At 42.7% G+C, this 72,089-nt stretch overlaps 2 protein-coding genes across 3 annotated transcripts; both read left to right on the plus strand.

Annotated features, from left to right (window-relative positions):
* Positions 1-14,484: 14,484 nt before the first annotated feature.
* LOC147624308 (uncharacterized) lies at positions 14,485-14,820 on the plus strand. Its single transcript, XM_086819820.1, has one exon. It carries the CDS (start codon positions 14,485-14,487, stop codon positions 14,818-14,820), a length of 336 nt encoding a protein of 111 aa, XP_086675946.1.
* A 24,993-nt stretch (positions 14,821-39,813) lies between these two features.
* Positions 39,814-44,613, plus strand: LOC147624309 (polyamine oxidase 2-like). Of its 2 annotated transcripts, XM_086819292.1 has the most exons (10): positions 40,040-41,216; positions 41,586-41,695; positions 41,866-41,954; positions 42,107-42,220; positions 42,348-42,435; positions 42,782-42,867; positions 42,978-43,080; positions 43,168-43,265; positions 43,471-43,900; positions 43,994-44,613. In XM_086819292.1, the coding sequence occupies exons 1-10, from the start codon at positions 41,174-41,176 to the stop codon at positions 44,303-44,305; spliced, it is 1,473 nt and encodes a 490-aa protein (XP_086675418.1). In that variant the 5' UTR covers positions 40,040-41,173; the 3' UTR covers positions 44,306-44,613. The 2 variants fall into 2 exon arrangements, with proteins under 2 accessions (XP_086675419.1, XP_086675418.1); XM_086819293.1 differs by lacking the exons at positions 40,040-41,216; positions 41,586-41,695 and adding an exon at positions 39,814-40,031.
* Positions 44,614-72,089: the final 27,476 nt, after the last annotated feature.

A 72,089-nucleotide genomic window follows, 5' to 3' on the forward strand; every position in this document is an offset into this window, starting at 1 on the left:
CCAATCTACCATCCATTATTTGTTTTAGAATGGCCCTAGAGCCATTCTACCATAAACAATGTGCTTTAGGATGGCCATAAGGCCATTATACCATGCACAAATGGTTCTTGAAAGATCGTACCTAGGTCCATTCTACCATCCATGATATTTAGAATGGCCATAGGTCCTTTCTTTCAAGCACATTCTACATGGTGGAGTGGCCCTAGGGTCGTTCTCTACTCCATTGTGTCAAGTCCCTATGGCCAATCGCTACATATGCATGAAAAATACATCAAGATTGTCCATGGAACAATGGGCCTAGAGCAATCTCTACATATGCATGTATATTATAGTGTGCTTGAAAGATTGGACCTATGTCCATACTCGCATTCTCATATTGCTAGATGTAGTAAAGGAGGACTTAGTGTGGTAGGAAGTGAAAGTTGGCCTTCCATGGGAGGTGAAAGTTAGCCTTCCATGGGTCATCACAATATTTTCTCAGAGGTGGTTAGCGAGTCAACTTTATTTTTTTTCCATCAAAGGCACCACCTCTTATGGAAGATTCAATGCACATTTCTTATGTGTTAGCAAGTCCACCTCAAAGTGAGTGCGAATATCACCCGCGGGACATAGCAGGTCTCATAGCCTTCTTATCCTCAAAAGTTTGAGTTCTGACAAGTTCTCTTTTACAAGGGAATTATTAGCTTTGGAGAGACTAGATGAATGGGAACCCACACAACTATTTGAACATGAGAGGAGGAGGATAAGCCATGCCACATTGAGCATTGTCTCTTCAGAACACTACTTTGAAAGCTATGAAATGAATGTCATGTTACCTGATGTTTATAATGGAATGACAATCTCTGCAATCTTGGATGATGGTGGTGCTGGCGTTGGAATAATCACCAAAGGATTTCAATGAGGCCTAGGGAAGTCCACCACTCATAGGTGATGAAAAATAGGTAGAGGGAGAGGAGACACACAAGGAGCAAACCCTAATGTATTATCAAACCCTAACCATAGAGGGAATCCATCTCCCTTCTCACACAATGCATAAAGCCATAATCCATAATCTACAACACACTACATGTGTTGTGTCCACACACAGCTAACCCTAGCTAATGTCCACTCACTCTATGTGACCAGCTGGATGGGGTCATTTATGTCTTGCACATTTTACTACCTAACATGCCAGCACATAGTGCAACTGGCACAAGCTGACATCGAGCCTGAATCTCAACAGCCCCTCTCAATCTCTTGATGTACTACCATAGGTGAAGATGTAGATGAGCTTGGGCTATCAAAGCTCTCAACACTCCCCCTCAAGCTCATCCCACGTACTCCCAACATAGTACGGAAGTACTCAAACTTCTCCCTGCTAAGTGGCTTTGTAAAGATGTTGGCCACCTGCTCTTCAGTCTTCACATACTGCAAATCCACTGTACCATCCAACACTTTCTCTCTGACAAAATGATAGTGGACCTCTATGTGTTTGGTCCACGCATGAAAAACTGGATTCTTGGCCAATTGTATGCTGCTCATGTTGTCACAATGAATGACAACCTTGCCATCAATAGGCTCACCCAAATTAGCCAAGAGACTCTTTAACCATACTCCTTTATATGTAGCAATGGCTGCACCCATGTATTCAGCCTCCGTACTAGATAAAGCAACAGTAGGTTGCTTCTTGGTGCTCCAGCTCACCACTGCACTTCCAAATGTAAAGTCATAACCACTAGTAGACCTCCTGTCATACAAGCGACCTACCCAATCTGCGTCTATGTAGCCGTGTACATCCAAGCCTTTACCATGCTCATAAAGAAGACCATAATGTGCAGTGGTCTTTACATAGCGCATAATGCGTCTCACTACATCCAAATGAGGTTTTTTGAGACTTTGCATAAATTGGCTTGCTAGCCCCACAGCATAACTAAGATCCGGGCATGTGATAGTCATGTAAATAAGGTTGCCAACCATCTTTCTATACATAGATGGATCATCCAACTCTTCACCAAAATTAGCCTGCATCTTCACATTCTGCTCCAAAGGTGTACTCATTGGCTTACAGCCTGTCATCCCATATTTTGCCAACATATCCAATGCATATTGGCATTGCACTAACCATGTCCCTACATGGTCTTTGATCACTTCAATCCCAAGAAAATATCTCAATTCACCCAAGTCTTTCATATCAAACTGCCCACTCAATGCCTTCTTGACATGAATAACATTTGTAGCATGATCTCCTATGACAATCAAGTCATCCACATAGATGACAAGACAATCCCATGATCTGTTTTCTTCACATAGAATGAAGAATCCTGAAATCCAAGGGAGATAAGATATCAGCTTATCTTATCACTCGAAGAAAGAAGTGCTTGCTTCCCTCTGCGATGCACATGCCAGCGAGACGGAAGCAGCATCGGCCTTCCGTGTTGTGGGGCGGGGATCCACACTCAGGGCCTCGTCCGCAGATGTCCAGGAAGAGAGGCTAGCCCGGGCGGAAGACTCCCCTCGCCCGGAAGGCACGGGCGATTCCGCCATGGGAAAATCTTCTAACAGGGAATTACTCTGACGAGTTAAAGTCTTAACCAGTTAAACTGATCTGCCCGAACCTGAAGTCACATAGTCAGATCAAGAAGAGACTTGCACTTGGTCCATGGAATCACTGCTTTTTTCCTCATTTACGAGGCACAGCCGGCTGATCCCCTCCCATAGAACAACGTCTTCTTAGGATTTAAACTAATTAACGTAACTAATCGTATTTAGTTGTTTCTTAGGAATCCTCCGATGCAGCCCATGGGTTAGCCAACCACCTGACCACTGTATTGGTGGGATTCCTTTATAAAGATTTGGTTGTGCTTTTACCTGGGTACTGAGGAAAAGAGTTCCCAGGCCCCCTAGTCGGTGATTCATGCAAAAATTAAGGTAGGCATACCACGTACACACCCAATATGAAATTACCATTTACGACTGGCTTTAAAATAATCCTTCAATAGAAATCATAATATTTTTGATCATCATTTTCCAAAATTTTGAGTCTATTGTAATACAATAATATCCTCTGGACTCTCCGTTGAAGACCAGCTGGCCAACCAATGAGATTCAGTATCAAAATTTGGTTCCCAGAAATCTTTCCTTTTAGTCCATCAGAAATCTTCCTCGACGTATGCATGGGTGTCCTAGCAACCACGAGCCCGTGCATTGCCTGGTCAGAACCCTCTAGGATCCTCCTTAGGTGTCCTAGCACTTCACTCAGGGACCGCTTTGTCGGTCCTCGCCCATCGTACTGGAAGCACACCATTTTAACCGTACACCGAGGCTAGTCAAGACCTCGGCAGGCTTTGCTGCGTGCGACGTCCCTTGACGACTCCCCGCCCCCAACTATTCCAAACGAAAGCCTAGCGATGATCTCCGTCTCCTCCTTGAGCGCACCTCCGAGTTGGGTCAGCCTGCCAGTAACTCCTCGGGCCCCTCCTCAAACTCTTTCCTTGTTTTTGTCTACACTAACACTCTCTCTACTTCAATATGACATAAGTTTATCTAAAGATATAGGCCTAGGAGAACTAACATTAATCAAACAAAATACTAAAAGAGATGTTGATCCAACCATAATAATGGGAATTTTGAGGGGAGACTTAATATTAACTAATCCTCAAGACATCTTTTTCTACCCTCTACATCCTATAGTGCTAAACCTTCGTAGTTGGTGTTGCGTTCTCCAAAATTCAAAAATTCTGGACAACAGTGTCAAAAAATTAGACATGTTTGTCCCAGATGACATTCCAGAGATGCCCGCCAACTATGAGGTAGTAGCACATAGTTACCAATGGGTTATAAGTCATGGGTGGCTAGAGGTCTATAACACTCACCAACATCTAAATTTATGTGAGTCCACTCTATATAATCCTTTTAGCATTCTAAAACTCTACTATAATATTTACAAACATTTAGAAGCAATGCTAACAAATGTACAATAGAATTTTGATGCTACCCATATAGAATATCCCACTATCAATGCCAAAGAAATTCCAGACTTACAAGAGTTTATTAAGTCTCATAAGCCTAGCCACCCACCCCCTAGCACAGGTCAGGGTCAAGAAGAATCCTCTTCTTCATTTTCAAAATGAACTTACCCTGTCTATTCTAATGTCGCTACTAGTAAGCTACTTAACCCATATCCTAACACACCACCTACTAACACCACTCAAGTTGACTGCATTTTCTCATCTTTCCATCCTCCCGGGATAGATTTTTTCACTAACACTCTCGCCCCCGAGGAGATACTAGCACTTCACCCATCTCCACCACGGCACTCTCAAGAGGTACGACATCCTATCCTGTAAGATAATCTTGAAGCATTTACTGATGATACGACATCCTATCTCAAGAGGTACGACATCCTATCCTATAAGATAATCTTGAAGCATTTACTCAAGAGGTACGACATCCTATCCTATAAGATAATCTTGAAGCATTTACTGATGATACCATTTTGGATTCTTTATCAGCTCAGAGTACGAGGGGTTCATTCATTCTTTATCAGCTCAGAGTACGAGGGGTTCATTCATTCTGGCAACCCTCTGTTGAAGCCAAAGTTAATGTTCAAAGTCCTCATGTAGATAATTCCATTTGAGCCCACAAGACGAATCATGCCAGAAGCTTATTCAAAAATCACTCCAACAAAACAGCATAACGTACCATATCCTCTCCGCGCTCCATGCCCTGACTTAGAAGAACTACTTCCATTAGCTAGAGAGGGTACATTATGGGTGAATGTGGCAAAGTACACAAAGCTAGCAAATCCTCAGTTAGTGGATCTGCTGGAGATATGGATCGTTACATTTATGATCAGCTACTGTTTACGTAGGTGGAGGAAAGCAAACCCTGTGCACACTCGAGGTGGCTACGCCACCACTGAAGAGCACCCCCGACTGGCACACTTTGGAATACAACCAGACTGGAGGAAGGAGTACTTGACAATTTTGAAATACGCCCAAGTGTATATGGACACCCCACCAACACTACGGGTTGATCCTTTATACATGCCAGTCAAAAGAAGATGGACACCGCTAGAATTTCAGGAAGCCAAGAGGTGCGACTCACATGTGTACTACAACTTTCCCATTTTCATACCAGTAACATTTAAAAACATTCAGGAGCAAAGACAGCAGATGCTTACATGGATAAGGGCATGGTGCCAAATTCCATACCCCGCTATTGTGGCTAGCGTCAGATTTTTGAAATTGGTGGTGGTGCTGATAGACCAACCAAAGGAGCCCTACGATGGCTATGAAGCAAAACACCTGAAATTCGACATAAACCAAGGGCCATGCGACAGGGGTATCATGCTTTATTACCACCGATTGCGATGTCTTCTCGGCTACATGCATATCACTTTCGAAGACATGGTGGATACAGGATTCTGGAGATCACTCAAAAAGCTCCAATCCAAGAGGAACTTCTACCGACATGATTTCGGTGACCCGGTCTTTAGACCTCAGTAACAAGTTCTACGGACAGAACCTACATTAGGAAGGGGGGGATGTTAATCCTATTTTGGATTAACAAACATGATCCTTCAATTGAGGACATTAATAAGTGTCATGAAACGGCACTATAAAAGTTGTACATTATGAGATATTGGCCACCCAAGGCCTAGTACGTAAGTTTTGGGCACCCAAGTGTGAATAAGGGCCAAATGTATATAAGGCATTTTCTCATAAATGAAAAGACACAATCCCCTTTGTTCTACAGAGAGCTCTCCCTTGTGTCTTGAGAGAGATTGAAGGAGAGAAAGAGAACATTCTAGCATTGTTCCTCTTTATGCTTGTGTGTGAGAGAGAGAGTGGTTGCCTTATGCGACGGTGTGAGTGACTCTACGGTGAGCGTGGAGGTGGAGCTTGGAGGTTGGAGCTTAACAAGCAAGCTTGGAGGCCTCAAGGGACTCAAGTTTGAAGCATTGGTAAGTGCCCTACGACAGTTGTGATCTATTGCTCATCCTTTAGGTGAATGTGTTGAGTTCCCTCTTGGAGGTGTGGTAGCCCATAACAATATGCCAAGCTAGGTTTATTTTTGCTATTCTTGAGTTCTTCTTCTTCCCTCTCACATTTTTTGCATGAGGCTAGATACAAAGACCTTACTTGCCTTGCATGGAGATCTTTCATTTAGGTCTTGGTTCTTGGCTATAGGGGGATCTTTGTAGAGCATATTAGAGCATCTCTTGAGCTTGAAAAAGGAGAAGAAGGCATCGCTTGCTGCAACTATTTTCTTTTTTGGTGAATTTAACTGACGCTACAGTTTTTGTTGACGTCCATCATAGTCTGTTCAATGATGTCTGACTTGCTTCTTCTTTTGTCATCGACTTCCAATCACTATCATCACCTCCTGCTGCTGAATGTGTGGCCAACCTTTGTGTGGTGGCCAAGCCACCACAGTTATTGCTGTAGCCAATGCCATCCATGTTATAGTGGTTGTCACCCCTACGCTTCTTATGGCCTAGCCAAGCCACACCATAGCTTTGAGTTGCCCACACCATCGTTAATAGTCTCTCTAGTGCAAGCCGATTGCAACACCACAAGCAAACCAAGCCGATGCCATTGCAGCCACCTTTGCCATCGCCGCCTGACCGTCTGCGCAAAACATAGAAAAAAAAAGGAAAAATTCCCACGATTTCTCAAAAAAAAAATCCAAACCCTAAGTTCTTCTCTCAAAGGTTTTCTTGGAGGTGGGTCACACGCAGAATTTTTCGGCCACAAATTCCTCTTTTTGATGAACTGTTTCTTGAAGCTCTTGGCCTGATCTTCAAAGTTGTTACTCTCCACAGCATTGACCTACATTAGCTTCAATATGTTTACCATCAGTTATCCCTTCTCTTTTATATTTTATGTCGTTTTGGTGCTTTTGCATATTCGTGATTTAAAAATTGATTCGGACCATTCTACCCCACCATAACCTAAGTATGTTCCTCTTCGCCAACAAATGCATGATTTGGGGGGCGAATGAATTCATTGATAAATGAGTTGAGCTAACAGATGGCGAAGAAACTGAGGTTTGGGATCAACAAGTTGCAAGCCTTGGTCTCACCATTCAATCCTACTTTGAGGATGTCAACTTTGATATTACTCAACTAGCACGTTTTGATGTTGTGTTAGGGAAAGATGGCATGCACGGAAGAAGCCTCTTGTCAACTTCACAATGCATGTCTATCAATTTATGCACAAAAAGTTCCAAGTATTATAGACACGCATGAAAGGGGAACTCCAACCTGACTTACTAATGCACTAGCCACATTTATGATGTTAATGAATGATGCCTTTAGGCCATTCATGGGACAATTTGTGGTGGGTTTTATTTGATGACATTTTGGTTTATAGAAAATCTTTACTAGAGCATGAACCACACTTGTTTATAATATTTGGCATGGTCAAGGAAAATGTGTTGTATACCAATAAAAAAAAGACTTTCCTATGTCAAGAGGAAGTTGAGTATTTGGAACACATTATATCGGTGGCGCTAGTTGTAAAGATGGATCCGAAGAAAGTAGCAGTGATCTTGGCATGGTCTGTTCCATAGGATATTACTACGCGTTGCGTGGGTAAACCAATGGCGGCATATTATTGCACATCATCGCTTATAATAATAATAAGTGTGAATAAATAACATTCGTGGGTGATGATTGTAGGCCAAAGACCCAGTGATGTGTAGCATGGGGGTACCAGTGAGGACACAGGGGGTGCATGAGTATGGTGTGTGGCCGGAAAGGTACACATTGGATGTGGGGGGTCACTGGTATATATAATGGTGGTTAGGTGGTTAAAAATGGTATGCCAAGCTAGGTATGTTTTTGCTATTCTTGAGTTCTTCTTCTTCCCTCCCAGGTTTTTTGCATGAGGTTAGATACAGAGACCTTGCCTACCTTACATGAAGATCTTACAATAAGAGGCAACACTTGGCCCATGTGCAATGGCTAGACCTAACCTTGCTCCCATCAAAGTATATCCACCCATGGTGCCAAGCCCCTAAGAATGTTACACACACTTCCTTAGCTCCGCCAAGCATCCCTAAAGCCCAAAGAGATCACTGCATTCCCACAGCACCCACGTGTGCCCATGTTGCAAACACCAACTCGCCAGTTGGAGCTAGAAAGACAAAGCTGAATCAAGCATGCCAAACAAATCTGACACTAGTAATGTCAAAGCTTAAGTACATAAGTAACGTAATACCCTTAGAAATTGCCACATACACATCTATCAAGAATGATTAGGAAACCTTAAAAAAACAATAACAAAAAATTAAAAAATTGAAAACACTAAATTTCAAAAAAAAAGAAAAATTTTCCTTAAAAAATTTAGAAATTTAGGGAATCCATTCTACCAAAAATATCCACAATAAAATATGTGGTATTTGGTAAAAATTTCCATTAATTCTTATTTTAAACCATAAAAATAAAAAAAATAGCATTAAACTCACAAAATTCCCTCGCAGCATCAATTCATCCATTGAGTAGTAGTAACACACGTTCCAATCACCATATCGATGATCCACGTGCAAAATCACCAAAATAAACCAATAAAATAACATTTTATTTAGTAAATATAAAAATTTACTTTTAAAAAAATGCTAAAAATTGGAATAAGAAAGTAGAAACAACAACAATTAACTAGAGATTGCTCTGATACCACTCTTAAAACCCTAAGATCTCTTTGGATAATTAACATGCATAAATATGCATAAATCAGGCATAAACTCTGCCACCCAACCACCCCCGAGCCCAAGGGTTGCACACATGAAATATAATGGAGTACCACATACCTTAACCTTAGTGTCCCATACCACCAAGAGGTATAGCTCCAATACAACAGCACTCAGCTCTATAGTGAAATGGCATGTGCACACCCACACGTGTACACTCTCTACACACACACACTTGTTAATACGTGCACACATGCCAACACATGCACACATATGTACCCCTTGCTACTAAAAAAGTTTTTCTTCCCTCCCCTAGCCCTTAATTTCCCAATCCCTATGCCAACACGTAAGGGGGTGTGTGTGTGTGTGTGTGTGTGTGTGTGTGTGTGTGTGAGAGAGAGAGAGAGAGAGAGAGAGAGAGAGAGAAATGAAATGAAATTTTAACGGGGGCTGGGCCCCCTCATCAGGTGCACCATAATAGTAGAAGAAGTCGTGCCCCTCCACCTCTCCTCCCTGGATCAAGTGGATAATCTGGTCCCTCGAGAGCCCGCGATCCGTAGGGCGACAATGGAGGGTCCCCCCTGAGGTGTCTCTGTCTGAATGCCCGTAATGTCCTCTGGCGTCGTGAGACCAGTCTCCTCTAGTGGCCTCTATGTAGGTGCTCTATGCGTCTCTGCTCAATCATCTCATATGTGCATCCTCGTGGGTACAACAGTGGTCTCTACAACCATGTCGAGTCAGGAATCTGTGGATCCTCCCTATGAGTCTCAGTGTGGTCTGGTGGGCTTTTTGGCTCCTGGGTCTCTCGTGCATCGTGATTTTGGTGGCCCTGCATCTGTCTAAGTCTCTTGTCTCTGAAAGTGAAAGCCTCTCTGACGAATAGAGCTAGACATCTCTGATCCTCATAGTAAGAAGTGCTCCTCTGTCTCAACCTCGCCCATGTCACATATGGAGCATGTCCGGTCCTGTCTGCTGACTCTCCTGCCTCTCCTCGTCCGTCTCATCCTGCCTGCCTCAATCTCCAATCTGTGGGATGAAACTCTAAGCTATCCAAGAGAGATCCTGAGTGCATGCGAGAGATGTATCCCCATGTACCCTGGAGGCTCAATGAAACCCTCATCCGAGATCCTGAGAAAATGACTGCGGTATGCAGCCATCTTCACAGCCAAACTTGTGGGGAGGATCCATGTACGGAATGTGTAGAGCTGGAGTAGGTCCACACGAATGACCTAACTGATTTGGTGTCGTGATAAGTATAAGTGAGGAGCGTTGAGACTGTATCTGAATGGTGGAAGCCTATCTAGGTCTAGGCCAAGCGAGTGAAACCATGTACGGAGTCTATGGAACCAGCATCTCTGAGTACCTGCATCTCTGAGTACCTGCATCTGCCAGAGCCCGGGATGAAATCAAAGCAAGCCATGGAAGCCGGGTGCGACCCTCTACTGTGTCTCCAAATCTGAGGATCTGTTGGAGGTATATGATAGTCTGGAAGGCTGCATCGAGGACTTATGGTGAGGCTCCAAACTATGCCAGTAAAATGTGGTGGGGTACCAAAGGCTTGGCTCTAATGAGCCTGGAAAACAATAGAACCTGTACCTCTCGATCGCTCTCCAGTTGTCCAATCTGAGGTCACAGGCCCAGAAAGGACTCCCATACATGTATTGGAAGAGAGAGAGAGACAGACAGAGAATGGAGCAGAACCAAGAGCCTATAGGCTCATCTTCTACATCTCATTATTCATGACACTAACTAGTAGAAAAGAGACTTACACTTAGGCTTTACACTAACCAATATCTAACTGTGGTTAGGTCAAATCAAGTCTACCGACTTATTTAGTACAACACACATGTCCAGCTATACCTAGCTGGTGTTGGTCATGATCACACAACATAAAGACGACACACGCGAGGTGGAGCTGGAGCTTGACTTCCAACACTCCCCCTCAAGCTCAAACCATCTACAACACTCTAAGAGCTACCTAAAATAGATGAACTTATCTTTACCAAGTGATTTGGTAAAGATGTCCGCTACCTGGTCTTCAGTCTTCACATGCATCAAGTCAATCTGCTCTGCTAGTACCATTTCTCTGATGAAATGGTAATGAACTTCAATGTGTTTTGATCTTGCATGGTAGACGGGATTGCTTGCAAGCATAACACTGCTCAGATTATCACAATGTAGCTTCACTTTGCTGTCCAAGTGGATCCCAAAGTCATTCAGTAACTTCTGTAACCAAACAACTTCACAAGCCGCTAAGGCCGCACCACGGTACTCAACTTCTATACTAGACAATGCAACTGTAGGCTGTTTCTTACTCTGCCAACAACTAATCATGCTGCTGCCCCAATCCGAATGCATAGCCACTGGTTGACCTTCTGTCATAGGCACAACCAGCCCAGTCAGCGTCAGTATAGCCTGTGCCTGACTTCCTGCAAGCTAAGTATGACTGACCAAGTGCAGTCCTTAACTGTTTATGACAGTTTTTTTGCAACAAGTTCACTGTCAAAACCAGGGTATTTCAGCCCTTCAGCAGCTGAAAACAATCCATAAATAAGTAGTCCCACCTGTAGGTACAATGGTCAATACATATGCTATGTAGTTGCTTCAGCTTTATCTCCTGCAACCTTACTGTCAGAGTACATACATGCAATCTGTAAACTGTAAACTATCAGTGTGACCAGTAGCTTGTTCAGTACCAAAACTGAGTCGTATACATGTCATACATGTCCCAAACCTTCATAGACATCTGCTAGTACATGTAGCAGTCCAAACATAACCATACGGGCACAAATCAGTGCATGGACAGCAAGTACAGGTGTCAAAACTCCTGCAAACAGGTTTTCAGCTAGATCTCAAGTTCGCTGAAGCAGCCATGACAGTCAAACGTCGCAATGGTGGTTGTAACAAGCATGGACGGGGCCACACAAACCCTATTAGGTGCTCCAATTGTGGGCGATGCGTACATCAAACACTTTCCACAAGGTATAGCCAAGCATTTGCTCACCTAGTATGCAGCCAATGTGTTGTTGTTCCACGGGAACACTCAATCACAGGAACACGGATTATGGAAGGAGGCCGGAAGCAATTAATGCGAGAGAGCGGGATTGTAGCCATGGGAACATAAAGACGCACATAATTTTTCCATATTTTTGTGCCGAAGTGCAATGTAAATCGTTTTAGGCCAATGTGGGTTCTAAATGAGAGTTCTAAGTGTATTAATAATTCTAGGGGATGTTCTTTACAAGCAAGGTAAGGATAAGATTCTTAGGAGGGTAGTGAGCCTAGAAGAATCTAAAAGGATTATGGAATTATGTCATGAATGTTTAGGTCACTTTGCCTCAGCCCACCAGCACAACTCAGAGGATCCTTAACACAGGTTATTATTGGCCTCGACCCAGCAAAGATGTCTATGAGTGGTGCAGAAGCTGTGAAGTATGCTAGGCATATGAGCATAAGCAATTGGTTCCCCGACCCTTAAACCCTATCCCAGTACATGGTCCATTTGAAAGGTGGGGATTAGATTTTGTGGGCCCACTTCCTCGTTCCTCACATGGGAAGTATTACATATTGGTGGCCACAGATTATGCAACAAGGTGGGCAGAAGCAAAGACCATGGTCAATAATAAAGCAGTGGCTGTGGCATCCTTTCTCAAGGAATACATATGTGCCTGATTTGGGTGTCCATTAGAAATCCTTACAGATGGGGGGAGGTCTTTCAGGAATGACTTGATTGAAGCTTTGGTGCAGAAATTAAAAATAAAGCATACTATATCAACTCCCTATTATCCCCAATGTAATGGTTTAGTAGAAAAAACTAATGGACTGCTTTGTGGATCTTTGTCTAAGCTAGTGGATACTATGAAGAGAAAGTGGGATGTGCATTTGCCAGAGGTCACAAACTCTCTCTTGGTTTCACACCTTTTCAGTTAGTTTATGGAGTGGAGGCTATTTTGCCAATAGAATTGGAAATTACAAGCCTTCGCACATCTTTTACACGCTTGAATAATAAAGAAGAAACACATGTCCAATGCCTAGTACAACTTGAGACCTTGGATGAGAGGCGACTTCAAGCACTTCAAAATTTGGAGGCTGCACAACGGCGCAAGGCAAGGCATGACGCTCTCACGAAGAAGAAGAAGAAGAAGCCAGAACTCATGAGGTATGATGGCCGTGTGGAGAAACGGCTAGATAAGAAGCTTCTTCGACGCTGGGAAGGCCCCTTCAAGATAAAGCAAAAGTTCAAAAATAACACCTATCTTCTAGAGGATGCAAGTGGCCAGGAGGTTCCCGGACGTGCCAATGAGTACCGGCTAAAGATATTTTACCCTCGAGCACCATGGCCAGCAGATCCCCAAGACAAGCATGGAGGATCTGCTGGGGGGGACTTGGCTATTATCTCATCACACTTTCAAAGTCAAAAAGTCTTCAATTTAATAATCAATAGAAGACTTAGCCTAAGAGGACAATTGATGGTGACATCTACCCTTATGTCACTGAAGGGTTGAAGATTTTTATGTTGTAATTTGTAACAAGGAAGAGAGGGTGATTCTCCACCTATAAAAGGAGCCCTCCTCTCCCTTTCAAATCAATGAATGAAGCCTCCTCAATTGAGCATTTTTGTGTCATTGCCATTCTCTTATCCTCAAACCCTTATTCAAACACTCTCTTTACATGTGAATGTCTCATTAAGCATTAGCTCCTCATGCTTAACCCAATTTTGGACCTCTTTGATGATTCATGAGATAAGTGGGATAAGGAGTTATTATCTTGGTGGGCCTGTGACTTCTCAAGGTAGCCCTTGTCTTATTGCCCCCTCCTTTGGAGGTACCAATGGTTTTAGCGAGATAATGAGCATGCGGAAAGACTCTGGGGACCATAGGTAAATCTTTACGATTGTTCGCTGAGCAATGTTAACCCTTACCCTCTAGCTTGAATCATGAAGGAGATGAAAGGCAAGAGGCTATGTGAAAATTGCGGTTTCATGCAAAGAGAGGGAAGTGCAGTTTTTGTGGTCTAATACCTAAATTTCAACCAGTAAAATTACTCATCACTCGGGTATTGGTTTCTAAAATCGATCATATGGCTAGGAAGCTCTTTATATGCTCTTTCCACTCATGCAACTAATTTCTTAATCCCTTACTTCATTGATAATTTCTCCCAAAGTTGCTAACTTTTAGGTGAATTTTGACAGTTTTATAGTCTAGTAGTAAAATGCTCATAACTTTTTGCTCGGTTACCCGTTTTCGAAAGTTTTTATATGGACACAAAGCTCTCTTCAAGCTCTACGTACCTATGTAATCCTCTTTTGTACAGTCTATATGAATTTAAAATTTTAATTCTCTGTGTATCTCTGTTTTCATTATTTCTTCTTAATAATGATCAATTCCTCTTAATCTCTTATCAAAAAGCAAATCCCATGTGTCTTATCCTCTTGTAAGTGAGTGCTATATTCTTTTGCTTTAATATGTTCCATCCAAATCGCCCAATTCAAGCGGATGAATCTTACCAACATTTTTCGTATGTTTCTGTTCACATAGTCCTGAGTCGGAAGATTTTCTTCCATCAAAGAATTCCCCCCTTATTTGGAGCTGCCAGACTGGCAGAAATTCTTGCTTCTCCTGAGCCTTTCATCTTTCCTTCCATGAATTATGATCTCACCTTTCATGTGTTTATCTTTATCTTTATTTAGGGAGAGAAAGGGAGGTGAGGAGGCTGTGAGGTTTCATACAAGTGTGTTTTGATTCTAAGAAGTGACCGAAGTCAAAACCCCAACTTTGTGTCACAGTACCCATACACAAGTCGGGGGACCCCATGGACGTAGCAAACTATAGGACCATTATGATTGGCCATGTCATGGCCAAGATTTTTGCATCCGTTCTAGAGATCCAGATCAAGGAGCAGGTAGAAGAGACAAAACTTAGAGCACGGGGAAAGGCGGAATTCCACAGGGACTACTGCACACTGGATCACATTTTTACTCTCAGAGCCATGGTGGAGGAGGCGAGATCACGGAGCCAACATCTCTACTGTTGCTTCGTAGACTTCAAGAGAGCATTTGATACTATTCCCAGACACCGTCTCTTGCACCGGATCCAGCAGTTTGGGATACAGTGCGCAGATTCAGTGGGCTATAGTAGCACTACATGAGCATGTCACAGGCAGAGTCAAGACCAAGACCGAGCTCTCCGATGAGATCCGTAGCACGATAGGGGTGAAACAGGGCTGTCCTCTTTCACCTACACTGTTCGGGTTATACATCGACGAGCTAGAGACTTTCATGCAGACCTTGGGGGGGAGGGATCATTGTTGGCAGGAGCTCTTATTCCAATTCTTCTTTATGCCGATGGCGTGGTCTTGATGTCGTCCACTACACAGGGACTTCAGATGCACCTAGACGCTCTTCATAGGTTCTGCCTGGGAGAGGGAGTTGAATGTGAACCTTGGGAAGACCAAGGTAATGATCTTCAACACCTCTTATTCAGCATTCCAGAGACATGAGGGATTCATGTTTAGAGGAGAGCAGGTGGAGCTGGTCACATGTTACACGTACTTGGGGGTGGTCTTCACAGGGTCTTCCTTCATTATGACACCAGTGGCTCGAGACAGGATGCGAAGAGGATATGCTTCATTGGCACATCTCGAGAGACAGTGTCATCAGTCTAATTTCCAGCACCCGGACACGAAGTCCCTCTTGTTTGACACATTAGTGCGACCTGCCACCATGTTGTTAGAAGTCAAGCTCCAGCTCCACCCCGCGTGTGTTGTCTTTATGTTGTGTGATCATGACCGACACCAGCTAGGTACAGATGGACATGTGTGTTGTACTAAATAAGTTGGTAGACTTGACTTGACCTAACCACAGTCAGATATTGATTAGTGTAAAGCCTAAGTGTAAGTCTCTTTTCTACTAGTCATCAGTGTGATGAATAATGAGATGTAGAAGATGAGCCTGTAGGCTCTTGGTTCTGCTCCATTCTCTATCTGTCTCTCCCTCTCTTCTAATATGGTATCAAAGTGCAGTTAGGTGGGCTCTCTGGGGCAGGAGGCACTGAAGACAGCTCTGAAAGACTGAAGAACAAAAGCATCGTTGAAGTGTAGGCTGACTATCATTGTGTCTTGGAAGGTATGTATTGAATCATAGAGCTTGCCATTGCTCAAGCCTTGTTTGTGGCTTGTCTAGGAGGATACTAAGGCTTCATTGAGCACATTAGAGTGCTTGGTCGTCATCATTTGGAGCAACATGTGCTGCTGTGACACCCTGTTTACCTGCGTCGTGGACTGCGCCTGGATCTTGCTGAAGCTCCATTGATGGAAAGGACAACTGTAGAGCGGTTCTCTCTACCGTGCAATATAGTGCTCATAGAGTACTACCGATCAACAAATGTGTTAAGAAACACAATGTCAATTCAAGGACTCGACCCGATTAGTGCATGACGGCTTATCCCATGAGGGAGAGTTCACATACACAAACCACCACTTGACGATTCAACCATTCAACACCTCAATCAATCTCTCAATCCCTTAAATCCACTACACTAATCAAGAGAACAAGCAATGCATAGCAATCTCTTAATCCCATTCAAACATTGATTAAATCTTAACTTTCCCTAATGCCTACAAACCCATAAGCGTGCATCTACTAACCCACAAGCTTAAGCAAGCTGAGAATGTAACATTCACAAACCCACAAGCTCATAGAGAGAGTCTATCCATGAATAACTCATTGCCAATGAAGTGGGCAAGAGCTTGCATCAATGGAGACTACACACACACACTACAAGCATGCAGCATACACAAGAGAAAGAAAGAAGCATTCAACTAATCATAGATTAATCTACTTCAATGATACTAAAACAGATTAAGAGAATGAAGTGGAGCTATACTCATTGGAGCTTCATGCTCATTAGAGTACAATAGAGAGAGAGTTAGAGAGTTGCCATAGCTTGAGAGCTCAAGAGCTTCACTCAATAGCTTATGAGAACGGCCAAAAACGTCCACTTTCTTTAGCTAACATCTCTTTTGTAGAGATGTCACTAACCCTAACCCTAGGCCTCTTTCACACATGGGCGGACAACCCCATAAGTGAGCCTTGCTTAATACACTTAGAGCTCTCATTTAGAACCCACATTGGCCTAAAACGATTTACATTGCACTATGGAAAAATTATGTGCGTCTTTATGTTCCCATGGCTACAATCTCGCTCTCTCGCATTAATTGCTTCCGGCCTCCTTCCATAATCCGTGTTCTCATGAGTGTTCCCGTGGAACATTCCCCCTTCCTAAATCGCGCACGTCCTCGGGCGCGGTAGAAGCAAAAGCTGCAAAAAACAATGGAAGACAAGTAAAGCCTTTTATTGAAAAAAAACCAGCAATGACAATCTCACACGTGAGCATGCAAGTGAAAGGCCGATTAGAGTTTTAAAGAGTGCTAAAAGAAGTGAGTAAAGACTAGTCAAAGTGAGACTAAGTGGTAGATAGTGCTATGCAAAGGCAAGTGTGCTTGTATACTGCAAGTTATGACCGCAGTCTCAATGTCCTACAAGTGTTTAAGTTATTCCTAAGTGGCAACCCTACTCCTGAATATGAGCAATGGTGATTGGACCTTTTTTTCTTTCTTTCTGTTTTTCTCTTTTGTGTGTGTGTGTGTGTGTGTGTGTGTGTGTGTGTGTGTGTGTAAAAGATGATAAAGAGGAAGGCTCCATCCCAATGAGACCCAAGCAATGGCCAAGAGACCTCCGCCAAGAGAATCTAAAGGCCGCTAAGTATCTCAAGGGCGATAGACCCTTTTCTTTCTTTTTGACATAAGGAGTACCCCATGAAGATGAGTGCATCGGTCTCGAGGGCCCATAATGTACCCCAGAGTCCTACCAGCATCTATCAAGGCGATAGAGTCCTTGAAAGTCTTCTTCTTAATCTTTTAGACATCAATGTTCACCCCATGGAAACCAAGGCATCGACCCCAAGGTGCTAAGACAACCCAAGGTCCTACCAAGCATTCCACATGGCTGTAGACACATCATGTCTCCATTCACTTGTATATATTTTTTAGGGCATGATTTTCATAAATTTTTTATTATTCGTAGCACCTAGCCCATACCTAAGAGGTAGCTACCACTAGGGATAACTAATATACTTCGAGAGCATAAGAACTTGGCATACTCCGTTGGCATATATCCTACACCGTCTTCAAATAGAAATACCTTCTACTAAGTCCTCTAAGAATCTAGAAATCACTCACCACATGGTAACAACTAATTTAAAACTTAAACCAGCCAACTGTGTGTGAACATGCAAACGATATATGCAAAAGTGAAAAGCACATAAAGAACAAAAGATTATGATTTGAATACACCTGTTGTAGTGCTCGTTGATGTTGTGCGTTTGCATTGATGCATTGCTGATATTGTGCTGCAGATTGCTTCTCTTTGCTCTTTGTAGGCATTGATGTCTCCCCCCTTCCTAATTTGTGTGCACGGTAGGTGGACTATTGGGGCGTATTTGTATGCTCTTGTTTAGCTGAGATCTCTGCAAAATGTCTTATTAACAAACAAGAAAAGAAAAGAAAAGAATAAAATTTGTTATTGGTGCCAATCACCGAATATAGCCGAGGGGAAAAACCCAGTGGGAGAAAAGTGCCCTGGCTTGTTGATCTTATTGTGGAGTCGATGAGCTTACCCTTGCACTGGTGGTGGATCCGTGTCCACTTCTGCTGGAAAGATGGTATCAATCACTTCAGGGTGCAAGGACAACCCTGTACAAAAGCCGGACTCTGGAGAAGGTGGTAGAGGAAGGAGTGCTTCCTCGCTAAAATATGGCATTGGTTCTATGGGAAGGTTAAGCAGACAATTCCGATTTTGGAATTGCTCAATATAGGTACTCATAGTGATCTAAAATTGACATATTGAGGCTGGGGGAAGGAGGGCTTGCAAGATAGGTGGTTGCAAGTCCTTTATGCATGTATCCCTCCATTGGTGCTTGAACCTCCTCAGGTAATCTACGTTGATTTGGTCCTCGATCTGGTGCTCTCACATCAAGAAGGTTATGGCATTGGGGTATAATTCCCATAATTTGTTTCATTAAGCCCGTGCCATATCGTCGAAAGTAAGAGCGGCATAGCCAACAAATGTGTGAAGCTTCTCCTAATACGAGTCGTGCACACTCTTGACAATGTGGAAATGGGTGATGCTGTTGATAGAATAAAGTGACAAAGTGATGCCCACAGCAAATTTCACCTAAGGGAGCATAAAAGTACCTAGAATGAGTTTGAAAAGGAGGAGCACTATAACCCCCGCGATGTTCAAGTTGAGTACTATCAGGGTCAATGCATGGTGGACATGTATCTCGCCAAGTATCCATCAGGAGGTATCTGGGCAAGTTGATGGTGGAATTGTGTAACAAGGAGAAATTGGGACAACTGGTGATTCAATACATGTTTGGAGAAGGTCAACACAAGTAGATTTGTAGGTGCTATTACAACCACCTATCTTATCTTGAAGAGGTTATGTTGATTTCCTTTGCACCCACTGATATGAAAAACCAAGAGTGGCTTTTGGAATCTTATTGATACTCTTCTGGCTCTAGCAAACCATGGCATTTGGGAAGCCAAAGTGCTGTTGCACCCTCATAATAGCCTTGTGCTTTAAGAACATGCTTTGGGACCCAATGAGTAACAATCTAAGGTTTAGGCTTGGAAAAGATATGCTTTTTAGGAGGTTTAGCAACTAGGCTAGATGGTACAAGTTTGTACGCATCTTTGGGTAGCCAAATTGACAATTCCTTCTTGCCTGGCCTTCTTTGAGCAGTGACTAGAGTAGTTGGAACATGCCAGCCATGGCCCTCATTTGACGACTCATCGATTATCCACATCATTTGTCTTGGAGCTTGAAGAGCAAATGTTGAAAGTGGGTTGTGTAAGGTAGAACTACCACCCTTTTGACATGATAAAACTCGTGGAGCAGCAGATCCCAGGATGCAATCAGAATCAATTTGCAATTTGTATTGTCTATTCTTCCAATCTAATGAACAATTGGTAGCACTTAACCACGATCGACCAAGAACAGCCTCTACCACTGCCTTGGCCTTACTAGCCACATAAAAGGGAACTGACATCTGGTGATCCTGAATGGACATCATAATGACACATTTTCGCTCTATAGGGTTATCTTCACCTGAGAAGCTTTGTAAGTCAATAAGAATGTGCACAAGTGTCGGTTGTCCCAATGCTACCCATGTGTCAAATGAGAGAACATTATAATCTGCACCAGAGTCAATTAAGGCAGAGACAAAGTAGGTAGTCTCATGAAGATGAAGACACACGTGAATATTGAAAGGATCGACATATTGTTCATCAGTAGCCAACTGTAAGGTCAACACAGAAGCCTTGCGACGCTCCTTGGCTCTTGCATCTCTAGCTTTAGCTTCTTCTTGAGCCTGACGTTTAAGTAGGTCATGTGCTTCTTTCCGTGTGTGGGCAGCATGCATTTGGTGAAGCATGACTTTAGTTAATGGTTCACTGTATTTCTTGAAGCATGACTTCAGTTAATGGTTCACTGTATTTGTTGAAGCATGACTTCAGTTAATGGTTCACTGTATGTGTTGCAGCATGACTTCAGTTAATGGTTCACTGTATTTCTTGAAGCATGACTTCAGTTAATGGTTCACTGCATTTGTTGAAGCATGACTTCAGTTAATGGTTCACTGTATTTCTTGAGACGACTTCCATTAATGAAGTTAGGCATTTGCTCACCTTCTAGTGTCTCTAAACGCACTGCACCACTTAGAGTAAGCTCATTAATCACAAACGGTCCTAGGCCACGTTTCTTGAGCTTTCTCTTATGCTTCTTAAGTGTGTACAAGAGCACAAGGTCCCCTTTTTTGAATCGGCCAGTTGTTACATTTCGATCATACCATTGCTTTTGTCTCCTCTTCTCGGCATACATCCCCATTGCTTTTGTCTCCTCTTCTCGGCATACATCCCCATTACCGCCAATAAGCGGGTCTCATCAAGATTTTCCAATTCATGCATCAATCCCATGGGTTACAAACTCCGCTTATAACCCATCATGTTCCTTAGCTCTCCCGTTCTTTAACCAAGAGACAGTGTACCTAATGTTGGCGACAAAAAAATAGGTCAAAAGATATGGGTCTCGAGTCCTGGGGTGGGTCCATGGTGGGCTGGTTAGGGATGTCATAGAGTGCGGAGGTGTAGGCAGACCAAACCCGGGGATCTGTGAGAGCGGAGAGTGGGACTTGAGGCAAAGGAACCTTTTCCAAAAGTCCTTGGAGTCACAACAAGTAAAGAGTAAACTCCTTAGCTCCTCCTCATTCCGGATCAGGAACTGATGTTTCTTGCATCTCGTCAATCACTTGTAGTCCCGCCTGGTCTGTGCTAGGCAAGGTGCAAAGGTCTTCTCCTCGAAACGTAGGTGCCGATGCATGGCCCTACATTCATCATCATACCAACCGTTGCATGGGACCTTGCCTATAGGCGGGGGACGGGAAGAGTGGGTGGTGGTGACTGGGAAGGAATCGTGGGCTACTGTGAGCATAGACTCGTGGACGAAATCCCATCTCTCCTATGTGGAGTGTAGGGAATCGAGGTGGTCGGTGGTGATGAGCTAAGATAAATGGAGGCTGTAAAGATCGTCCAGAGAATGGTCAAAGTGAATCTCGAGGTATGGCTGTGGATCTGGATGTCTAGGTGGAGGCTCGTGTGTCATACGTGTGAGGGTGAACGTGATGTGTGAGTGGTCTACAGATGGGAGTGGGTGTGAAACCCTAAGGCTATGAATGTCAGGGATGAGAGCCGGAGGACCCATGATGTAGTCAATGACGCTGCAACCTGTGCCTCCAAAGGGGAAGCATGTGGCTCTATGCGAAAGAGGCCATCTGTGCAAACCGTTATAGATAACCAGACTATGAGCAGAAAGAAGATCCAGTAAACATTGTCTGTACCTGGTAACCTCTACGTGAGCATCGTTGAAATGTCGGTCTAGGTCATGTGCCTACATTGTATGTACGATGATGGGATCCTCAATGAAGTCCAGGATCTCTGCTTGTCTGTCCTGCGTCCTCGCGTTGAAGTCTCCAACTAGGAGGACTTCCCTATGGCTGGAAAACTCTAACACATCTGGTGATAGATCCTCGAATGGGGAGACTCCAGGTCCCGTGGTAGCTCTAGCATATGTTGAATAACTAGGTGGGAAGTAGCACACTGCGACAAATAGATCTCTGAGAGGGGATCTCCTGATGCGAACCCATAAGTATCTGGCATGTGCATCACGTCTCTCAATCGAGATATGTCGTCTAAGATGCTCTCTGAATAGAACCACCACCCCACCCAATCCCCTGACATCGCCTGTTAAGCGTGTCTGGTCCTTGAAGGCAGACTCCCAAATGTAGCTTGTCACAAGTGGTAGTCCTCGCTCTGGACTCTGGTGTGTCTCTGTCTCAAGAACACTATATCTCTGCATGAGATGACCTCCTGGAAGTTCCCCGGAGAGGAAGTCAAGGAACCATTGCAGTTCCAGACTACAACCCAGAGTGTGTCCTGTCGTCTGTGTGTCCCATGGGCCCCATCTTGTCATGTAGTCGAAGCGGGGGTGGGGGCTGTGAGTGGCCTCCTGAGGGGTCCATGGGGGTGGGGGCCGTGAGTGGCCTCCTGAGGGGTCCTGATATAAGGTGTCCATCTCGTACCACCACCACCCACTTGCCCTCCTTGCTACAGAGGGCATCTCTTTGTGTGTCAGGAGTGCCTTGCGCGCTCGGTGACCTGTTAACGGCGTCAGGTCCTCGTCCATGAAAACCTGTGGTGGGTGATCCCTGAGTCTCTGGCCCTCATCCGTAGAGCTGTCAGTCGTGCGTGTGCATCCCTGAATCAGATGACTAGGGGCTAGTGCCTGGTGCCTGGTGGGATCCCTGCCGGCTCTGTATGTGTCAAGCACCCCGTGGTCCTGTACCCCCAGAGTCTGGGATACAAATGTCACTGCGTAGGCCACTAGTGTCACTGCAGGGAGTGGCTGAATGCCATGGATCCTGACAATGAGGGCCTTAATGGCCCTCTGCTGCGAGAGAGAGAGAGAGAGAGAGAGAGAGAGAGAGAGAGAGAGAGAGAGAGAGAGAGAGAGAGAGAGAGAGCAAACCATAAGTTGATTGGGAACAACAAATTCTAGAAAAAGAAAGATGATGTCGAGGAAGAGAAGCAACAAGCCAAGAACCCAAGAAGAAACACCTCGAGGCTTGACACCAGAACAAAGACAAGTAGAAGTCTAGAAGAAAAAGATGAAAATAATAAGAAGACAAGGGAAGAAGCAAAAGCAAACCTCATGGCCAAAAAGCAAAAGGAAGACCAAGAAGTAGGTAGACGTGCTGGTGTTAGAGTTGAGTGCTATGGTGTCTTGAAGGTGAAGTCAGACATAGCTATGATATTGAAACAAAGAGAGAAGGGATGAGAGAGGGAGTCAACATAGAAAAGAGGGAGAGAAAAACTACATGAGTCAATGATGTGACGCTTGATTCTTTCAATGAAAGTACATGTACCTTTATAGGTTACAAAGGTTCTTTTATGATATCACTGCTTATGTCACACACACAAATATCTAGATATTATTTAATACCCCCTAAAAGGTGGTTCACACATACACATACTACCTCACTCATAAGAGTGGGTTTACACACATGTAAGATCTTCATAAGAGTGGGTTTATGCACATGTAAGATCTTCATAAGAGTGGGTTTACACACACATACTGCCTCCCTCCTCAAGGGATTACCTCATACTATGTCAAGGATAAATCTAGATTCATGATTTCTCATGCTGATTTTCTTGGTCAAGGATAAATCACATGGCTCTAGTTTCACAAGCCAGTTATGGGATCCCTTGGGTAAAGTATACACAAGATCAGGTCACACACAGATATACACTTACACATAATGTTGACCAAGTACACACATAACATGGCCTATCAACCATTCACACACACACTTAAATCAAGTATAATTGACCATAACAACCATAGAGATAAGGCCTTGCTTCCAAAAAACCCCCCTCAAGGGCTATCTCTCATGCTATTGTAAGGATAAATTAGGACAAGTCTTGTTTTGCATGCCTACGGTGATGCACCTTGGGTAGATCTAACAACCACGAAGAAGGACCAACTAGATCACACACAATCCACATGGTGTTGAGATATCGAGCTCAACTCCATCTCATGTACACCAAGCGAAGCCCTGAATCTGCGGAGCTTCTCTGTACCCAATGCTTTGGTGAAGATGTCAGCGACCTGATCCTGTGTGCTGACATAAACAAGGTCAACGTCTCGTACCAAAACCTTCTCTCTGACAAAATGGTAGTGGACCTCTATATGCTTTGTGCAAGCATGAAAAACTGGGTTCCTGGCCAACTGTATACTGCTAATGTTGTCACACAAAATGACAACTTGTCTATCCACTGATAGACCCAAATCTGCAAGTAGCTTTCTCAACCAAGCTACCTCACATGCTGCCATAGCAGCACCTCTGTACACGGCCTCTGTACTGGATAGAGCAACCGTAGGCTGTTTCTTGCTACTCTAAGTCATAGCAGCACTCCCCAAAGAAAACATAAAGCCACGAGTAGATCTTCTATCTGAGATACTACTAGCCCAATCAGCATCTCTGTACCCATGTACACATATCTCTGTCCCAATTTCATAAAATAGTCCACAATGCAAAGTAGACCTCACATACCTCAGTATGCGTCTCAATGCACCCAAATGCATCTTCCGTGGAACCTGCATAAACAAACTCACTAACCCAACAGCATAGCTCAAATCCGGCCTGGTGATCGTCATGTAGATCAAGCTTCCTACTATGCGCCTATACATAGTAGGATCCTCCAAAATCTCTCGTGAATCTGCACCACTCAACTTGCCATTCTGATCCAATGGCACTGAGATAGGCTTACAGCCTGTCATACCATACTTGGACAACATGTCCAAGCCATACTGTCTCTGTAGTAATCCAATACCATGTGGTGACCTAATCACCTCAATGCCCAAGAAATATCTGAGCTCCCCCAGATCCTTCATCTCAAACTTCTATCTAAGCAAGATCTTTACATCAAAGATCTTTACATCATGGTCCCCCGTAATGATCAAGTCATCTACATAGATGACAACAAGCACAACCCCTCTATCACTGTGTCTCACATACAGCGAGAAATCTGCATTGGCTATATGAAAGCCAATAGTGACAAGATATTCAAAAATCTTGTCAGACCATGCTCTTGGTGCTTGTTTTAAGCCATACAAGGCTTTCTTCAACCTGCAAACATGCTCGGGGTGACTCACATTCTCATAACCAGGTGACTGCAACATATACACCTCTTCCTGCAAATCCCCATGTAAGAATGCATTCTTTACATCCATCTGATGTAAAGACCATTGCTTTGACGCAGCCACTACTATCACAACTCTCACTGTTGCCATCTTGGCAACTGGGCTGAAAGTTTCCTCATAATCAATGCCATATGTCTGCACATATCCTTTGGCTACCAATCTAGCCTTGTACCTTCTTATGCTTACATCACTGTTATGTTTTACTTTGTACACCCACTTGCATCCAATGGCTTTCTTGACTTCAGGCAATTGCACTAAATCCCAAGTCTCATTTCCATATAGTGCATCCATCTCCTCATCCATAGCTTTCTCCCAACACACATTTCCAATAGCCTCATCAATGCATGTAGGCTCTACAACCTGTACAACTTTTTCCATTTATGCATAGTGATGTGCCACATAACCATCATAGGTAAACCTCTGCACAGGATTCTTCACTCTCCCAGATCTTCACAGCTTTGCATTCATGGCTTCCATAGCCTTCTTTACACCAGGTGTTCTCAAAGTTGGTATCCCAAGATCCTCATCAAGGCTCATCTTGAAGCCACTAGACTCTCCATCAACATGAGAATGCCCTGCAAAAATTTCAGGCATACTAAGGGGCTCAACCACTTTCTCTTTGCCTTTATGTGATGTACTAATCACATTTACAGGACTGGTATTATGACGTAGCCTGCCACTCCATGGTCTATCAACAACTGAACCACTAAATGAGGACTCTCCTGGTCCACTCAAAGACTGTGATTGTTGTTGCTGACTTGCATTCTGTGCAACCACATTTCCACTCACATTAGCCCCAACAGCTTCTTTTCCAGCAGCATACCAACTGCTCATCTCATCAAAAACAACATCCCTGCTTACCCCCCCTCAACTCACATGTAGCAGGGTTATAATACCTGTATCCCTTTTACTCAAGGGAATACCCAATAAACACATATTTTTCAGCTTTTGGATCCAGCTTAGTTCTTAGCTCATCCGGCACATGCACATATGCAATGCATCCAAAGACTTTCAGATGAGACAAATCAGGTTTTTTGCTAGTAAACCTCTCCTCTAGAGTTACATCATGTATAGCTGCAGTTGGAGTCATGTTCATGATGTAAACTGCTGTAGAAACAGCCTCAGCCCAATAGCTATGTGGCATATTCTTCTCTCCCATCAATGCTCGCGCAATCTCAGCAATGTGCCTATTTTTCCACTCAGCAACTCCATTTTGCTGCGGAGTGTATTTGCATGTAAACTGTCTCCGAATACCATTCTTCTTCAAAAATTCAGAGAACTCATTGGAGTACATTCCCCCTCCATCTGACCTTAGGCACTTTACATATTTCCCTGTTTGCTTTTCAACCATAACTCTGAAAATCTGAAAATGAGTGAACACCTCACTCTTCTCCTTCATGAAGTATATCCACACTTTCCTTGTGTGGTCATCAATAAATGTCACATAATACCTGCAGCCTCCCATAGACATGGTCTTCGTAGGACCCCATACATCTGAATGCACAACATCTAGTGCATTTCTGCTCACATTTCTGTTACGTGGAAATACATGCTTTGTTTGCTTTCCAAATTGGCATGCTTCACATATTTTCTGCATACCTTCAACTTTAAACTTTGGCAGCCCTGTCACAATTCCTTTCGTCTGCATAGACTTCATTCTCTGCACATTCACATGTCCAATTCTTTTATGCCAAATGTCTGTGTCTGCAACAATTCTTGAACCATTTGCAAACATTGCAGCACTCACTTCAGGCATGTTTACATTCAATGTAAACATTTTGCCCATTCTGTTGCCTTTTGCAACCAACCTACACTTGTCTTTAAAGTCTTCAACATAACAACCATCAGGGTTAAACCGAACCTGCAAACCCTGCTCAATCATCTGGCCAACTGAAACTAGATTCTTTGTTATGTTCGGAACATGAAGTACATCTGCAAGGTACTTCACTTTGCCATCCTGCATAGACAATGGCACATCTCCAACATGGGCAATTGGATGAGCAGTGTCATCCCCTGTTTCCACAAAATGTGGTCTTTCAAGGTTTTTCATCTCCTTGAATTACTTCCCATGACTTGTCATGTGGTTTGAAGCACCTGAATCAACGTACCATACATCATCTTTATGTGCTGCTTCAATATTTTGAAACATGGCATTAACGACATGCTGCATAACAAACAACCTTTCATTATCCTCATTGTTTCTGCTCAAGGATGCATAGTTGTTTTGCTGCAATTTTTCATTTTGCATGTCAGCCTGCTTCTTATAACAATTTACCTGCACATGTCCAGGCTTACCACAATAAAAGCATCCACGTGTATCATTATACTGCCTTTGCCAATTTCCACGACCTTTTTGACTCCCCCTGCCTCTGAATCGGCCTCTTCCACCTGCGTGTTATTGTTGTTGTTGTGAATTCTGGGACTGTTGTTGTTACTGTTGCTGGTCATAATTCTGATTACCTGTTCGGCCACCTCTTTGGCTGCGTCTATCTCGTCCTCCTCTTCCTGAACTTGTGTAGAAGGCCTGTTGCTCTGAACTGTTTTTGTTTTGTGAAGACTGTTGGTCTTCACCCAAGTTCTTCTCTTCTATTATCAACATAGACACCAAATCTGTGAAATTGGGAATGTTTTCCCGAGTCTGAATAGACATCTTAAATGCCTTATATTGTGGCCCGAGACCACGTAGACAGACTTCCACCTTATCATCATCATCTACTGAAACGCCAATAGATGCAAGGGATTCCACAATACCCTTGATCTTCAATGCATAGTGATTCATAGGCATACTCTTTTTCTCCACAGTATGAAGTTCATTCTTCAACTGTATCTTTCGTGCCTTGGTATTCGTTTCATAGAGTTTTACCAAGGTGTCCCACGCCTCCTTGGGGGACTTGGCATCCTATATGTGCCCAATCATGGTGTCTTGTATACTGATAGAGAGCCAATACATAACTTTTATGGCTCCTTGGTTCCAATCCTTGAACTCTTTCACATCTGCAGCAGTCGGATTGATCTCCGGTATCTCCGGTGCCTCTTCATGCTTACCTTCTATATAGTCCTAGTAACCCTTTCCCATCAAGAAATTTGTCAACCTGAACCTCCAAGCATGGAAGTTGTTCTTATCAAGCTTCTCAGCAACAATCTAGTTTATCCCATCATTTGACATCTTTCCAGACACACAAATTTACCAGAAACAGCACTCTGGTTTGTCCTGCACAAACTGGTTTGTCCTGCACAAACTGCTGTATTTTCTACAGCGGTACTACACTACACTCAAATGTCACAACCAGTGACCTCAATGTGCATACATACACCCAATGGCAACTGTTGACCTCCTTGCAGCACATACAATGTCTGCACAACCAATCTGTGTTTCTGCAGTTCTTAAAACTGAGTTTTGCAGAGAACTGATGACTTACCCGCAGTGCTCGAAATCACTTGCTTTCTGAAAAACGGAGGTCCTAACGCGCCCGAAACGCGATTTCGGCCTAAAAAATGAAGTCCAATAGGACAATATAGTTGCCCTATAGCTTTACTCTCGCGAAGAAAGCTCCTCAATCAGAGATCGTTTATACCGGTGCCTCCCGTAGAGCTCCCGACAAGGGTGTAGTCCCCCAACACAAATAGGGAAGAGTAGATGAAGCTCTTACCCTCGTACCGCTTCCTGTGCTTCTCTTGCTTGTAGCTCAGCCCTTAGCATGAAGCAGGCTTTGATACCATGAAAAGATGCAGGGGAGAAGAGAGCTCTTGCAAGCACACACACACTCACAAAACCCTAAAAGAGAGCACACAGGATCAGGTCGTTGACATCTTCACCAAAGCATTGGGCACAGAGAAGCTCCACAGATTCAGGGCTTCGCTTGGTGTACATGAGATGGAGTCGAGCTCGAGAGAGAGTGTTGAGATATCGAGCTCATCTAGTGAGGCAGTGGACACTAATGACCCGCCTGGGGGATAGGCCCCACACTTACACCACTGCCATGGTTGGTGAGATCATGGGTGATATGCAGCCAATGGGATGACAGGCTGTGTGACAGCCATTCTAGAGACTCTGGCATAGTTATAGCGCCAGCTCATTTAGTTGGGTTCATACTATAGAGAATCCTAGTATGTATTTGGTTGAGTACCTTTCATATTGTGTGAACTCCTATCTTTGTATATGGTGTGTTGAGAGTTGTGTGAAGAAGAAGAAGATTTTCAGCCTCTCACCTTGTGTGTTCTCTTTTAGGGTTTTGTGAGTGTGTGTGTGCTTGTAAAAGCTCAAGCTCTCTTCTCCCCTGCATCTTTTCACATGGCCTACATCATAAGGTGACCAGAGGTGGCTCATTTAGTTGGGTTCACACTATAGAGAACCCTAGTATGTATTTGGTTGAGTACCTTTCATATTGTGTGAACTCCTATCTTTGTATATGGTGTGTTGAGTGTTATGTGAAGAAGAAGAAGATTTTCAGCCTCTCACCTTATATGTTCTCTTTTAGGGTTTTGTGAGTGTGTGTGTGCTTGCAAGAGCTCAAGCTCTCTTCTCCCCTCCATCTTTTCACATGGCCTACATCATAAGGTGACCAGAGGTGGTTACAACCATGATAAACACTTGATTTAGAGCATAAATCACAACTTGGTCTAACATTCAAAATAGAAACACATATCTTGACATAGAAAAGACACAAAGAACTTTGACACACATAAGGAAACACAGCTATGTAGAGCAGCACATTTATTATCACCCCCCCTGATCTACTCATTTGGTGGCTGATAGGTTGAATCATTACATAAAGCTGATTTTTCATCTCATCACTCAGAAAAATTTAAGGTTTCCCAAAAATTAGGGTTTCTATGCTATAGGAGGCTATAGAAACACTCTATTGCTTGATTTTTGCCCTCAATTTTGAAAAATGAGGGTTTAATGCTCTAATTGAAAAAAATGAAAAAGCCCTGAATTGGTTTATACTTTCGTGTCAAATGCTTCAATTTATGCTTTGAAAGTTGCCTCTTTTAAATTTTATCACCTCCTTTTGTTTTTTTTATGATGCTTTATTCTTTTTAGGTGTTGTCATTTGCTGGGTAGAAGCTTCTTGTGATAGAGAGCCACAAGGCTTAGCTAGCTATGGTAAGCTTAGCATAGCATGGTTGACAGATTGTGCATGGTGGACATGTGGACACAACAACAAGAAACATCTAGGTCAGAGGTGACAAAAGAGGAGGACATCATCGGATTAGGTGGTAGGCAATGTGGGTAGCAGACGATAGATGGAGACATGGCTATTGATGGCCAACATCAGTAGCATAGGACAAATGGAGATGTGGGTGTTGTTGATGGGCAGCAGCTTTGATACCAAATATTAGTGTTAGAGTTGAGCTATGGTGGCTTGAATGTGAAGCTAGACATAACTATGGTATTAAAGCAAAGAGAGAGAGAGAGAGAGAGAGAGAGAGAGAGAGAGAGAGAGAGAGAGAGAGAGAGAGAGAGAGAGTCAACACAATAGAGAGAGAGAGAGAGAGAGAGAGAGAGAGAGAGAGAGAGAGTCAACACAATAGAGAGGGAGAATGAAAGTACACAAGTCAATGATGTGACACTTTCTTGATGCTTTTAATGAAAGTACACAAGTCAATGATGTGACAATTATTTGATCCTTTTAATGAAATTACATGTACATTTATAGGTTACAAAGGTTCTTTTGTGACATCATTGCTTATGTCCAAGCACATAAATATCTAGAAATTTGCGTGTCTAACAAAGGTTCTTTTGTGATATCACTGCTTATATTAGACACAAAAATATCTTATGTGACATGATTGCTTATGTCAGACATAAATATCTTATGTGATGTCACTGCTTATGTCAAACATAAATATCTAGTGGGTCCCATTCTTGATGAGAATAGCAAGACTCCATCTCCTTCTTCGAAGATCTTGAATTTCGTGTTCTTGTCCACCTGCAACTTTCTCCTTTTCTATACAATTTTGGCTTTTCATGCACTATGCAGTCTCCTTTCATCCAACTTAAGGAGTTGCTCAATCCTATGCACCTCTGATTCTTCCAGAGAGATTGAGGAACTCCATGGGCACTACTGCCTCCATTCCATACACCATACTGAAAGGCATAAGTCTTGTTGCATTCTTATACGCTGTTCGAAATGCCCACAATGCCGAGTGTAGCTTTGTGTCCCAGTCAATCATATTCTCATTCATTGTCCTAGTAAGTCCTATTCTCATTCACTGTCTTGACCAGTATTCCCTTCAGGATTTTATTGGTGGATTTTGCTTGCCCATTTTCCTGTGGGGTAGTAGACTATTGATTTCTTATGTATTATCATATATTGCTCTGTCATTTTCCTGATCACCTCATTAAGGAAGTGGGTCCCTTGGTCTTAGACTATGTCTATTGGGCATCCGAATCTTGTCATGATAGTTTCATAGAGAAACTTTGCTACTACTGACGATACCTTAAAGTCTCTCAAGGCCTTGGCTCTACCCATTTTTTATAGTAATCCTTGGTGGCACTAGAATGTATTTGTTTCCTGTCATCGCTAAGCTGTGAATGGGCCGACAAAGTCTAGACCCCACTTTTGGAACAGCTCTAGGGGCAATATTGGGTTGTGCGGCATTCTATCTGCATCATTCAGCTACCCCAACCTCTGGCACATATTGCACTCCTTTGCGAGCTTGTGCGCATCTTTTAATGCACATGGCCACCACAATCCTGCTTGGAACATTTCCGCCCCATGACTTCTCTGAAAAAGTGCCCTCCACTTATTCCTTGGTGTGCTTCTGCCAGCACAGCCTGTTGCTCATGTTCAGGGATGCATCTTCTCAATATTATCTAATTAATGCCCATCTTGTAGAGTTGTCTAACTACCACCATGAATGACTTGCTCTGGAGAGTCAGCTTTTTTCTCTAATCTCTGGACATGTACTCCGAAAAGGACAAGTCAAACAAGAATTGCAACATCTCATCGTACCAATCAGCTCGGTTTTTCTCCGTCTATGAGAAAGAGTTGCGCATCCGAGAAATCATCTTCCACCCCCTCTGGGTTTTTCTCCGTCTATGAGAAAGAGTTGTGCATCCGAGAAATCATCTTCCACCCCCTCTAGATCTTCTCCTGACTCCAGTCAGGAAATCTGCTTTACTGTGTGCTTGTTTTCGGAGGTGTGCCTTATGGTGAACTCAAACTCTTATAACAAAAGCATCCATCTAGCCAATTTTCCTACCAGGTCTGGTTTGTTCACCAGGTATAAGAGTGCTTTGTGATCTACATGAAATTCAAACATTTTTCCCAACAGATAGTGCCTAAACTTCTTGATGGCGTAGATCATCGCCAATGACTCCTTTTCTATAGTGGAGTAGTTCTTTTCAGGTCTGGGTAGCCTCCTACCTTGCATAGTAAACTGCTCTATACCAACCTTCTTGCACATCCTGCATCAGAGCACTACCAATGGCAAAATGAGAGGCATTAACAAATACATGAAATACCAGATCATAGTGCAGTTGCTGAAGAATGGGTGCTGCCACTAACAATATTCGCTTAAGATTCCGGAATGCCTCCTAACAGGATCCAGACTAGACATATTCTGCATCTTTTACCATCAGATTGCACAGGGGCAATGCCACATTCACCAGGAACCTCATGAATCTGATATGCCACTTGATTAGTCCTAGGAATCTTACAAGTTATTTGGCATTCTTGGGTGGCTACAACTTTACAATGATTGCGACCTTGGCCGGGGATCCACAGCTAGCCCTTCTGCAGATACTATGTGCCCTAAGAGGGATCCACTTTGTTACAGCAAAGGTACACTTGGCTAGATTAAGGCTCAGTATGGCCTTCCTGTACTTCTCCATGCACATTGTGAGGTGTGTTATGTGGTCTTCTTTCTTTCCGAACACACTAAAATCATCCACAAACACCCTCATGAAGGTGGTTAAATATTCATGGAATATTTCCTGAACCATCCTTTGGAATGTGGCTAGAGAATTTTTCAGCCCAAAAAGTCATTACATTGGAGGCAAAAGCCCCCCGTTCACGAAGGCTATTTTCCTTTATCCTCCAGGGCCATCCGTACTTGGTTATACCCACCATTGAAGCCAAGAAGGAGTCTGTCTCATGCCCAGCTACTGCAAGGAATCTATGAATGGTAGCGAAAACAGATCCGATATGGTGGAGGCGTTCAGCTTGCGATAGTCAATGTAGACCCTCAGTTTCCCATTCTTCTTCCGGGGCAATGACAATTGGTGAAAGCCATTATGCCTTTGTCCATTGGATAGATGAACCCTACTCTTAGCAGCTTGTCAAGCTCCTCCTTCAGCGTAGTTGGGGTTTATTCTATGTCTGCTCTGCCGGATAGGAGCTACATGCTCTTTTAAGTTGATCTTGTGTTGGTAGAAGCTAGGATCAATCCCCTTCATGTCTGAGTAATTCCAGGCGAGCACATCTTTGTAGGACTTTAGTAATTCCAGGAGCCTTCCTCTAAATTCCTGATTCAACTGGGCATTGGTTTTGACTGTTTTTGGCTCTTGGTCATCCCCTAGGTTACTTCTTCGAATTCATCTTCCTGGACTCTGATGTTTCGCTTTTTGATTTGGGCTTCCTCCTACTTGAGAGCCATCATAGCCTTTTCCTACCTACCCTGTAGTTTTTCCACACGGTCCTGAGTGTTCTCCTCCTATTCCTTTGCGCTTTCTTCATCTAGTAGCACTTCAGGGTGAGCCACCAAGACTTCTGGATCATATCTTTGCACAATCCTTTCTATATCCACCTCAAATAGTGACAGTAGATCTAGATTTTCCTTCATGATCTACTCTTCTTCGTCGTCTTCTACCCCTTCCAGGTAGTTTAGGCCTTCTACATGCAGCAGTTGGCTGCCCAGATTCAACTTGTCTTTTCCTGCGAGAGCGACGATCGAGTTGTATACTTTCTTTTTCCCTCTCTTGATCGTGATCTTGTCCGTATCCCATTTGTGCTTTATCCTTCCACTTCTGAGCCATGGTCTTCCCAAAAGCATGGGATATGCACAACCTGCAATCTCAATCATTTTTAAGGACTATGAACACGGTAGTGAACATGCATCTTGCAACTTCTATTTGATCTCCCCTGATTATTCCAATTGGTCGGACTCTTCTCTGGTCAGCCATGTGAATCTGGAATAGAGCTGGCTGCATGTCCGTGATACCTAGATTTTTAGCCAGGCTATCTGATATTATGTTCACTCCTGATTCTCCATCTAGAATGACCCTTGTCACTATCTGCCCTCTAATCTTGATGGTTACTTATGGAACGGACATGTCACAGTCCTGGACTGTTTCCACACTCCTGCATTTTGCTGCCAGATTTTTCGGTTCCTACAAGGGCATCTACACTAGTTTCTCATTTGGTATTATGGCTTGAAGCAGCTTTTGCCTATAATTGGGAACAAGATTCACCATTTGGTCATTTGTGATGTTCAATTTCATTTTGCTGAGATCCTCCCACAAGTCATATTCCTTCACAAATTTGCTGCTTTTTTCCTTGTCAGTGGGGTGGCCATATGGACCTTGGCCTCTGTACATTCTTCCTTCTTCCTCTTTTGCTTTCCTTTCCTTGTCCTGACTTTCCCTTGTTAGTTTTCCTATTTGGATTCCTTCCATTTCCTTTTTTGAGGCGCTTCGCCTACTATTCAGGGCTATAATAGGCTCCAGTTGGCATTTCAGCATCCGTTCTTTGGTTGCTCTACCATTGCACACTAGGTTCTTTCCTGCTCCAATTTCTTCCCTTTTCTTGATCAGGTTTGTCCTGTCCAGATTTTCCTCAAAATTCTCTCCTAGGGGCGGGCTTTCCTACATTGTCCTCACCATCCCTTGTGTACTCTACACCAACTTGGTGATTTGTTCATGGACTCTCTACTGCCCTGCCCACTGTTATGGCTTCTGTTTCTATTCCGAATCTTATCACAACCATCACCTTCAATGGCTTTTCTTGTTCTTTACCTGCCCCATGGTCCACTTTTACCATGTTTACAGTTGCACCAACTCATGTTGGGTTCACCTCCCTTTGCAGCCTTGCCTCTTACAGTTCCTGCTGATGGCGTTGAAATATGGGGCAGTCATTTTGTCTATGTCCTAGACCATTGGAGTGGAAACAAGCTCCCCTTGGCCCAAATCTACCACCTTCTCTTCCATACGGTCTATTTATGTGAGGTCTTGTGGTGACTTGGTTGACGGGGCTTGCTGGCTCCCTTTCCATCACCCCCAGATTCCTATTTTGAGTATTGTAGAAACATGTTTCTGCACCGTGATTGTTCCTCCTACAGATAGTGCATATCAGCTGAGTGTTCTTTAACTAGTACTCCTCCTTCATATGCCTCTTGCATTCCTGCTGATGGCGTTGAAATATGGGGTAGTCATTTTGTCTATGTCCTAGACCATTGGAGTGGAAACAAGCTCCCCTTGGCCCAAATCTACCACCTCCTCTTCCATACGGTCTGTTGATGTGAGGTCCTGTGGTGACCTGGTTGATGGGGCTTGCTAGCTCTCTTTCCATCACCCCCGGATTCCTGTTTTGAGTATTGTAGAAACATGTTTCTGCATCGTGATTGTTCCTCCTACAGATAGTGCATATCTGCTAAGTGTTCTTTAACTGGTACTCCTCCTTCATATGCCTCTTGCAGTTCCTGCTGATGGCGTTGAAATATGGGGCAGTCATTTTGTCTATGTTCTAGACCATTGGAGTGGAAACAAGCTCCCCTTGGCCCAAATCTACCACATCCTCTTCCATACGCTCTGTTGATGTGAGGTCATGTGGTGACTTGGTTAACGGGGCTTGCTGGCTCCCTTTCCATCACCCTCAGATTCCTGTTTTGAGTATTGTAAAAACATATTTCTGTATCGTGATTGTTCCTCCTACAGATAGTGCATATCTGCTAAGTGTTCTTTAACTACTCCTCCTTCATATGACCTTGATTATTACACCTTGTGCATCAAACATCTGGTCTGAGTCCGGATCATGCGTGTCCTCCAAAAATCTTGGCTAGGGCGGCCTTTAGTTCTTCTTGAACATCTGGTCTGAGTCCGGATCATGCGTGTCCTCTGAAAATCTTGGCTAGGGCGGCCTTTAGTTCTTCTTAAACATTTACTACCTGGTTCCTGCCTTTCTTTTTCTAGGGCTTTCCCTCTTTGGCATCCGACTCCTGATTGGACTCTGATTCTGAGGTGTCTTCTTTGAAATCTGATTCAAAAGTTTCTTCCTCCTTTTATCCTTCTTCTTCTTCTTCTTCTTCTTCTTGGGGTTGTTGATTGTTTGCTTCAAGATCCCCTCAGCTCTGGTAGCTCTTGCCACCACTTGTCTGGAGATTTTCCCTTAGTCCTCTCACGAACCATTGGCTCAGCGTGGCTGGAGCAGGTCGGTAAAGCTGATCTATGTGCATTAGTAGTGCTCGAAATTCACTTGCATAGTCCTCTGTTGGCCTCTTCTTCTGAGTTAGCCTCTATAGCTTTTCTAGCACTTCTGTTATGGTCTTGTCTTTCCTGAATCTTTTTAGGAAGGCTTTCTTGAATTCTTCAAATGTATGGAAGTGCTCTAGACAATACTATGCATACCAGCTGGTGGCCTTGCTACCTAACCAATGTTGTTGCAAAATACTATGTCTTTTGCGCAACGGAGCTCTGGTGGCCCAAGAATGTGGTTTTGAAGGCGAAGATGTGGGCATTTGGATCCTCCTCGCTCTTGAGCTTGAACTTAGGGTACTTGAGAGACATCCTTCCTATAGCTGCTACTTCTTCTTCTTCCTGAGCTTCCTGCCTCCTGTTTTGTGGCTCCTGGTGATCTCCTTCTTGATTTATTAGTGGTTCTTGAATCTATTGTTCCAGAAGCTAGCGTGGAATCCCTTCTAGGAGTCTTCTTGGACGATGTAGTTATCCTTCGTGTTCCAGAGCTTTGGCTTATTTGCGGGCGGTGTTGCATTGCTCTTTTTGAACTACCTTCATTCTCCATGCATACTCCATTGTTCTCTTATGACTCTCTCTTGAACATTCCTAACACCTTTCCAGATCTATTTCAACTAGCTTTACTCTACTAACTAATTGTGCAGCAGGACTGACCTAGAACTAACCTCTATCTTCCTACTCCCCTACCTGGCGTACTAGTTCCCCAGTAGGATTGCCAAAAGTGTTGGTGTTTGGTCAAGACCCAGCACTTACATGGTTCCAGACCACCTAGTCAGTTCGGAGGAGTAACAAATGTAGCAATAAGCCAACACGAGGATGTTGAGCCACCTGTCTACCTAAGCGCGGGGAGATTGATTATGAATGCAAAGCGGGTTAGTTCCTAGGGATATCGTGAATCCAGACATTATTCCACCTTCCCTTTTTATATAGTGCTAGCTCTTCTAAGTGACAATTAGATGAGAGGAACATATATATTCAATGGGTCCTCTTAGGCCTTGTCCATCCCATCGTAACAACGTAAACTTGGGAAAGACATTTGTGCGTTGTGCTCATGATGACAGTAACTACTCCCACCTCTCTTTCCATCCAATCTTTTGAATCCTCTTTGTCTCACATCACATCCATGCCTCCAATGATATACAACCCATCCATTCTTCAAATCCACCCTTTTTCGTCTAGCTTCCATTTCTTTATAAATTGGGGAGTTATATTCCTTTAGGAGAGTCAATTAAATTAGGAGAATTTAAGATGATAGTTTTGAGTTAGAAGTACTTCTTGGGTTATTTTTCCACAGCCTTAGAGGATACAATTCAAAATATTTACGAAAGAGGCTTCTCAAGATTCAAGCCCAAAAGTAGAGTGAATTGCTATAATTTTTCATAATATATAAGGGTACCATCCTTGATAAAGAATGTCTTAATAAAAAAGGTGGAAAGTTGAGTAGTTTAGACACATTTTCCATGTTATGCTAGATTATTGATGGCATAACCCTTGATAAAAATGATCAAGAAGACATCTCATATGTATTTGCATTAGAAAGGAGTTTTTTTGGGTCTCTCTTTAGAGATGATGAGTAGACACATCTCTCGATCAAGGGACAATATGAATTTTTTCTAGAAGTTAAGTCGAATGTTAGTTTATTCGAAGACACAAAACTATTCATTGTGCTACTATACACAAACGTGTAGAATTGTTTATCCAACAAGACCTTGATGCGCATATATATAATGTTTTTTTTGTGTGTGTGCATGTGCACTTGTTTGCTTCCCAACAATAAATAACTTTGCATGTATATGTGTGCACATGGCCATGCATATACCACACGCACTTGTGCATGTGGCTATGCATGTGCACACTCATATGCCAAAGTTGTTTGCACACACATAGGCATGCAAGAATAAAAAATGCATGCACCAACATGCACTCAAACACTCTCTCATTCACATAAGCACGTGCAATGCATGAAAATGATGATTTGTTGCATAACTAGAGTCAATCACAAGAAAAATTCAAGTTTCATTGTGTAGCTAGCTACCTATGTGGCTGCTAAGGTATCAGTGCTAACTCACTTCGATCAAGACAAACTTAAGATACACGTTTTAGATCATTGGATTGCTTATACGTGTGAGTAGAGACGAACAACGTGACTAGATACATTGGATAGATACAAAGTGCAGATTCCAAAGAGAATATTAAAAGCCAATTTTACGCTCATGCTCATGCATAAGTGAAATGCTTTGCAAAAAAAAAAAAAACTAGTACTTTACACTACTCTTGCAAATCCTCTCCTAGAAGATGAATTTTAACTAATTTGAAAATCATTGTGCCCTTTTATGTGCTAGAGTGCAATATAACTATAGGTGCTATCACCGACCTTTATATGTATTCATGCAACTATGTTACAAGTGCTAAATGCAAATTGGGTATGAGATGATGAGCACAAACAGACCACCCTAAGTTTCGCCAACCAACAAAGAAAGCATTGATAGGAGATAGATAGTCTTGCTTGTCAATTCCAAGGACAAGGTTGTTTGAGCCACCAAATTAGAATAAAGAGGCAATATAATGCGTGTCCACCATGGACATAATGGTAGGAGCTAACAAGGATCGTGGACAAGTAATATCTCGCTTATCTAGCATGACCACAATGGTAGGAGCTAACAAGAATGGTGGATAAGCAATATCTTGCTTGTTCACCATGGCCACCATGGGAGGAGCCAAGGAGCATGGTGAAAGCTTTATGGGGAGCTATTATGAACATAGACGGCATGTGGGGATGCCCTCAAGGTCATTACATGTATATTCCAACATGGCTTCTATGTTCATAAAATGATAGTGAGCCCTTACAAATATGACCTACAAAAACTATGGATGTTTATCTTTAATTTTAGCCTGTAAAAATACACACTAATGATGTTTGCTTCTAGGAGTGCCATCACCTCCTATAAGCACTCTCTCTTGTCCACCTTTGACATCCTTGTGCTCCCATGACACCCAAAAGTGTCTAGTTGTCAATCATTTCCAAGCTCAATGCTTGTGAAATTTGCTTCGCCGGTGAGCTCTAGCCCTAGTGGTAAACAAACCTTTCTCACCACCCAAGTTTACTTGGCCAATTGCGTTAAATACAACTTGGCCACCATAAGCTTCTTTTGTTTTGGCTTGCTTGCTGTGGGAAAAGCCCCTAACACCCTTTATGTTTGAACTTTGCACTAGTATAGTATAGTATGATAAATAATAATAGATAGTGAACTTCAAAAAATTATTAAGGGCAAAGCCATCACTAGGGTTTAGTCTGCCCTATCAAAATTTTGAACAAGCAAAACAAAATGGGCCGTCTAGAGAGAGAAGGGCTGGGGGTGGGCACCATAGCTAAGGATTTTGAGCCTCGCAGGGATCGCCCGGACTCTTTGCCTTTTCGCTCTACTACTGTGCGTGTGTGGCGTCGGGGAGCTCTGTGCGCAACTGCCGTATGGTCAGGGCGGGGTCGGATAGTAGCAAAGCATGCGGATTTCTGGTGGCCCAAACTCTCATCTCGATATCTGCTATAAAGCCGACCAGCCTCACGAGGTATGCTCAAACACACATACGCTCTCTCTCTGTGTGTGTGTCCCTGCCTGCCTGTATCCCACCATCGCTACCGGCCAGCCCCTTTTTTCTTTCTTTTGTCTTCATAAACCGCTCCACCCTCCATCCCCACCATCACCCACATTTTCCTGCGTTAACCGTTTCGTCACTACACTATTTAAACCCTAGATTTCGCCCCATCATTCATTGCCCCTCATCATTTTTATTCCATTTGGGCTTTTGGCCTCTCAATCTCTCAGCCGATTATAGTCTCTCAGCAATTTGAGCTTATTTGGGCTTGTGGGTTGTTAGTCTCTCAGCAATTCACTCTTATTCGGGCTTGTGAGTGGTTGCTCTCTTAGTAAATTTATCTTATTTGGGCTCGTGGGCCGTCAAGCCTCTCAACAATTTTAGTCTTGTGAGAACCCCATTTGGGCTTGTGAGTTCCCTTCTTGTGGCTGATTTTGATTATACTCTCTTGAGCAATCCATTGCATTTTGGCTTGTGGGCAAACCTTGATTATATCTGGTCAAGCATTTCTATGCCATTTGAACTACTGTTCCTCATCACTACCTGTTTAGCAATATCACTGCATTCTGGCTTGTGGGCAAACTTTTTCAAAACATTTAGCTACATTTGGGCTTGTGGACAATCCTGACAATATCTTTTCAAACAATTCAATCTCATTTTCACTTGTGGGTGATTCCGATTGCATCAAATCAAATCCCATTTTGGCTTTTGGTTGATCCAAAGCATACTCATTTAAACACAATTCTGTGTTCTATAGCCATCAAATCTGCCCATAAACCAGGATTGGGGAGTTTTCAATGTGGTTAGCAGCCTTATTCCTCACGTGGCTATAATTTTTGTGAATTTTTTTCTTTTGCGAAGTTCAAACATTGGTCCATCCTTATCGAAATCGTGAAGCAGCATTCTCACTTCATATTGAGCCATTCACAGTTAGTAGCCATACGTATGCCAAAGACACGATCCCCCCCTTTTGTCTTGCTGCTTGTTCACATCTGCATGAGCCACTGCAAATACCGGAAATTGTATTTCATTCTCATTCTTGATTTTAATCTTAAAATCTGTCCGGAAAATCCTTCTATAACAAGGCTAGACAAACTTTTACTTGTTTTGTCATTATGGCTCCTTCAACAAAGAAACCATTTATCTCCTTTGAGCCTGGTGAGTAAAAGCTAACATGAAATTACTGCGTATTTCACAATATACTAATTGATTCCTTTAAAAAATGGCTGACTGCATTTGTCTGTAATGTGATATCTCATCCACTTTTATGCATTTGGGCATTACAATGCCTTTCTGACACATGAGCCTGCCAATGAGTTGTTTCTAAATAAGAGTGGCTTCACAACATGGCAGCATGTCTGGGCCCGCCAGCTTATTGGGTACCCCTTAGGCTGCCCTACTCAGATGCAACTGCAGCCTCAGGATGTTGCATCTTTTTTGACCTGGGTGTGGGGTTGGACAAATGTTGTGAAGCCTAAGTCATTCACGGATTGAAGATGAATTCAATTTAATGGGCTGGATGTGCAGCCATTCGAAACTTGAGGCAAAACAGGAGCTCTTCTCCCTCAGTAATTATTATCGGAAGTGGGATTGCAGGCCTTGCAGCTGCGCAGACACTCCAAAATGCATCATTTAAGGTTCATAATAATTTGCTAAAATTGATTTTGTTTACTTAAAATTCTATTTTGCAGTTCAACCAATTCGATCTTTCAAGTCTTGCATTCAATGGTGGAAAGTTTGTTTTGTTTGAGAGTAGGAGCTACACACAGGCCACACACAGTACACTGATTTGAGGACATTTGGTCAGGTTGTGGTGCTTGAATCCCGGGACCGGATTGGGGGCCGTATCTTCACAGATTACACATTTGGGTTTCCCGTTGATATGGGAGCATCTTGGTAAGTTTTCTTTTTTGTCTTGAATTATGTGATGTTTTGTTTTGAAGCAAAAAACTAGCATGAGAGACCCCACCTCCTCACTTACAATTGGGCAAGCCTTCATCGGCATGTCCGAGATGGATTCTCATCTTTGGTGCAATTCCTCAATATAGGTTACATGGAGCAAGTTCAAAGAACCCATTGGCAGCTACCATAGGAAGGTTACGACTTCCTTTGTATAAGACAAGTGGTGACAACTCTGTTCTTTATGATCATGACTTAGAAAGGCAAGTGCTAGTTCTTCTAATGTACACGTACATCTTTCCACTCCTCCCTCAACATTTGTGAAGACTCCTTCAATTTGCATTTTGAAACCAAGTTGCCAACAAAGGTTTTTTTGGGGTATGTTTACAGCTATGCCTTGTTCGACACAGATGGCCATCAAGTGCCATCAGGACTGGTAGCTGAAGTTGGAGAAGCATTTGAAGCTCTCCTAGAGGAGGTATGTATGGGTTCTGTTTGACCATTTAAAACAATATATCAAAAGTTTAAGTTTGGTTTCTGCTCATCCATGCTCAAGGATTCCAAATTGAGGAAACTTAGAAGAAATAAAGCACCCTTCCCCAATACCCTCCCACCCCACAACCCCCTTCCCCCCCACCCGCGCTCGTCTGCGCAGCATCAGCTGGCAGTGCCTGCAACCATTGCATGCAGTTGCAGTGCGCAGTCTCCTGCATGTTGGCCCCCTGCTGGTGCCCGGCAGTCCCCTCCTTCCTCTCTCTCTCCCCCTTTCCCTCCCTCCTCCTTCTTACCTTTTTATACTTAGAACTTGTTTTGCCTTCATGCAGACACGAAAATTGAGAGCTGAAGTCAAGGATGATATCTCTGTATTAAAAGCATTTTCTCTGATTCTAGATAGGCGACCAGATTTGAGGTGAGCAGTTGCACTGTTTGAATTTTCAGCCTATGCATTAATAAACTTTGCTTTAACACACTATCAATTATCTACTTAATTTTGGGATAAACTCATGGCCTAATGGACAGGCTAGAGGGGCTAGCTCAGAAGGTCTTGCAATGGTACCTCTGTAGGATGGAGGGCTGGTTTGCAGCAGATGCAGATAACATTTCTGTGCATTGTTGGGATGAGGTAGATAAATGGCAATCATTTGTCGTCTTCTTTCCAGGTTTTCAAACTTGAGAAGACATCCATTAAGCTTTTATTTTTGGCTGCCAGGAGGAACTCCTAGAGGGTGGACATGGGCTGATGGTCAAAGGATACTCACCTGTTGTACATGCTCTGGCCAAAGGCATTGACATTCGACTGAATCACAGGTTCCAACTTACTCTTAAGCTGGTTATGGAACCATGGATAGATGGGCAATCTTGGTGGTCCAACTGCCGGCCACTCCCACAAGTGGGAGTGTTCTGTAACCAGCCTTATCCTTCTTTTGTCACATTAATGTTTATGTTCATGTAGAAATGGATATCATATCTATCCAGTAAGGTTCTAAGGTTTTATTTGGTGTTATGTGGGCAGAGTAACAAAGGTTTCTGGCCATTTCCATGGTGTCCAAGTAGTGACAGAGGATGGGAGAGTTTTCAATGCGGATGCAGCAGTTATTACTGTGCCGCTAGGTGTGCTTAAGGCAAACGTGATAAAATTTGAACCTAGGCTTCCGGAATGGAAAGAAGCGGCAATTGCCGACATGGCTACTGGGAATGAGAATAAGATTGCATTGTGTTTTGAGAAGGTGTGCTGGCCGAACGTTGAGTTCTTAGGTGTTGTGGCCTCCAGCTCATATGGTTGCAGTTATTTCCTCAATCTCCACAAGGCCGCGGGTCATCCGGTTCTTGTGTACATGCCTGCTGGACGGCTTGCTAACGACATCGAGAAGATGTCCGATGAAGCGGCTGCCCAGTTCGCATTTATGCAGCTCAAGAAGATTCTGCCTGACATAGCTGAACCTGTAAAACTCTTGATCTGCACCATTGTACTTGTCCATCTTTTTGCCTTGTTGTACGTCTTCTCATTTTTGTGTTCTTTATTTGGCATGTTACAGCTACAGTGCCTGGTCTCACATTGGGGATCCGATTTAAGCTCCTTGGGCTGCTACAGCTACTCGGCTGTTGGGAAACCTCATGATTTGTATGAGCGCATGCGCAGCCCAGTGGATAATCTGTTCTTTGCAGGTGAAGCTACCAGTTTAAGCTACCCAGGCACAGTTCATGGTGCATTTTCTACGGGTCTCATGGCAGCTGAAGACTGCAGGAGGCAATTCATGGAACAGTTTAGAGATCTGGCATTGTTTCAGCCAGTAGCGGCAGAAGACGTTCCAAGCGAGATGATACCTCTCCAAATCTCGAGATTGTGACATACCCTTATACAGGAAAACAGTAGGAAAAGGTGAGAGGCCATTTAGTTGGTGCCACATCACTATGCCATATAACAGCAAGAATTCTCACTCTTATCTGCCCTGGGCACAAGCTTTGGGCAGTACTTGATTTCTAGTTTAGTTTGAGGTTTTTCAAGCCCTTGTACCACCTCTACACGTGTCCTAGTGGTTTAAGTTCCTTATTGTTGTTACTTGAACCTAAGGATCTATCTGCTGTTTTTGATTTGGATTCTTATTGATGGCTTTCATGAAGAATATACTATCTTTATTGTTGCATGGACTTATGCAAGATTTGATGTGTTGCTTTTAGGAATGATATCTTGTACATAACCCTCCTTACAATTATTAAGTGATTCATTAATTATTGCACTCCTAAATCAGAATTGTCTCTGTACGTTTCAAAATGTCCCTGCACAGTGCAATGCTTATCTCCAGAAATGATAACGATTGAAAGCAGAAGAGTCAGACATGAAATGCAGCACATAGTACACAGGTAATTGTGAAAAAAGATTGTTAGGTGTCGGTGGTACTTGTGTTTGTGGCACCAGATTACAGTCTCAACCATAGCTTGAATTGTGTTAGTTGTCCAAGTAAGGTTGGGTGTACATATCATGTACTTTGAAAGCTTGAAAACATAATGCGGCTTCCTTGGTAAGCAGTAAATCATATGGAGACAGGCTGTCAAGAAAAGAGCTTAGGTTTTGCAGCTGCCTTCGCCAACTTGGCATGAAGGTGAGCTCATTAGAGGGTTGATACAGGTATAACCAAGGTAGTGAAGCTGTGAACTGCCTGGCGGTAAGATTCTGAGGGGTCAGAGTTTACATATCTGTTGGGGTGGAATGGTAGGGTTCAGTGTACAGTACAGAGCATTGGCCCATTATCATTTTAGTGAAGATTTATGCAGGGTGTCAGAAGAGGTTTTGGTGTGGTTGGTAAGAAGAGTGTACTGGGTTGTGCTGGTTGTATATCTATCTGAGTTGGCAAAGAGTCAGCTAAGAGAGCCATGTGAAGACAGGCATTGGAAATAGAGTTATCAAAGGCGTCCAAACAGAAGGCAGTTCCCATAATTGACGACGGGTCTGATGGTAAAATAGCTTGTAGGCCAGAGGCCTGGGATTGAGAGATGAAGGTGATAACACCTAAATCTGTCCTAAGCTAGGACCCATTCCCTAGTGGAATGAATGCCTTAACAATGAGCACAAGGTCCCCTTTTATAGAACCTTTCCAAGTTTGGCCAACTGGCTAGTTCCACGACCATAAAGCTTTTAACGCTACCCGACTGCTGTAAATGCTGGCCGCCTGCACTCCAGTCTACACACTCTTCAGCGCTTGCAGCCGACACACACTTCTGGCACTGCTGACGTCAGCCGACAGTCCTTTTTGGCAGCCGACAGCTTCTTCCTGCCTTGCTCCAAGTCTTGCTCCAGTTTCACTGCCAAAAAGTGCCTTGTGCTCCATCATCCTGACTCTGCTCTTTATCTGGCTGCCTCTTCTAGATCTAGCCCTGAGAATGTCCATGGCATCTATGATGCACATGACATCCCCCTCTGCTAAACTTGATGACGGGATTCCAACCTACTCTTGGATGACTCATCATCCCAATTCTGTCCCGAAGTCCCTCTGTCATCATCCATCCCTGGCAAACCTTTTTCTCTGAAAACCCGGCCTGTTCTCCAAACCACTCCGTCTTTGATGAAGATCTATGCATCGGTTTTCCTCTAGTCCACAATCCATTCGTGCCCTGACTTTGAACACCGTCTTGGTCTTCTTTCCTGAGAAATAAGTCTGACACTCTCAGATCACCCTTGGAGGATCAACCTCCCTTGGGACCGTTGCCTGAGAACCATCTGGCTCACAGGATTGCCATCCCCTCTGGCAATGTGGAACACCACCAACAAACCTCCTGGGAGTTCTTCCCGATCTGTGTTCCTTGCCTTGGGCTTTGAATCCGTGTACTTTCCTGTACCTTGGACCTGCACACCACCATATGGGACTGAATCAGTGTTTAGCTTTGCTGAGCCTGATGCTCTGATACCAATGTAACATGCAGATGCTCTGGGAGTCTTCTTTCACTCTTGAAAACCATCTGATGCAAAAACGCAGATATAGAGAGAGAGTAGAGAGAGAGAGACGTGCTGGAAATTCAGTATATTCTATGGTACAAAAAGGTACCTAAATCTGCAGCCATGGGCTGCCTTACATAAAAGGTGATAACACCTAAATCTGTCCTAAGCTAGGACCCATTCCCTAGTGGAATGAATGCCTTAACAATGAGCACAAGGTCCCCTTTTATAGGACCTTTCGAAGTTTGGCCAACTGGCTAGTTCCACGACCATAAAGCTTTTAACGCTACCCGACTGCTGTAAATGCTGGCCGCCTGCACTCCTGTCTACACACTCTTCAGCGCTTGCAGCCGACACACACTTCTGGCACTGCTGACGTCAGCCGACAGTCCTTTTTGGCAGCCGACAGCTTCTTCCTGCCTTGCTCCAAGTCCTGCTCCAATTTTCACTGCCAAAAAGTGCCTTGTGCTCCATCATCTTGACTCTGCTCTTTATCTGGCTGCCTCTTCTGGATCTAGCCCTGAGAATGTCCATGGCATCTATGATGCACATGACATCCCCCTCTGCTAAACTTGATGACGGGATTCCAACCTACTCTTGGATGACTTTCATCATCCCAATTCTGTCCCGAAGTCCCTCTGTCATCATCCATCCCTGGCAAACCTTTTTCTCTGAAAACCCGGCCTGTTCTCCAAACCACTCCGTCTTTGATGAAGATCTATGCATCGGTTTTCCTCTAGTCCACAATCCATTCGTGCCCTGACTCTGAACACCGTCTTGGTCTTCTTTCCTGAGAAATAAGTCTGGCACTCTCACATCACCCTTGAGGATCAACCTCCCTTGGGACCGTTGCCCGAGAACCTATCTGGCTCACAGGACTGCCATCCCCTTTGGCACTGTGGAACACCACCAACAAACCTCCTGGTAGTTCTTCCCGATCTGTGTTCCTTGCCTTGGGCTTTGAATCCGTGTACTTTCCTGTACCTTGGACCTGTACACCAGCATATGGGACTGAATTAGTGTTTAGCTTTGCTGAGCTTGATGCTCTGATACCAATGTAACATGCGGAAGCTCTGGGAGTCTGCTTTCAGCCCTAAACACTCTTGAAAACCATCTGATGCAAAAACGCAGATATAGAGAGAGAGTAGAGAGAGAGAGAGACGTGCTGGAAATTCAGTATATTCTATGGTACAAAAAGGTACCTAAATCTGCAGCCATGGGCTGCCTTACATAAAAGGTGATAACACCTAAATCTGTCCTAAGCTAGGACCCATTCCCTAGTGGAATGAATCCCTTAACAATGAGCACAAGGTCCCCTTTTATAGGACCTTTCCAAGTTTGGCCAACTGGCCAGTTCCACGACCATAAAGCTTTTAACGCTACCCGACTGCTGTAAATGCTGGCCGCCTGCACCCCAGTCTACACACTCTTCAGCGCTTGCAGCCGACACACACTTCTGGCACTGCTGACGTCAGCCGACAGTCCTTTCTGGCAGCCGACAGCTTCTTCCTGCCTTGCTCCAAGTCCTGCTCCAGTTTTCACTGCCAAAAAGTGCCCTGTGCTCCATCATCCTGACTCTGCTCTTTATCTGGCTGCCTCTTCTGGATCTAGCCCTGAGAATGTCCATGGCATCTATGATGCACATGACAGACACTTCCCCACCAAGCAAGCAGAACTAGCAAAAAGGTGTCTCTAAGAAGGGCAACTCCAGTAAGGGGAGGTTGGCATCCCACCATCTCTTCAAGGAGAAGCTCTGAGCTTAAATCAAAGCTGGACAGTGCTTTATCTGTGACCAAATTGGCCATGTTAAGAAGGATTGCCCCAGGCACCAGCAGAAGGGGGAAGTGGGTTACATAGACTGTGCAGGACTAGCAGAACAACATTGCGCAGGACCTACATCTTGCAAGTGGGTTACATAGACTGCACAGGACTAGCAGAACAACACTGTGCAGGACTTGCACAATTCGACCTAAAGGCTTAACCAACACAGCGGTACACCGGCAACTCATCCTTGGACAAAGGCTCACAAAATGCAGCGTCGGTCTCAGGTCCTTGTACTGGTCAGTACAATATGTCCACGCGGCATCCAAGTGTGGGATGCATGTGACATGGCCCCTTTCTGAATAGGACACTTCGTCGCTTTGTGGTCAATGCTGAAATGACCAGATTACCTCCCAAGCCTTTAATGAGCTCGCCAGTCAACTCCATGAGGGCATTGATGATGACCTTTGAAGGTGAACCGGTGCTCCTGATGATAGGTGATAGCACCAAGATCAAAAAGCCAGGACAAACCCAAAATGATGATCAAGGGAAGCCACTATGAGTGGCCATTCTTCCTAGTATTTTTGCACCTGAATGAGTGCATCTCCGAGATGCTCTCTGTCTTGGCATGCATGCAGCCGGAAACCATGACTAGTTCTAGGTTGATGTGGGTCACAAAGTGCAGTTCCTTCATCAAGGTATTGCACACTAGGTCCTACTCAGTGCCACCGTCAAACAAGATGGTAACAAGGTGGGCATGGAATGGTCAGGAAACTAGCACAGTATACTTGCAGCCGAACAACTTGTCTGAGATCTAGAAACTTTGATAAGAGAAGATGTAGAGGGAGGGACGGGTGAGGTCTGAGAAACTGGAGCTAGGGTGGCAATCGAGGTGGCTAAAATCTTGCCCATTTACAGCAACATGTAATGATGTAGGGCTTATTGGGACGTCTTGTTGGGCACCGGACAACCGAGTTGAGTCAATCGATGACGTCTAGGTCGTGAACGATCAGGCTTGGGCAGGGCCGGCAACACAACTCCCAAAGGGTAATGGACTTACGGGGCTGGTCGACTGGTTGCCAACCAGTCGGCTGCTCCTTCCAGCCTTATATAAGCTCCTGCAGATCAAAAGCATCTAACAAATTTTTCTCTCTGCTGATTAACAGAGAGTTAATCTCTCTCTCACAATCAAGCGATTGGCTATTGATCTCGATCTCTCTCTCTCTCTCTCTCTCTCTCTCTCTCGCGTAGGCGTGAAGCACATTTCTATGCCTGCTGTGCAACAATCACTCTAGTCTCTTTTCTACGAATGTGAATTGAGTGAATAAACTCGGAGACACATAATTAACTTGGTTCCATAATATCAGGGCTCGATAAAAAGCATTTTTTACAACCGGTCAAAATGACAACCGGTTTTTAGGCTAAATTTGCAGATTTTGCCGGTATTTTAACTGAAAACTAGTAAATTTGAATTATTGTTTTAAGGGTTTGATATATTTCTAGCTGGTTTTTTCAAATTTCTGTTGGTAAAAATACCGTTTTTGTCGAGCCTTGCTCCATATTCCGGGTTAACATTGATGGAACTCATTATTCAAATCGATGACTCTTTGGCCAAGAAGATGCTTCGAGTCAAATCCGCGCCAAGAAGACGTTTGTCTTGAATCTTGATGATGCAGCTTTGCTTTATTTTTTGGGATTATGCACACATGCATATGTATATATATACATACATATATATGTATGTATGTATATGTATATGCATATATATATGTATATGTATGTTTATATGCATATATATACATATACATATATATATATATATGCATATACATATACATACATATATATATATATGTATATGTATGTTTATATGTATATGCATATATATATGTATATGTATACATATAAACATACATACATACATATACATATGTATGTATGTGTTGTGAGTGTGTATTACGTACGTATGTATGTAAATGTAACAAAGAAGACTTTTCCACGAGATACAACACACTATCATGACCACTTCTTCTTACTAGATCATACAACAATTGAGATCTTTTTTGGTTTTTCCCTTCTAAGAAGTTAGCTTCTTTGATCACATTCCCATTCTCAAAATATAAAAAATTCACTCCTCAGCATGGACTCAAATGTAGAAGGGGAGATGTATAAGCACCTTGACACCAAGCCACTTGTTTTCTTAAACTCGCATCTCGTGAAAGCAATCAAATTTCCTATGGAAAGTAGAAGGGGAGATTTATAGCCTCCTTGACACCAGGCCACTTGTTTTCTTATACATCTTGTGAAAGCAATCAAATTCCCTATGGAACCAATAAAGGGTGTCAGCAATCTGTATAGGATCTCTTTGGAAGTTTACGAGGTGGTCTACAATAACATGCCATTAGATCTTTAACTACCTGATGTGTATATGAAGTTTTCCCTTATCTATCAAGGTGTGTGTCCTATAGAAAAGCTTTCCGACAGCCTCCTTAAGTACTTTCCTTGATGCAAAACCGCTTCTTAGATATGAAATTTATATTGTCGTAGTACTTTCCTTGATGCAAAACCGCTTCTTAGACATGAAATTTATATTGTCTTAGTACTTTCTCATAGTACTTTATAGCACTTTCTCATAGTGAGACAATGCTTTAAAGCAACTTCTCACATTGCTTTAAAGAACTTTCTCATAGTGAGACAGTGCTTTAGAGCACCTTCTCACAATGCATTAAAACCTCTTCTCACAGTGCTTGAAAGCACTTTCTCAAAGTAAGATAGTGCTTTAAAGCACCTTCTCACAGTGCTTTAAAACATTTTCTCATAGTGCTTTAAAGCACTCTCTCACAGTGAGACTGCTTGAAAGCAATTTCTCATAGTGCTTTAAAGCACTCTCTCATAGTGAGACTGCTTGAAAGCAATTTCTCATAGTGCTCTATATCACTTCCTCTCACACCACCAATTGCTCTCAAGGGTGCTCACAAGTGCTTAAGAGCACTATCTCTTAGTGCTTTCTCATAGTGCTTTATAGACCTTTCTGATAGTGCTTGAAAGCACTTTGTCACAGTGAGAGTGCTTTAAAGCATCTTCTCACAATGCTTTGTAGTACTTTCTCACAATGAGATAGTGCTTTAAAGCACCTTTTCTCACAGTGAGATAGTGCTTTAAGAGCATCGATCCCAACTCATCATCGTTGCAACATAAGAAGAAAAGATTACAAGAATAAAAGATTACAAATCATGACAAAAAATTGTAATATATTATCACTTTCATAATTGCAACATGTCACTTTGATAATTGTAATGATTTCCATCCACAAAAAGTAATATTTGTCTATAAGGCAGTCTCAACGATCAATAGTATCTCGTCTGAGGTCTCTTATATTTCCTAAGTCCTGTGTGATGGCATTGGTGGTGGTGGCAACGAGATGATGATGGAGGCTCCAAAATTTTCGACACTGCTTGTGATTCCTCAGTTTGATTTGAGCCATTGACATAGAAACCTACCCACATGAGGGATAAGAAATCTTTGCTTTTGATGCCAAGGCATGTTTCTACGATCTAGTAGTAGTATGCATTGGTGGGTAGCTTCTTACACGTGCATAGGACTTAATGTTGGTAGACATGCACATGGGCTCCAGTTGTGCCTTGGATTTGCCTTTCTTATGTGTCGATGAAGGAGCATTATCTTCTACAGATGGCTTCTTGATGGCAGCAGGGGTTGGATGCTTTTCTCCAAGCTAGGAACTCTTTCCTTTCTTTTGTTGTGGGCCTTCATAGATCATTGAAACAACACCAATGAGTGCATTTATAATTAACACGTAACTAATGTCTAGTCCTGCATACATAGTGCTAGAGGTTAAAAAGCATGGTGCTGACCAGTGGTCTCAAGATCTTGGACTTTAAATACTTGCACTTGTTCCCACTAACTAAGTCATCGGGGGACTCCATTACTCATTGACAACTTGTGGCACATTCACAACTAGTGGTGAACCACAACTAGTTATGAGCTGGTTGATGACATCTTTGAGAGACTTCTCGATTCCTCCGTCCTTGAAGGGACAAGCTGTTCCATCTTCTTCAGTGCTCTTCATGTGCCATAACCCAATAGGCTTGTGAGATGAGCTAGATTGAGAGGCTTCATGTGCCATAACCCAATAGGCTTGTGAGATGAGCTAGATTGAGAGGCTTCATGCAAATATTTACAAGAGTGGTTATTCAAGGGTCAAGGAAAAAAAATCCAGCAATTGTGAGATGAGCTAGCTTGAGATGCTTCATGAAGATCCATACAAGAGTGGTTATTCAAGGGTCATGAACAGAAAATCAATAGGCCATTGACATGCATTCAAAGTAAACCCAAAACCTAGGTTAAGGGTTTATCGAGATTCCCATCTATGATATATGTTTCCATTGATGGTCTAGAAGACAATGCTTCACTCATGTTGCCTGCTACAAAAGTGTGACACACATGGACTAGGGCTGCTTGTACGAGAGAGATGGTTGACCAGCAACATGAATAGAGAGAGTGCTCATGAGCTAAAAGAGTAGCTTTTTCATTGGTTTGCAAGGATACTTGGGCTGCCCAAAGAGAGAGAGAGAGAGGGGGAGAAAAGAGTGACATGGACTAGCTTGCAGACAAAGACACACACACACACACACACACACACACAAATATATAGAGATGGCCCTATAACATGCACACCATTCAAGAAGAGAGAATGAATGGAGAGAAAGATTGTGTGCTGAGAGAGATGGAGATGAGAGAATGAGATCTACATAGTAGTGAGTGAGTGAGAGAGAGAGAGAGAGAGAGAGAGACTTTCTTGATTGCAAGTTACTGCTCTACTACCTCACTTTGCCCATTGCAGAGTGGACAAGAAAGGCTTCCTTCTCAGCTCACAGTACCACTAGAGTAGCATCAGGGCTCTGCATGTCAAAAGGAACTTCTAGCTCAAAATGCGGTTCAAACATGCGAGTGGGTAGGGCCCTTACATGTGTGGATGTTACAACTTGCATGGTCTTTTACTCTAAATTAACAATAAACTATATTTTACTAAATTAACAATAAACTAAAGTTTTAACCCACATCTAGGTGCGTTCAAATAGTACCGTTTTGTTGCTTTTTCAATAGAGGTTTAAAGCACAAAAAGTGTACCACCTTACCATGCATACACCGGATAATGGAATGGATGCCAATAGAGAAAGATTTGTGTGGAAGTGCATGAAAATGCTGGAGTTTGCTGAGATAGTCAGTAAAGAAAACAACTAGATTCTATGCACCCAAAAATAATCATACAATTGTTAAAAATGACTAAGAAGATTTGGAACAAGGTTCAATCCACCAAGATCTCATGAAAATTCTATAGACATCACTGATGGCGATAATAATGTTAAAGTGGATGATGGTCTAGTCCCCTATGGTTCTACAACTGAGAAGCTTATAGAATTCAAGAGTGAGAAATTGATGAAGGAGACTTCTTTCTCCCATTGTCTCCTCATCATAGCACTTTAGGTGGAGTGTGCATAAACTTGATGTGCAATGATTTGGTCCACTATGCAAATCCATCTATCAAAATAAAATCGTGCAGATAAAGGTTGTATCTTGAGAAGTAGTATGCCCCACAATGTAAATCTATCGAAGGATATGGATTTGGTTTGTCCTTTTGACTATTTTCCTTTATTATTTTTGTTCTCCATGTGAAGCTCGTTGAAAAATACATTAAATGTTTTTAAATGAGTATAAGATGGGTACAACTTTGTTTATGAGTTTTGGACTTTATTTTGATTCATAAACAAATGCCGCGATTTCACTCTTTCGTTGGTTTCTAACGCTGAAGCCTAAAATTTACTTCGTGGGCTCAATAAACAAATAGCTTCAAGACACTACGTTGAAGCCTTGGAATTGATTTGAACTTTAAAACATTGAGGTTGGACCCTGGGACATATTAGTGGTTAGGGAGGTAAACCTAATTGATAAATATGCATCAATGTTCACGAAAAACCTCGGTTTAGTGTCAGGTGAATGGCAAATTTTGAAAAATAACCTTCAAATTTCAAAATAACAATTCACACACTTACAAATTTTAAGGGATTTTAGTTATGCTTTTGCTAAAAACCTTTAAAATTTAGAAAACACCATACATAAATTTGAGGTTGAAAGTTTTTTGAATTGTTGGGAGAAATGTTTTCTGAGAACACTGATATGCATATGAGATCAATTGCATGTAAAAAACCACTCAAATAGGATAATAAAGAGGAGCATTTAATGTTAAATAAAGATTAAATATCCCTCGACAGTTTTTTCAGGAACCAAGGTAATGCCTCCAAACTTTGTGGAAAGGTAAACTTTGTGAAAGGCTTTTCACACACAAGTGGACAAAACAAGATAAAAAGCTCAAATTATTGCACGAGAGGGGACACGGGCAAGGACAAGTGCAGTGACTGCATGTGGGAGCATTTCTTCCTGAGGGAGCATGCTGCGTGGCTTGGTGGGAGCGGAGGTTAAACACCTGTTGTGCCTCCATGTGGCAAAGCCTCAAAAGGGAGTAGCTAAGGACAAGTAGTTTTTGGATGGATGCATGCATGCACATTGCAAACATACAAACATACATAGGCAACATAAAAAGCGACTTTACCAAAGGAGTGGCTTTACGCGACAGTTACCGTCCCAACGGTACGCTACAAAAACTTGTGAACCACAACAAAAGAATTTCTGAGTCTAAATAGCGGCTAAAACCAAAAAGGTTTTCTGCCTTTTAAGTTTTTCTTCCCCAATATATATTCTTACATTATAATATATATACCTTGATTCTTTACCACTTGTGGGTATTGCATTAAAAAAAAAGGTTTTCTTGCCTTTTAAGTTTTTTCCCCAATTATAATATATATACCTTAATTCTTTACCAATATATAAGGACTTTTTTTTTCAAAAAAAGGCGAAATTTATATTAATGAGAAAGGAGGGAATCCAAGACTACACCACGTGTTGACATGTGTAGAAAAACTTCCTAATTGGACCAGTACATCACAGCACGTGAACAAGGCATGAGCCCACACTCGTCAGATTCCTGAAAAAAACGGGTTATCTTGCATGCAATCCTAGCCGTCGTGTTTTCGAAGGAGGGCTGGTGCTGCATGCGGGGTCCTGGTTCTCTGCTTGGGGCTCCTGGCTCTGAGCTCCCTCGCCTCCTGCTCGGGGGCTGGACGGGGCTTGTACTGGGGAGCCCTGGACAGCTGGAGTGAAGCTTCCTTTTCTCGTCCGTTTCATGCATGAAGGCCTCTGCGGGGGTGAAGGTGCTCTCCATCGCACCTTGCTGTGGGTGATGTCTCTTTCTGTTCCTTATTTATCCAGCTATTCATGTGCTTGGTCAGACGGTGGGCAAGGGCTTTGGCGATGATCTTGTACACACTGTTAAGCATGGTAAGAGGTCTCCAGTTTCCTACGTCCTCCTTAGGGCCTTTTTTGTGAATAAGCTTGATCAGGCCTTGATTAGATTGGGTGGGCAATGCTCCGTATTTGATCGCTTCTTGCCACACTTGGAGGATGGGGTCTACTAATACCTCGCTGAAGGTTTGGTAGAATTCAGCAGCCAAGCCGTCTTCCCCTGGGCTTTTATTAGGTTTGAGAGATAATATTACCTCTTTTATTTCCTCGTGGGAGATGTCCCGCTCCAGAACTTTTGCTAGATTTGGAGGAACAGTGACTTCCCTTGCATCTTTGATGGTCTGCATGGCCTTCAGCTTGCTTTGAGAGGGGGGTCCTGCTTCAAGGAAGATATCCCTGTAGTAGTCAGTTAGGAGCTGCGTGTTCTCCTCGTGGCTGCTAGCCTTAACTCCATTCTTGAAGCAGAGGAGGGGGAGGTGTTCATGTCTTTGTTTCACTTTTAGCATCTTGAACATTTCTTTGCTCGGTCTATCTGCTTTGCCTGCCCACCAGTCTCTGGTGAAGAGCTTGGCTTGCTGGAGGGCTATTTCCTCCTCCCTTTTGATTTGAGCTCTGATCTGGTTAAGATTTCCAGGGTTGGTAGAGGACTCCTGCATCCGAAGCTGCGATTGGAGATTTCTGAGCCTGCTGGTCCTGTGGGCTATAACCTCCTTCCTTACTTGCTTTAGGAGGTTTTGAGTGGATTTGATGGCGAGGTTCCAAGCTTTAGCCGGGGGGAGGTTGTAAGAGAAGAAGGATTTCCAGATTTGGCCTATTTCTTCCTTGACCAGAGGTAGTTTAAAAAGGGCTGGATCAGTGTGGAACCAGCCAGCCTTGTGCCTGGTGTCTTGATTATCCATGGTGGTGATATATAAGGACTTTGTTCAACCCTAGTTCAGCAAGGATCAACCAAGGGCCTCTTGGATAACACCCCTCCTCCTCTACCTTTACTGCCGCAAATTAATGGTGGTGGTGTGTGTGAGTTGTACATAAGCCGCGAGTGTAAATACCCCTCGTCCTCTACCATTACTGTCGCAAATTAATGGTGGTGGTGTGTGTGAGTTGTACACAAGCCGAGTGTCAATATCGATTTTCTAAAAAAGAGTTGCCTTCAAGAATGAGATAGTAACTCTTAAAGTTCTAGGATGTGTAAGGTTCATTTTCATCACTCCTTAGTTATCCTTAGTTATTCTAAGGTTCCTTTACATCTTTTACCTTCTCTCCTCCTACCAAATTTTATCTCAGACTCCTCGATGGGTCTTACCATCAAAAAGTAGAGATTCCATAAAATAGGGGAACAAGAAAACTCTATAGGAATCCTTTTGACTATGTTAAAATATGAATAAAGGTTGCTCATTGTAAAGGGGTGAGATTGTTTCTAGCTTCCTCTATGACCAAGGTAATTAAGAGTTCCAATAAAGGTTGCTCATTGCTAAGGGGTGAGGTTAATTCTAGCTTCCTCTATGACCGAGGTAATTAGGAATTCCAAAAAGTTGGCTGACTTTTCATGGAATGTGAAACTTTCATGGTGGTTCATGCTTTTTGTCGACAATAACATTATCCTCAGTAAGAGTAAGGGCTTTCTCTAACACAAGAAGAATTGAGTCATGTTCTTCCATGTTATTATTGACATTCATGATTAGTTCATCTAATTCTATCATTCATCTCTTGTAGAAGCACTAATGCTTGGCAGTGTCTTGCAAGTCTTGTGCTAAGATGAAAGTCCATTCCTCCAAGCCTAAAGTTCCTAAAAGGGTGCTATTACCTTCTTTTTTTAAAGTGCTTACTTATCATGGTGTCTGATACATACCCAAGTGTAGCCCTCAAGGACTAGTGATGAGAGACAAAGTGGCTTGAACTGCCAGAATTAGAACCTTGAGCTCCTTGTTTAACCCAATTTTTAAAGGTCTTCATGCCATGGTGTTGTCATAGGAGGGAAGCTTTAGCGGTCTAAACTTGGATGGCAAAAAATATGTGTGCATGTAGATTTGCTAGAACTTGAAATAATTTAATCATATATTGATAGGTAACAGTAAGGAAAGGCAAGTAATTTATGATGCTTTTGTATTGCAAAAAAAAAAAATTAAATATTCTTTGAAGTAATGTTAATGTTCCTTTTAAAAGATGTCAAACCTTTATTCCAACCATCACCACTCACCTGTCACCATCCAAAAGAATAAGTTAGTAAGCATAACATAGTGATAGGCTTGTTATTATTGTCCAAAGTAAATGGAGAATTTAATTAGTAAGAACTCACACACATGGCATATTCACAACACAAAAAAGTATTGACATAAGCCTCTATTCAATATATTATGTTTAATATGCACAAAACATCACACGTGGTTAAATGGAATCTAAGTATAAGTCTCATAACCATGTGTAATTGCTCCTTGGCACCTTATCATTGACCTTGTAATGTCTTTAGTATGACAAAGGAGGGGAAACAAACACTTTAAAAGTTCTTTTTAGATAAATGAAAATATAACTTTTATTTTTAAAAATTTCCACATTCATTGTGCAAGTTGACCTTATATGTAACTTATTATTGTTTAATGTTTATGGGCAAGATGATCATATAATTAATCTATTAATACATAAATTGCTATTACATCCCAATTTGCCAATCAGTGAACCACTCGATAGTCATGCTTTTGATGGCATGGAATAAATTTAATTTATCTTGATCAAGACCTATATATTGTGGATATATTGACCTTGTGCATTAAAAGAAAAATTCAATCACGTATGTTGTTGTCTAGACAAGCCTTTTAAGGTTTTTTTTTTTGGCAATATTCATACATTATATACCTTATAAGGTATGTAGCTTAAGCCTTTGCATGCACGCGTGCACACACACACACATAATGGTTTTACTCCAGACTTCTTCATCCTAGTGCCTCTTCATCGTACCACTTTGGGAGGATTGTTAATGTAAACAACTTACCCTTTTAACTTAAAGAAGTAGTAGCACTATATAATGCACTACCACCACAAAGCTGATAGCCTTGATTAATAAGTATGCCTATGAGATCAATTGAGTGAATATATATATATATATATATATATATATATAAAACCGCCCAAACTACGAACACGGATGTAGTGGAGTGGTTAAAGCGAACGAAGTCCTAGCCGATGGTGCGGGTTCGATCCGTGCTCTCTACGGTGTTGCACATCCATGTAACTGGAGTTGGGTGTGTGAGTAGTGTATATAAAACTGGTGTTTCTCGCCAAATTTAAAAAAGAAAAAGAAAAAGAGAAACTGCCCAAACAAATTTACAAACCCCTCCAATTTTCCAAGGCAAGAAGGTTAAACAATTTGTGTAGAGATAAATATATTTGTGAAAGATTTTTCACACACGTTGACAAATCAAGATAAAAGGCTCAAACAATCACAGCCTTTTAAAGCTTATGGAACAAGGTGGGCACGGGCAAGGACAAGTGTGTGAGGTCCTTGATGTGACGATGGAAGGCCATGTGGGAGAGCGGCTATTGGCTGACTGTTACTTTCTGAGGCAGCACGCTGGCTGCCTGACGTACTGGGTGGATAGGGTACACACGTGTGTGGCAAAGCCTCAAAAGCTAGTACCAGTTTTTGGAGGGATACGCATACATACCTTACATACTTTACCAAATACATTGATACAAAGTTCTCAGTAGGGGGCGTTGTCGGCAAAAGCTCTACGACAAGTACCCCGCAGGCCCCTCAAAACATCTCCCCAATGGTTGGTACTCTACAAAAGCTTGTGAACTTAAAAAACTCTCCAATAAATTATAGCCTCCATAGCACTGCTCGAAAAAAATGTTTTTTTTTCAACCCTTTATATTAAAGGCAGTGCATAGGCTTAATCGGGATTACAGGCAACATTGAATTTCAACCCTAAAACTTTAAGGTAGATTTCAACCCTTCAAATTAAGGGCAACATTGAATTTCAATCGGGATTTCTAAATTTCAGCCGGGAAAATCACAGTACGAACCGGGTATGTGAGTACTGGTCCATGGTCTTAAAATTAGTGTTCAGGATCTAAAAAAAATTGAGTGAACCCTACATCACTCCTTGTCACCATAGGTTGAAGACGAAATGGTAAATTTGAATAAGAATTTTCTTCATATTCTTTTTTCGGATCAATATTAAGTATATATATTATCTGACTCAATATTAAGTATATATATTATCTGACTCAGGTTGGTGATAAAGATTTAGCTGTATATTCAGCTCTCAATTTTCTTCATATTTTTAATTATTTGTTTTGAAAATATGGAGACAACATTTTTCCTTCTCCTCTCAAGATGAAGCAAATTTAGGCTCCAAGATAAAGCAAACCCATCTTTAACCTTGCTGAAAAGTGTAGCACTAGCTAAAAGGTCAGCCTTTCTCTCTCTCTCTCTCTCTCTCTCTCTCTCTCTCTCTCTCTCTCTCACACACACACACACACACACACACACACAAACTGATGTATCGGCAACACACTCACTCCTACTTCATAGAACATAGAAGATGAGTACTTCATATAAAATTTTATTTATTTCTACTTTGACAAAGATCAAAGCTTATAAATTTGTTTCTAAATTAACTTGTCTTTCATCTATGTTATCTATGTAGACCTACTTTGACAAAGATCAAAACTTAGTAGTGCTTCTAAAGCCTACACATCCAATTATTGAACTTCATTCCAACCCCCACTGGTTTTTCCATTGGATGGATGCATGCAATGTGCTACCCTTGCCTTATAGAGACACTTACTCCTTGTGCAAAGTTGGTACTTGATTGTAAAATTTCACCTACTTATAAAAGAAAATCTTGAATTTAGGATGGATGATGTGGTCAATGAATGCAATGGGGTCTTATCCCATACTGACTTCTATATCTTTTGATTAATAATAATGCCTTAAAAGAAAATATTTGAATTTATGATATCACGGCTCTAAATACCACCATAGCACTAGAAATATCATCCCATCTCATAAGCCACTCTCATTTATTGAGAGAGGGTCCATAGCTTAGAGCCAAGACTTTGAGATTTTATAAGTATGCAAGCATTGCTCGCTAGGAATATGTGTGTGCGTGTGTGCTTGTATATGTGTATATGTGTACATGTGTGTGGACGCACATGCATGCATATGTGTGTGTATCTATATATACATACATACATATGTGTGTGCATGTGTTGCAGACTGAGCTTTACACCATGTTCCATTATAAATAGTGTAACATCAAATACATTACAAAAACATAATTTACAACACGAGCATTCAACAATGGATTGTAAGATATTCACAAGCAGCCTTAAACTTTGGCAAATGCCCAAAATAAGCTAAAATGGCATGCATTGATTGTACCTTCATAAAAGAAAATAACAACATGATAAAATGTACAAATTTTAAAGAAAACAACGTCCATTTATGAATTTATAAAAACAAGTAATCTATAAAGTATATTCTATCATACTTTAACATCTATTTGAGTAATAATTTACAAAGGCAAGTTTTTGTCACAAACTCTTGGAAACTACAGTCAAGCTGCTAAAGGAAAGTTTGGAATGCCAACATTTAAAAATTTTGAATGCCAAATTTTTGTTAACAAAAGGTAACACTTTGATATTTGTTTTCAGTTTGTGTATACCTAGAATCAATGCTTGTGAGGTTTGCAAATACTTAGACTATGTGTAATTAGCAGTATTAGGGTTGCAGGAAAGCACACAAAGCTTGGAGAAGAAGAAGCAAGAATGCACACAACACACAGTGTATTAGATTGTGTCAATGTGTATAAAAGATAAGTTAGCCCTAGAATGATGGGCGTATATACAAGCCGGGGGAAAAAACCTCCTAAGGAGGAAAAAAGTGCCTCGGCGGTCCTAAGTGTGTTCACACACATCACTGCCTATATATATGGCAACAAATCCCCCCTGGGAGTGATGGTGTGAACGAGAGCTAGCACTCATGTATAGGGAAGTGCCATGCTCGAAGTAGATCAGTCCACAAAGGGGAGCAAGCCCAAAGCTTTGCGGAAAGCTTCAAACTTCTCACGAGGAAGCGCCTTTGTGAAAAGATCGGCGAGGTTGTCCTGTGTTGGCACATATGCCAAGCTGATCTCTCTTGTGTTGGCACATATGCCAAGCTGATCTCTCCTCTGAGAGTCTCTCCTTGACATAGTGATAATGCATCAGATGCAATAATCGTATCACCAGAAGTCAAATCATGAACAGTACATCTGTCATCCATAAATTTGACTACAAGCCCAAGTCTAGCAAGCGCAGAGGCAGACAATAGATTCTTCTTTATCCCTAGCACATACAAAGCATCTAAAAGTGTGAAAGCGCTACCATTTGTAGCAGTAAGCTCTTGCAGCAAAAAGGCAGCCCCTTTACCCTTGGGCAGCACTATTGCTGTGGTTGTTGCTCACTAAGAATCGACCTTGTTGGCCTCTTAGAGACAAATGGTAGGCCCCACCGGACCCAAATGAAGCACCAATGTCAGGTGTCATTATTTAGCACCACATAAACCAATTAATGTGGCCATTTTTTAATTAGCATTTGCCTATCTCACCAGAAAAAATATGGCCAAGGGAGGCCATGCCGACGCCTTGGCCATATTTTTTGTGTGATGATGGGCAAATGCTAATAAAAAAATGGCCACAATAACTGGTTACCCCACACTAGGGTAACTACCTCCCTTGGCTATATATATATATATATATATATATATATATATATATATATATATATATATATATATATATATATTTGGGATCAATAATAAATATATATAAACTTAAAACAAAGGTCTAGGTATTCTGAAATACAGCAAAGTGAAGAAAAACCCTATGTTGCCCTACGAACCTCTACACATCACTTTTCACTTCATTTAAAATTTTACAAAGAAAATCCCATCTCTCCTCCTCCATCAAGAAACTAGAATGCTCCCAAGATATCTGATGGCCCAGCAAGATACATGCCTCCATCATTTGGTTCCCACTGGGTTTTCTATAAAAGCAACAAAAGTGTGATCAGCCTATTTTTCTTTAAAGTAGCACCTCTGAGTTCTGGGGCCAAATCTAGGGAGCACGTGGTTAGCGAGTGGGGGAGTGGATTCATGGTGATTAACCTCTTTGCATGCATGGTGCATGCAACCCATACGTCGAGATGGGTGGTCGAAGAGATGCTAGCATGGCTGATCCAGCCAGTTTGTGGCACCAGGGTGATGAGGAGGGCTCGACTGGATGGGGGGATTGGGATCCTGATTTTGAGGAGGAGATGAAGCGGCGTAGAGAAGAAGCGGAGGCTGAATATTCCAAGAAGAAATGTGTGCCCAATTGGTTGAACGATAGGCTATGCTCTAGCAAAAACCAAGGTATGTTTGAAGCTTAATCCAGACTTAGTCAGGAGCTAGGTTAGGGTGTTCTCAATGCGTAGCATTTTTATCTTTTGCCCTGGTAAACCCCCATCTAAAGTGGAGCTAAGGAGGTGGCTTCAGGAAAGTATCCTGCATGATAGCGTAGTCTCCAAGGTCTTCTATTTGGGAAAAGGTTTCTTCAATGTCCTCTTTATGAAGGGTCAATCCGTTTCTGAGTTATTTGCTAAAGGTCCGTTGTTTTTTGGTCAACATCTAGTGCATGTTTTTCCTTTCGGTCCGTTATTTGATGTTAACAAAAGCATGTAGAGTGCATGTCCGTTATTTGATGTTAACAAAAGCATGTAGAGTGCATGTCCGGTTTGGGTTGAGGTGGTCAGTCTTCCCCCTTGTTGGCTCAGGCCAGCCTTGCATGATATTACTTAGACTCTTGGGCCAGTGATGTATATCCCTAATGATGAGGTAGGTGGTAGGCAAGGTAACAATTGTTGCATCACCTGGAATACCGCCATTGAAACCCTGGTCAATAAATGTGGATCTGGGGCAATTTGGTATCATGGAATTAGGTTTGAAGTTTGGTGCATTCCCAGGTGCATGCTTTAAGTGCGGAGCATTTGGCCATATTGCAAAAAATTTCTCAGATCAGATTGAGGAAAAAAGGAGAGGAGGCGAAGAAAGGTAGCTTGAGTGGAGTGGATAGAGCTAAAGCTTCCACTGCTGAAAGTTAGAAGAACGAGGAGAAAGGAAAAGAGATGGTGAATGAGACTGGTGAAGGTGCTTTGGAGGGTGAATGGGTTAAGGTTAAAGGGAAGTCCAGTGTTAGACATCATCCTAAAATATGCCAAGGTGTTGTCAGCAATGTAGTGAGCGAGATTACCACCTCCATCGATTCTTCATTAATTCAACATGCTTGTGATGCGGCTGGAATCAGCATGAAAGGGTACCAACCAATCCGTCAGGTTGTAAAAGATGCATTTCTAAGACAAGGAATCACTGGCACTTTATTTCCTACACTCAAGGTGATTCACAATGTCAAGCGTATCAATAATGATGATGTGCAGTGAGCTATAGGACAGTTTTATCACATTGAGGACACACTAACATTAGACACAGGGTCGAGTAGAAAGAAAATCAAGACAACAAGTACATAATTTCACTATGATGTTTACAATAACGTCTTTGTTTATATTGAGAGACTACAACAAGCTATGGTGAAGTTCTATGGTCTTTCACCAGAAGGTGAGAACTTGCAATTGTTACTATTCATGTTTTTCAGTAGAAAATGAAGACGATTATTTTGTTTTGAATATTGTAAATTACCGTTTATTTACAGTTTTGGGGAGCACACTTTCATTTGTGCTCAAGCTAGATGAGTACCAAATTGTGAAAGGTCGGAAGCTAGAACATATGAGCATTATGCTCATGAATGAGGCCATGATTTGTGCATGGGAAAAGACTACCAAACCAAGTTTTAGTGTACAATCTGAGAAAGAGGTATGGTGGCTTGGTGCATTCGAGATACCAAAGGAGACACATGAGGTATTGACATGGATGTTTGAAAGGACTCCCTGGATAACAGATGTAATTAAAAAGCAAATTGATGGTCAACTTTTAGATGTAGAAAACATAGGAAAGTTCAAGGTGGATTGGAATCTTGGGGGAGATTTGAAGACAATCAAATGCATGAGGGTTGTGCTCAAGGCGTGACATCAAGATGGCCTTGTCCATACTGCAATGCTCAAATTGATATTCCTAGGCAGAAAAAGACAAACGAAAAAGGTATACAGAAGTTGGTTCTGTTGGGAAGGATGCCTCAAAAGGTCCCAAGAAAGGGAAGAAGCAACAAGAAGATGCAGTAGATCCAACCGAGTCAACTGATGATGAAGATGAGGAACAACCAAATGCAAGATGGGTGGAAGGTGTCATGTCTTGTGATATGCTAGGAGAACCAAACAGGAATTCAAATTGGAGCCCCATCATTAATTTTCCACTAAAGAATATACACTTTCGCACACTTCATGCATTCATGAGAATCTTTGATCGATTGCTTAAGTGCCATATCGATTATGCATTCACAAGAGACGAAAGTTGCAGCCCTTGGTAAATTAGAGCATCTTCTGAATTCTCTAGACTGCCATGCCGGAAACGTGAAAATTGGAGTGAATAAGCAGGCCTTTGGTATGTCATACGAGGTTGCTCAAAAGATCTCCATGACTGGATCAAAGGCAAGGAGGTTTTTGGAGAAGCCAGCAAACATAGAGAATTCAAAGAAGACTTGGGGACTCTGGAGAGACCTGTGTGCAATCACCACAAATGTAGATTGTCCAATGCCAGCTCTTGTAAATATGCGCAAACAGCTTTGGATAAATTTCAATAACATGGTTCGCATTATGAATCAAAGTAGCACAACTGCCCAAGAACGAGCATCATTCCAACAACATATCATAGAATTCACCAAAAGTGTGCTAGGTGCTTGGGGAGAGAGTAAAGTAACACATTATATGGTAAGTTGTACAGTAAAAAAATAAACTGGTGTTTTAACCTTGACTTTTTCTAATTAAATTCTATTATCATGTGTACAGCACATAGTTTATGCGCATGGTGCGTATTTCATGAACAAGTATGGATCACTCGACATGTGGAGTACCCAAGGGATGGAGAAATCACGTTATAAAGCAAGAGGGGTTTATTTCAAAAATACAAGACATGGAGGTGGAGCTTTTGTAGGAGGGACACGTACAAACTATCTACAAGAGATGTTCAATTGGTTTTATCGCACAACCTTTGGAAGGGTATTGGTTAGGGAGCGGGCCCAAGAATCTAAGCTTGCGCAAGAGGCACACAAGGCTACAAAAAGTCATGCTTCGCTTGAATGGTTGCAGACCAATTCTCCCCATAGGCATGGTGCTTGGCGTGCAGCACGAATGAGGAGACAAGGGAGGCGTTGGGTTGTGCACGCACCAGCATAAATCTAGATGTAATAAGGCTAAGAAAATAAGTTTAGTTAGTTTTTTTTTCCCTTAAAAAAAACTATTAATAGTTCCTTCTCTCACTTCATTTTCATTTCACTTTTTTAGAGAGCTTGAGCTCAAGATCTACGTAGACACCCACGTAAGGACACCAGCACATCACCACGTTAGTATAGTCGTACATGGATATGGCACGCACCAAGAACACCGCACGTGTTACCATGCCTTCACAAAACACAGTGCAAGGCACCCAACAACCACATACTGGCGACACCACAGAAGAGAGTGACCCCTTGGATTCTAGGACATGCCCAATGGGATCACCAGAGTCTAACCCTCCTCCCACAGCAACACGAGCGCACACACATGCAGGTCCTTCTAGTGGGAGAAAGCGTGTGAAGAAGACCCTACAATGCAGCCACCCCAGAGATCAAGATAGAGAGGACAGGGATGAGCAGTTCGACTGGGTTGGTGAAAACATTCCTACATTGCGCAGCACCATATAGGCGGTAAGACCCTACTACCAGGACAGGGTCCCCTACCTACTCGGGAGAAACTTGATACACAGGTACCACAACAACAGGAGCAGGAGGATTCATACTATGAGAGAGACCAAGAGGAGGTTCCTGCAAGTGCGCGCAAGCATAGAAAGATCAAGCTCTTCAAGCCAAGGAAGTCCCAACCTCGCCAATGCACTAATACAACACAGAGAGCTCCAAGAAGAAGGATGTGCCAAGGGCATAGGGCTCTACAAGAAATCAAGTTTTATCAGAGAAATACTGAGTTGCTCATAAGAAGAGCCCCTTTTGCTCGCACAGTGAAGGAGATTCTCCAACGATATAGAATAGAGTTTCGTGTGTAGGGGATTGTCCTTGAAGCATTGCAAGAAGCCTCCCCGAGGCTTACCTTGTTGGGCTTCTTGCAATACACCAACCTCCTTGCAATACATGCAAAGAGGATTACCATATCTGCCAAGGACATGCAACTAGCTCGGCGCATTCGAGGCGAGCGAGACACGATCTAGAGATCTTAGATGTTAACCTTTTTTTTGAAGTAACTCTTTTGTTTCAAACCCCCCCTTTGTAACAAGCCTATCTGGCTTTCATTTGTAACCTTTTGATAATTAAAATTTTAAGTTTCTCTTACAATGTCTCAGTGTCATCATGTTTGTTTAACATGGAGTGTCTATCATGTACCAGTTTGTCACCCAAGGCATCAGAAATACTCTTGGAGGGCTGAGGAAGCTGTGTCAGAACAGTGCGAATTTGGCCTCTACACAATGGCGATGTAGGCTCAAAATTTGCACTGTTCTGGCACTTCACCCCTAGCCACTCAGGATCATTTCTGATGCATTTATAATGAAGTTGAGCACACTAATTGTGTGAGAAACAGTAGTTTCTAAGATAAAAACACCTTTAATCATGTGTAAAAATATAGTGTTTATCATCTAATGCATCAGAAATACTCTTGGAGGGCTGAGGAAGCTGTGCCAGAACAGTGCGAATTTGGCCTCTACGCAACGGTGATGTAGGCTCAAAATTTGCACTGTTCTGGCACTTCACCCCTAGCCACTCAGGATCATTTCTGATTCATTTAAAATGAAGTTGAGCACAAAGTTGAGCACAGTAATTGTGAGAAACAATAGTTTCTAAGATAAAAACACCTTTAATCATGTGTAAAAATATAGTGTTTATCATCCAATGCATCAGAATTGCTCCTCGAGGACTGGGGAAGCTATGCCAGAACAGTGCGAATTTAGGCTCTACAACGGCGGTGCAGGCTCAAAATTCGCACTGTTCTGACACTGCTCCCCCAGCCACTCAAGATCATTTGTGATGCATTTATAATGAAGTTGAGCACACTAATTGTGAGAAATAGCAGTTTATAAGATAAAAACATCTTAAATCATGTGTAAAAATATAGTATTTATCATCTAATGTATCAGAATTGCTCCTGGGAGACTAGGGAAGCTATGCCACCAGAACAGTGCGAATTTAGGCTCTGCAGTGGCGGTGCAGGAGGCTGAAAATTCGCACTGTTCTGGCATTGCTCCCCTAGCCACTCAGGATCATTTCTGATGCATTTATAATGAAGTTGAGCACACTAATCGTGAGAAATATTAGTTTATAAGATAAAAACACCTTTAATCATGTGTAAAAATATAGTGTTTATCATCCAATGCATCATCAAAATTGCTCCTGGAGGACTGAGGAAGATGTGCCCTAGAACAGTGCGAATTTAGGCTCTGCATCGGCGGTGCAGGCTCAAAATTTGCACTGTTCTGGCACTGCTCCCCCAGCCACTCAGGATCATTTCTGATGCATTTATTATGAAGTTGAGTACATTAATTGTGAGAAATAATAGTTTATAAGATAAAAACAGCTTTAATCATGTGTAAAATTATATTGTTTGTCATCCAATGTATCAGAATTGCTCCTGGAGGACTGGGGAAGCTATGCCAGAACGGTGCGAATTTAGGCTCTGCAGCGGCGGTGCATGCTCAAAATTTGCAATGTTCTGACACTGCTCCCCCAGCCACTCACGATCATTTCTGATGCATTTGTAATTGTGAGAAACAATAGTTTATAAGATAAAAACAGCTTTAATCATGTGTAAAATTACATTGTTTGTCATCCAATGCATAAGAATTACTAATGGAGGAGGACTGAGGAAGCTATGCCAGAACAGTGTGAATTTAGGCTATACAGCGGTGGTGCAGGCTCAAAATTCGCACTGTTCTGGCACTACTTCCCCATCCACTCAGGATCATTTCTGATGCATTTATAATGAAGTTGAGTACATTAATTATAAAAACAGTAATTTATAAAATAAAAATACCTTTAATCATGTATAAAAATACATTATTTGTCATCCAATGCATCAGAATTGCTCCTGGAGGGCTGGGGAAGCTATGCCAGAACAGTGCGAATTTGGGCTCTACAGCAGCGGTGCAGGCTCAAAATTCGCACTGTTCTGGCACTGCTCCCCCAGCCACTCAGAATCATTTTTGATGCATTTATAATCAAGTTGAGTACATTGATTGAGAAACAGTAATGTACAAGATAAAAATGCCTTTAATCATGTGTAAAAATACAATATTTATCATCCAATGCATCAGAATTGCTCCTGAAGGGCTGGGGAAGCTGTTCTGGCACTACTCCCGCATTCATAATAAGAAATGATACATCATCTTTACAAAAGCTTTCTTACAATATTGAGCTTCCTTCTCTTGTTATTAGGTAGAGTCTGCTCAAGGAGTGATTGGGCTATTTCTTGAGGATCCTCTATGCCTATGCTTTTGGCATACCTATACGAGCAAGAAGCTTACCCCTAAATCCAGTGCCAAAAACATCGAAGGCAAGGGATTTTTTAATTAGAACTATACATTTGGTGCTCTGTGCCATAGAGGCTAGAGCATCTTAGAGAGGGCTACACAGAGCACCTTAGAGAGGGCTTTCAAAAAGAAGAGAGTGAAGGCAGATTGAGGGGTGTAGTCCCTATGGATAATGGCGATGCCATCCACCATAGGAAGTCGACCAAGATAATGCACCAATGCAGCATCATGTCCATGGACCTTGGCCTGGTCTCTGCTGTCGTCGCCTCTCCCAGCAAATCCGTCAATTTGAACCACCCTCTGCAATCAAAGGAAAAATCAAAATATTTTCCTATACATAATTACAAATGTTTCTAGGTTGTAAAAGGTCATTATTACCTCTTGCTCAATGTCTTCTTTTGCCAAAGTGCTGGTGGGGGCGGAGAGGTCAATCTCGAGGACTTAGCCTCATCCTTTTTTGGTGCTTTGGTCTCCTCCATTGCTCCAACAGCAAGGGTATCCTTTTTAGCCTCTAGCTTGTCTTGTAAGGTTGTGAATTCCTCCTCTAGAACTAGGGCTTGCTCTGCGGTCTCAACCACAGTTTCCTTGACCAAAGCAAGTGTCTCTGCGTGATAGATTCTCCAAGGGGTAGTATAGCACTATCTAGGTGAGGACCGAGGTTGGACGTATCAAGGTCACCTCACATCGTGTGCATATAATGCCCAGGCATTCATCCATTCTCAAGCCAGCTGTCTTTTCAAGGTCATGAAGAAATAAGTATTCTTCACCTTCCACCACAATGCTGCTCAAGAGATTGATCTCAAGATCTGGCAGCACCTTGCTCTCCTAGTGTGGGGAAGATGGCCCCGCATCTTCTACTACAGTGGGCTGTTCAGCTACAGATTGTGCACCCTCTAGAAAGTGCTCTGATGCAAGCTGCTCTTCTACACCAGCACTCATTCCTACTGCCTTCACTTCCTTGTCATCCCTCAAATACCCTGCCAACTGCAATGCAGGCATCTCTACCTCCTCATCCGAATCCTTGTCGCTGATGAGGAACGCAAAAGTGGCGAGCCACGAGAGGAACCTAGTTCCTAAATTGTCCTTCCCCAGCCTCTTTACCTCCTGCTTATTGAAGGTAAAGTAAGCTCCTACGGGGATGCAGATGTCGATGAAGTGTTCAAGGCACTGGATGTAGGGGCGGGCATATTGTTGAATGTACTTAAGCAGCTCAACAGGCACCCACTGATCATTGGGGCAATGGGGAAAGGAGATGGAGTGGGGAGCCAAGTATTGCTCCATGTATGCAATCTGTGTCTCATAATGTTGGGACGCAAGGGCGAGCGACTTTTCAAAGTCGATTTCACAAGAGAACATGACAAAGAGCTCGCTCTTGCCCGCCCACGGGGTGGTGGAGAGGAACTCACAGAAGTTGTCAAAGTGGGTAGCCATGTGAATGCAAAGAGATAGTGTGAGCTCGTGCTTGGTTTCTATCGCGTGAAAATGAGAAAGAAGGCACCTTTGGCTATTTATAGTTAAAATTTAAAGTTTGGCCTTTTCACACTAGACTGCTAGACAAAAAAATTACAGTTTGCAAAAATATTAAGATTTCAATTAAATAAAGATTGGTTAAAAAAGAACCTGCTACAAAATTACAAGCATGTCATCTAATCTAAAATTGCTATAATGTCTTCATTTTTTACCCCTTTTGTGACATATTTACTTCATGCTGATCTCCATCTCCTTGTTGACTTGAAAGCTTGTCATTGCCTTCACCTCGATCCTGCTACTCTTGCCCCTCACGTGCATCAGAACAGAGACTATTTTCCCATATACTTAGTTCATCTTCAAGCTCTTCCACATGCTTACTATGTGTTGGTAGGGCTACGCACCTTGCTGCTCTGCTGAAAATTAAAGGTCCCCCATTTGCCATGATTCTGAGACCATGGTTGTCCCCTCCTTACGCTTCCCAATCTGTAAAAATATAGAAAGTGGCACAATAACCAGAAAGTGTAAGGGTTAACTCTAGACATGTACTGGAATCAGATATACCTTTCTTCTCATCAACTTGAAACTTGACTCTTAAAATAAGCCCGTGTCGTCTGCAAACTCAGCATCAAGCGGGTCCTCCCCCCGGACTGGGAGCTGGAGTCCTCTCAAACCAACCTCCCCTGCTGTCAAATACATGCTCATAGCCTCCGCAAAGAAGAGAAAAAGAAAAGGGGCGAGGAGACACCACTGTCGGACTGATCTGGTCAGCTCAAAACTCGGCCCCCGTCCTCCTGCAATCAACACCTGGCTACGAGCTGTGGAGTACAGAGCCGCCACCCCTCTGATCCATCCTAGCTCAAAGCCCAGGCGAAGCATAGTGCCCTCTAAGAAACCCCAATCAACTCTATCGTATGCCTTCTCAAAATCGAGAAGCATCACGACCAAGTCCTCGTCGGGCCGTTGCCTCCCAGAAAGTAAAGATGTTGTCAAGGATACTGCGCTCCTTGACGAATCCTGTCTGGGTAGCATGAATCAACTCCCCCAAAAAGGGTTGGATCCTCAAACTCAAGGCCTTTGCCAAGACCTTGTAGACAGTGTTGAGAATCGTAATAGGCCTCCAATGCCGAATATCATCTGATATTCCCTCTCCCTTGGGGATAAGAAAGATCAAGCCGTCTGAAAAGCTCTAAGGCATCACCCCAGTGTCCAAAACATACTGAAAGTCCCTGCGGAGGCAAAGCCCCTGCGGAGGCCTGGCCCCAAAAGGTCCCAATAGCGCATAAAAAAGGCCGGCGTCAGTCCGTCCTCCCCTGGGCAACTATGTCGTGGCAGGACCCTCAAGGCCTCGGCAAGCTCAATCTCTGAAAGAGGCGCACCAAGAACTGTACGCATACGA

This window comes from Cibotium barometz, chromosome 25 (genome assembly GCF_041138505.1).
Source record: "Cibotium barometz isolate CiBa-2024 chromosome 25, ASM4113850v1, whole genome shotgun sequence".
Taxonomy (NCBI): Eukaryota; Viridiplantae; Streptophyta; class Polypodiopsida; order Cyatheales; family Cibotiaceae; genus Cibotium; species Cibotium barometz.

What these genes read in the sequence shown, in the direction of transcription:
- LOC147624308 (XM_086819820.1), top strand. Translation starts at nt 14,485, where the DNA reads ATGGACGTAGCAAACTATAGGACCATTATGATTGGCCATGTCATGGCC.
- LOC147624309 (XM_086819292.1), top strand. Translation starts at nt 41,174, where the DNA reads ATGGCTCCTTCAACAAAGAAACCATTTATCTCCTTTGAGCCTG. An exon ending in GTTGATATGGGAGCATCTTG is followed by an intron (nt 41,955 to 42,106) that starts GTAAGTTTTCTT and finishes TCCTCAATATAG; the next exon opens with GTTACATGGAGCAAGTTCAA. An exon ending in CTGTGCATTGTTGGGATGAG is followed by an intron (nt 43,081 to 43,167) that starts GTAGATAAATGG and finishes TTTGGCTGCCAG; the next exon opens with GAGGAACTCCTAGAGGGTGG.